The following is a 72,089-nucleotide window of genomic DNA, read 5'->3' on the forward strand; positions in this document are numbered from 1 at the left end:
GTTACCCTAGAGTTCATGGGCCAACAGAACCAAAGACAGAGAGGCAGAGCCAGGCTGATGTCCTTCATGGTGGCTGTGTGTGCTCTGTTCCTTTCTGAAGGCATACGGCCAGGACCCAAGTCTACACGCCCTGTGGGTTAAGTATAAAGCCCTCTGAATTAGTCAGGGTTCTCCAGAGAAATAGAATCAACAGGATGTATATGTATATGTATACATATACATATGTGTGTATATATATACACACAGAAATATATATACATATTCGCATATAGAAAGAGATTTATTTTAGGAAGTTGTCTGTCCTGCTTTGGACACCAGCAAGTTTAAAATTGGCAGAGCAGGTGGACAGCCTGGACACTCAGACAGGAGTGGATAATGCAGTCTTGAGTCTGAGGGCTGGAAACTCAGGCAGAATTTCTATGCTGCCTCCTAGAGGCAGAATTCTAGCCTTTGCAGGAGACGTTAGTTTCCTCTCTTAAAACCTTTAACTGATCGCCTCCTACACTCTTGGTGGGAATATAAATTGGTGTAGCCACTATGGAGCATAGTATGGAGGTTCTCTAATAAACTAAACATAGACTTACCATATAATCCAGCAGTCCCACTCTTGGGCAAATATCCAGAGAAAAATATAATTCAAAAATGCACATGCACCCCAATGTTCATAGCAGCACTATTTACAATAGTCAAGACATGGAAACTACCTAAATGTCCATTAACAGATGACTGGATAAAGAAGATGTGGTGTGTGTGTGTGTGTGTGTGTGTGTGTATAAAGTGGAATACTACTCAGCCATAAAAAGAATGAAATAATGCCATTTACAGCAACATGGATGGACCAAGAGATAGAGTGAAGTCAGACAGAGAAAGACAAATATCGTATGATATCACTTATATGTGGATTCTGAAAAAAAATTCAAATTCTATTCACAAATCAAAAATAGACTCATGGACATAGAAAACAAACTATGGATACCAAAGGAGAAAGGGTGGGGAGGGATAAATTAGGGGTTGGGGATTAACAGATACACACTACTATATATAAAATAGATAAACAACAAGGACCTATTGTATAGTACAGAGAACTATATTAAATTTCTTGTAATAATATATAATGGAAAAGAATCTGAAAATAAAAAACTGTATGTATATGTATAACTGAATCACTTTGCTGTGCACCTGAAACTAACATTATAAGTCAATTACACTTCAATTAAAAAAAAAGAGACCTTCAACTGATTGGATGAGACCCACCAACATGACAGAAGGTAATCTGCTCTTCTCAAAGTCCACTGATCTGAGTGTTAATCACACCAAAAAGTACCTTCACAGCAACATCCAGACTGGGGTTTGACCAAGCAACTGGGCACTGCTGGTCCCATGGCCTAGCCAAATGGACACAAAATTACCCATCACACCTTCTGACTCCAATATTTGCCAAAGACTGTATGCCCACCTGAAAGAAGAGGGGAGAGACTTTTCATTTCAAAGCCTAGCAAATCTGAACATTTTCTTCCAACTCTTGATTCCCTTGTCACCTCCTCTGGAAAGGTGTTCCCTGACCCCCTGCCGTGGGCACTTGCCCGGCCTCTGTGGAACCAGTGCCCACTGCTTGCCCCATGACGTTTTCGGTTCTGGGTTGCAACTCTGTGTCTTTTCTTCTGCCTTTCATCCTTGGAGCCCCAGGCCCTGGCTTTCACTGCCCTACTGCACACAGCAGGCACTCAGTAAATGTTTGCTCAGTGATGAAGTTTCAGCCTCTGGAATTCTTCCTGAGCCTCCAAGACCAGGAATTCAAGGTCCCAGAAAAAACCTTGATGCCCAGAGAGCCCAGCATCCGAGACGGCAGGAGCCTGTGTGTTCATGTTAAACATTGAACTTATCCAAGCAGGCATCACGCCACAATGACGAACACTCCTCTTCTGTGTAACTTGCTAATAGAAATGCATATTTGTCTTATTCACCATCAGATAGCAGCATGACTCACTTCCTCAGGAGTTGGGGTGCAAACTAAAGATCTTGATGTGGAAGGTTCCAGACTCAGTCCTCTGGGTGTGTCTGTTGTTCAGTCCTTCCTTTACCATAAAAGCATTTCTTGGGTGCTGACGATACCGGGAACATAATCCCTGTCCTCAGTGGATTCATGGCCTATGGCTCAAGATTTCTCTTCTATTTTCATAAAGGAATGCTGGCTTCACTTGGTATTTTGCCACAAGGAAATGTAGTGACTCTTAGGTCAAAATGTCATGCTTTTTCATGACCTCATCTTTAAACCTGACAGGAAGTCAAAGCTTTGGGCATGGGGAGATTCTGGGCCACTTCAAATCTGTGCCATTTCTCCTCTAGCAGAGTATGAGATACAAGAATGCCTCATATCAGGCTGTAAACTCTGACCCTTTACCCACCACAAACTTGGAAAAACCAAAGTCAGGGAAGAAAACTCCGCTTTCCTCCTTTCTCTGGCCAATACTTCCAAACTGAACTTGGAAAACCAGGGGGAAATTGAGAAAGGTTTCCTTTGTAATTATCGTAAGATAAGCAAGCATACTGTGGAATTTTAGATTACAAACTAGAAAAGGAAATTTATCCAGAGTGATGTTTTATAAAACCCAATATGTCTCTTTCTCCAAAGAGACAGACAAATGGCTGATAAGCATGTGAAAAGATGCTCAACATCACTAATTAGCAAATCAAAACTACAATGAGGCACTACCTCACACTAGTCAGAATGGCCCAACAAATGCTGGGGAGGGTGTGGAGAAAAGGGAGCCCTCCTATGCGGTTGGTGGGAATGTAAATTGGTGCAGCTACTATGGAAAACAGTATAGAATTTCCTTAAAAAGTTGAAACTAGAGTTGCTGTATGTTCCAGCAATCCCACACCTGGACATATATCTGGAGAAAACTCTAATTTAAAAAAGATACATGCAATGTTCACAGCAGCACTATTTATAATAGCCCAGACATGGAAGCAACCTAAATGTCCATCGACAGATGACTAGATAAAGAAGTTGCGGTATATATACACAATGGAGTACTACTTATCTGTAAAAAAGAATGAAATAATCCCATTTGAAGCAACATAAATGGACCTAGAGATGATCATACTAAGTGAAATGTCAGGAAGAGAAAGATAGAGAATATATGATATCACTTATATGTGGAATCTAAAAGATGACACAAATGAACTTATTTTTGAGACACATAGATTCACAGACATAGAAAACAAACTTACGGTTATCAAAGGGGAATGGGGGTGGGGGAGGGATAAAGTGGGAGTTTGGGATTAGCAGACAGAAACTACTACGTATAAAATAGATAAACAGCAAAGTCCTACTTTATAGCACAGGGAACTGTATTCAATATCCTGTAATAAATCATAATGAAAAAATATATGCCTCAAGTTACAAAGTATCCTTCAGCGGCATCTTGCATTACCAAGCCCATCTACACGATGTCACTTCTGAGACCTCCCTTTTGCTGGCCCTGTGCTGAGGGAGCATGACAGGTGTTTCTTGGCATTTGGTTCTCTTCCATATGGTGACCAGGAAGTTTCCATCTCCATTCTGCTGTTTTCATTTCCACCTCTGGCTCAGGAAAGCACCTCTCACACAGTCCACACAGTATGCATCCCAAAAGGAGGAGACTAGATTCGAGACAGAGATTTTCAAAATCAAGTACAGTATTAAAACATCTAGCTGTTTCAAGGTTAAAGACTTGCCCTTGAGCTGTAGGAATTGGATCGATGTGGAATTTTAAGTCAATAGAGTCTGGAGAGCAGTTTTGACACCATGACAGACCGAGCTGAGATGACCCCCTCCCCAGGGGTGTGCTGGTAGATGCTTAACAACCAGCTCTTCTGAAAATCCTGTATGTGTGTATAAGCTTCTCATTCACTTCCTTGATTTAAAGGATGTGTATAACATATAACTTTAAGTAACAATTAAATGTGTAATACTCTTTACAATAAATTTCATATCGCCACCAGAATGCTTTTTTTGGGTTTTGTGGAACACTTTTATCTGTAGCCAACCTATGTTTGCAGTCCAACCACAGTTTGACAAATGGGATTTCATTGTAATCTGCTAGTTCATTTCCTAATAGATTTATTGTTACAAAATCTGGTATGTGACTCACTGGTAAACTATTTCTCCTGCTTATCCAGATTCTATTCAGTGAGTTGAAACCTCTTTCAGCCTCAGCCCTCGATAGGACATACTTCTAAGTTTAATCTGCATTATTAACATTTTCTCATCACCTTCTTAATTCTAGACCAGGGATGGACAAACTCTGGCCAGTGGGCCAAATCTGGCCCAAAGCCTGTTTTGTACATACAGTTTTATTGGATAGCAGCCCCACTCATTTGTCTGCATTTGTCTGTGGCTGCTTTTGCATAGCAAGGCCAGAGCTGCGTGGTTACAACAGCAACTGTGTGGATCACAAAGCTGAAAATATTTACCACCTGGCCCTTTTCAGAACAAGTTTGTCAACCCTTGATCTAGATGATCAACAGATGAGAAATCAAGCCCGGATTTGTGATATTAGCAGGTTCCCATGATGGAGGAACAACATTCTAGCATTTCATACCACTGTGATGTCACTGAACGCAGAACTGGGAAGAAGTGCTGAGCAGAACATCATCACACAGTAACCCGACCGCACAGATACGGGAGACGTAAGTGACCAGTAAAATGCACTACGGTAATTTGCAAGTGACAAGTTTCGAGTTTTTATTACCTTTATGTTTCTTAATCATGACTTTCTATGATTTAATTTTTAATGATGGCTGTATTTAGCAACTGGTTCATAAAACCCCTAAAAATTTAATAATTGGCTCTTATGAACCAATACAGGCCAACCGCAGGACACCACTGCCACCTTCCCCAAACTAAAACTCACAGAAATGCTAGTTAAACTGTAACATATAGACTATAACAGGTGATAGAAACAAAAAGAGAATTCAGAGCCGGAGTGGTGAGTGCGCGTGAGATAGGAGAGTGGGCCAAAGGGCCAGGGGAACGCTGGACCCGAATGTCAGCTCAGGATTGCAGGGCTGCCCAGATGGGGGCAGGAGACGTGTCTGGGCATGTGCAAGATATCTGAGACCCGAATTAAACAGGCGCCCTGGAGGGCGGCCCCTATCTGTAAAAAGATTAGAAAAACTGCCCAGCAACCCAGGTAATGGTAAGGAAGTGTGTGTCTGGCTTGAGCAGGTTAAAAAAAAAGTCTCTTAAGGGAAATCAAAATCCCCAGCTTGTGTCCAAGGTGGACTTGAGGTCCAAATTCACACCATCTGTGGGATGAGGGAATTACAAGTCAACAAATTATTACAAAAACTCTTCCCGGACCAGTGAAATCCCAGGGCCAAGGCAGGAACTAACATTTTTTCTCTGACAAACAGGTTCCAAGTTTCAAGTCACAGACTGGGAAAAATGCTTTTTACCAAAGAAGCATTTGACTCCAGGAAAATGAAGAATCCTACGATTCAATAGGAAGGCAAACAATCCAATGGGAAAAGGAGCAACGGATGTGGGTTTAACGATTTGCAGCAGAAGAAATACGGATGGCCATTATAAAAGGGGGAAAATTTCTCCCTCATTGGTAATCAGAGAAACATAGATGAACGTGATGACAACCTAGCATTTCATATCTGTTGAGTTGGCAAAAAATGTAAAAGTTAAAACCAAACTTTTTCAGGGACGTGGGAAGGTCAGAAGCCTCCGCCAGCACTGGTGGGAATGTAAAAGGCACCACCACAGGGGGAGCTATTGTTATCATCCAAACAGCTGGAATGGAAGCCGGAAACTCAATCCGCAGGTGTGGGTAAGTACATTGTGGCAATACTCAGACACTGGAATATGTACCAGATAGAATGAACAAAATAGATGTATTAACATAGATGTATTTGGAATACTAATGTGAAACAAAAAAAGGCGCAAAAGACTTCTTGTACCTAAAAAGGAAGAGAAATACCGTCTAGGATGGGGTATCAATAAATACACTAAACAACAATATATATTTTGAAATTATAAAACCATAGGTGAAGGACACACACCAGTTTCAGGGTCATTACTTCTGGGGAGGAAGGGAAGGAGATGAATTAGATAGCAGGGAAGGACTCCAGTCGTATTTATAGAGATTTCTTTCTTGCAAAAATTATACAAAGGAAATAATGCAGAATGTTAAAATGTGTTCAGTCCTTATGTTTGGCCTGTGGGTATCTGTTACATCATTTTTTGTGTCTTTGTGTGTGCATGTTTGAAAACTTCTTGGAAGCGTGTCTAGGAGGCAGTCATGGCTAAATCTATCCATTTGATAAACTAGGAAATTGGTACTAGAAGACCCTCCAACTCCATCTACTCAGCATCCTTATTTATTTATTTTTATTTTTGCTTTTTTTTAATTGAAGTATAGTCAGTTTACAATATTGCATTAAATTTTTTGGGGGGGGAGGTTAATTAGGTTATTTGTTCATTTATTCTTTTTAATGGAGGTACTGGGGCTTGAACCCAGGACCTCGTGCATGCTAAGCACGTGCTCTACCACTGAGCTATGCCCTCCCCCCTTTATTTTTTTACTGAAGTAGAGTCAGTTACAGTGTGTCAATTTCTGGTGTACAGCACAATGTCCCAGTCATACATATACATACATATATTCATTTTCATATTCTTTTTCATAGGCTATTTATTACAAGATATTGAATAATAGTTTCCTATGCTATGCAGGAGAAATTTGTTTTTTTTAATCTATTTTTATATATAGTGGCTAACATTTGCAAATCTCAAACTCCTAAATTTATCCTTTCCCACCTCCTTCTCCCAGTAACCATAAGATTGTTTACTATGTCTGTGAGTCTGTTTCTGTTTTGTAGATGAGTTCATTAGTGTCCTCTTTTTTTTTTCTTTTTTAGATTCCACATACGTGTGAAATCATATGGTATTTATCTTTCTCTTTCTGGCTTACTTCACAGAATGATGATTTCTAGGTCCATCCATGTTGCTGCAAATGGCATTATTTTATTCTTTTTATGGCTGAGTAGTATTCCACTGTATTAATATACCACAGCTTCTTTATCCAGTCATCTGTCGATGGACATTTAGGTTGCTTCCATGTCTTGGCTATTGTAAGCAGTGCTGCTGTGAACATTGGGGTGTGTGTGTCTTTTCTAATTAGAGTTCCCTCTGATACATGCCCAGTGCCCTTATTTTAGAAGACAGAAAAACCAGTGGGGCTAATGCAATTCTGAAACTGAGAATTATCTGAATATTTTCTGGCATGGATTTTGCCTAGTGTACATGATTACCAAATACTTGCAAAAAAAAAGGGGGGGGGGCGGAAATGCCCTCAAAGAGGGTTCATTTGCTGCCCACAGTTTTATCATCACTTACCCTGAAGGTGTGCAGACTGAGGCTTGTGACTTCAAATCCTTTCCCTGCCCTACTTCTTGCCTCTAGTCCAGGAGTAGTTTTCAAATTAGAGCGCACAGCTGTCATCTGGGACCTTCACAAAGATGCAGTTACTTTGGCTCTGCTGCCACAGACACTGAAGGGGTGGGTGGGGGACAGGCGGGGCTGGGGGCAGCTGGTGATAGGTTATTTTTAATGTGTATTTCAAGACATTGCTGGGCTGGCGGCCTGCAGAACAACAGCTTCAGCCTTCTGGACACTTTTGCTAAATACCTGCCTTGGTTTCCTCTGCTTTGGAAAAAAGAAAAAAAAGAAAAAAAAAAAAAACACCCGAGGTAAAAAGGAGGCCTGGCTTACTGCTGGTGAACATGAGACCTCAGAAACCAGGGCAAGGCTCAGCACCTAGCCTCACGGAAAAAAAAATATTGACCCGTCGCCAGAAAGAAAGTAGATTATATGTCTAGTTAGAAATGGAAGCGGCAAGTTTCCACTGCAAGTGCCAGGGTGGCGGGAGGGTGGTAAGGTAATGCTTGAAAGAAAGGGGAGTCTGCTCCCTTCTCCCCACCCTCGTTCTTGATGGGCGGAGGGAGAGCACAAGGGAGGGCCGAGCTGTTTCATTCACAGCTGCGTGTTGCTGTCTTATCACTTACGCATGTTTGCAAAGTGCTCTCAGCCTCTCTGATAAAAAAAGGGACACAATATTGGCAACATGTTCACTATTACGTGGTAGGAGAGACCCAGCATGAATATGAAGTTGGCCACTGGCACCCCAATGCAGAGCTCACCTGCAGGACAGACAGACAAGGAGGACAGGCGGGTGGTCAGAACTCCAGAATGACATAAACTGAGCCTTATGCAACACAGTGCCCCTCTGCTTTCCAAGCCACACTCCCTCTCCAAAGTCCCAGACACGGTCCGCCCCAGCTGGTGGTCCCGGCTGGTGGCCCTGGTCACCTTGGAGGTTGATGAGTCTTGGGGGAAGCTGTTGAAATGACCCACATGCCCTTTCTTAGCAACTGGGAAGCCAGGACGCAGGCCCAACCCAGGCTCAGCCAGGCCAATCCACCTACTGAAGACCTTGAACCTTGAGTGAGTGAAGCAGAGTCAGGGAAGAGGGGACCATTTTCAGTCAAGGGCCATGATGGCAGCAGAGCCGTGACCGTGTCCAGAGTGTGGTGTGGGCAGAACCTTCTTCACAGTCATGTTTGGGGCGTGATTCTGGCTGAGTTTGGCCTTGGGGCTCCCGTCTTCCCACAGCTTTCATTCCTCCTTGGCTCTCCGCGAGGTACCCAGCATCCTTTCAGTACATTTCTTTTCTACTTGAATCAGCTGAAGTTGGTGTCCTTTGCTCACATCTAAGATCCCCAGCAGATTCAACCAACGGCTTCAGAGAGGGGAAGATTTCCAGGTAAAGGAAACTACCTACTTCAAAAACAATTGCCATAACTCATCCCAGAGATGATGAAGTCAGGAGCTTCAAAGCCTCATCTGTTATTCATGATGAATGCATGTCAGAGACTCTACCCGTGGAAGGACTGGCACAAGCCTTTGACTCAGCATTTCCTCTTCTTGGACTTAACTCCAGAGGCATTCCCACAAGGATGCTGCTAGCTGTCGGGCTGGAGCTACACAGGCTGGTACTATTTTCTGGGACCTGATGGAGGAAATAGGTTGGGCGCAGGGCATGGGAATCGAGGGTAACATTTAGGAAATGTTAAGTTGGAGATGCGCCTGAAATACCTGAGGGAGGTACGAGGCTGGTACTTGGATGAGCGTAAGAGTATGGACATTAGAGATATTTGAATGAAGGAATAGGGAGGGTATAGCTCAAGTAGTAGAGCGCATGCCTAGCACACACAAGGTCTTGGGTTCAATCCAGAGAAGCACCTCCAAAAGTAAGTTAATAAATAAACCTAATTGTCTCCCCCAACCAAAAAGAAAAAAAAAGTGGTAATGAATGAAGGACTAGATTTGGAAGTCATCGGTGAATGGATGGTGTTCAAAGCCATGGATGAAAACACCTGGGAAAAAGAAATGGATGGAGAAGAGTGAGAGGGCACATGTAGAGATCAGGCAGAGGGTGAAGGAGACCAGTCAGAAGTGTCTGGTGGGACAGGAGGAAAATTTGGAGGCTATTGGTTCAGGGAAAACAAGAGATGAGAGTGATTCAAGGAGAGGAAGTGGGCTGCCATGTTTGTTGCACCTGCCAGGATGGTTATATCAGATGAAGTTGGGTTGGACAACATGGAAGCCATCGATGACCTTGATCAGTGGGGCCGTGATGTAGCTAGATGACACAACCTTCAAATAAAATGTAATTTTTAAAGGAAAAAAAAGAGAGAGAGAGAGAGATAATTTGGAAATGGCCATGGAGGGGTGGTGGTTTCAAGGGAAGCAGTGTTAGGGGAGAGGATCAGTCTGGTTCCAGTCAACACAGGGATGCTGGGGACCCTGAAGGGAGGGGCTGGAGGTGTGGAATCTGCCAATCACAGCAGAGCCCATGGTGCGGTGAGGGCGGTGGTGGGTCCATTCTGGGGAGGTGGAGATCGGAGCAGGAACAAGTCAGGGACAACTGCCTGGAGGCTCGGACTTCTCACGGGACCCAGTCTGCAGCCCGGAGTCCCGGGGGCGGGTGGAGGGGGCCGGCTGCGGGGCAGGGGCTCTGCTTCTCGCTCAGCTTGACGGTGGTCCTGGGGGACCGCTCTGGCACGCAGCTGGCTTTACAGCTTTTTAACAGCATCTCCCAAGGGCACAGCTGAAGCATTTGGGCTCCTTTGGCTAAATTCACGTCCAGGTCGTATCTCAAGACTTATATTAATGTATCTCTAACAATCAGAGGTTTGTTGCATCAATTATGATACACGCGTACAATGGAAAGCTTTGCAACCATTAGAAAATATGTGGTTGAAGAATATGGGAAAAATACAATAAATAGTAAAGTGCAAAAAATCAGGTTCCAAAACGTACAATAGGATCCCAGTTTGGCCAAACAGACCAACGCAAGTTTATCTGCCGGCAAGCGCGCGTCTAGGACTAGTCTGCACAAAAACAGTAACAGCATCCTTTGTGGAGCGGAGTGTGCGGATCTTAATTTTCTTCCTGCTTTACTCTATTTTCCCCAAATGACAGTGACAATGTGATGTTTATCACTTTTGTAAGCTGAGGGGAAAAAAGAAAGAAAATAATTTCTAATAGCAACGTCAGGTGTTTTTTTTCTCTTCCTTTCTCTGAGGAGACTATTTAAAGGCATTTCTGAGCTTCTTTCAGCTCACGATGGATGCTACACTGCTTCCCGGCACAACTCAGGCCCTCTGATCCTCCTGCACACGTCAGGTGCTCCTTGAACTTGATGCTGTGCTATCGCTCCAGCTCCAAATCAGAGGATCTGGAGTTTGAATGAGCGGAGTGTTCTGGCTCTACGGACCTTTTCTACAATGTCCCGGGTGAGTGGCTTCCACGTGTGCAGCTGATTATGTTTTCTTCTAAAACCTGCTCCCTCCATCCGGTACCTTTAAGGGAGTCCAGGACCCTCCGCCTTCACTCCTCTGAGGGTAACCCTGGCTGCTTGCGGGATGGGGCAGTGACCCTCCCAGGCCCCTCCCTGCTCCCAGCCTGGTTCCCACTTCTCTCTAGCTCCCCCCATCCCCTCCTGGCCCTTGGCCTCAGATGCCCTTTCTGGCACTGCTCCTGCCAGAATGAACTCTTCTTGGGTTTAGATTTAGCCTCTGGATCCTCTGCTCCATCCCTCCCCAACAAGATACTCTCACCTCTCTTGGACCCCTGGGGACAACCCCTCTGTCTCCTCTCTGCTTGGGTCTTTGAAGTCAAGGAGGGGAGGAGGGAAGATTTGGACAGACCTCTTTCTGTGTGTCTCCAGGGATCTGCCTTTGGCTCAAACTGGCCCATCTGTTAAGAATTTGTTTTATCCTAATTCAGTTTCAAGCTACTTACAAAGATGATTTGCATTCAGTCTCTGCCCTCTTTAAAGACACTGGTGAGCATGTTGAATGGGCTCAGGACAGAGCCCAAGTGCAGGACTCCAGAAACCCCCATAGGCTTGATGCTCGCAGAACCTAGTAACCGAACCTAACATCGGGGACTTAGCCTGCTTTTCTTGTGTTGGACAAGGCCAAGGTCAAGGGCCTTGCTGAATTCCCAGCAGAAGAATCTCAGCTCCTCCACAAGCCATGGTTCTTCCTCAACCTCTCCGTTGCTGGTTGACTTAGAGCTTCGCCCTGCCAATCTGTAAAATGAGGCAAGTCTGGTCTCAGGCTGTTGGGAGTGGATGTATGTGAAAGTACTTTGTGGCCCATAATTCATGAGTGTCACCCATGGTGGTGGTTGACGGTTGAAACCCTACCAAGACAAAGCTGAGAGGCCGGCAGGACTTGTTTTTGGTGATGTGGGCCCCTCCCAATGATCACGACTTCTAATGCTCACAAGTCATCCATTGAATAATCTGTTTTAGAACATTGCTAGGATTTTTTTATTTTTTTAAATCAAACTCAAGGATCTACGGCTCCTGAAAGGAATCCTGCAGCTTGGAGTAAACCTGCAGGCCCTGGTGTGTCACTGACACAGGAATAGGACCCAGGTTGTGTACCAGACTCCTTTAAAACAGCCAGAAAAAGATAAACAACCCAGTAGAGCACTGGCCAAGGGCACGGATAAGTAACTGAGAGGAAACTCGGGTACCAAAGATACTCCACCTCGTTTGCCAGCAAGGAAATACAAATTAAAATCATGATGAGAAGTCATTTCTCACTCTTTTTTTTTTTGTTCTTGTGGTTGTTTTTGGGGGGGAGTAGGGGGAGGTAATTAGGTTTATTTATTCAATTTATTTAATGGAGGTCCTGGGGATTGAACCCAGGACTCGTGCGTGCTGAGCACGCGCTCTACCACTGAGCTCTACCCTCCCCCCATTTCTTACTCTTTAAATCAGGAAATATTCCTGATAGTCTGACCATTCCAAGTGCTGGGAGGACACAGAGGACTGGAATTTTGAGTGCTGTGGTGAGGTGGGAATTGGGTGGCTCTGGGGAGCAACTGGCAATGTCTAGTTAAGCTGGAGGTGTGCAGGCTCACCTCTCGCACCCAGCAAGACAGCACCTCAGTGTAGACTCAAGGTCAATTCTTGCCCACCCGCCCAAGGAGACATGGCCCCTAGTGTTCACAGCAGCACTGTTTATTAGGAGAAAAAGCACAAACAACTTAGATATTTGATAAGGAAATGGATTTAAGAATCGTGGTATATTTATGCAGTGGAATTCTATTCTACAATGAAAATGAATGAACATGAGAGGGCGTGTAAGGAAGGCATCTATGTTACTAGGGTAACGTTCTGCCTATCTTTTTTAAGCCAAGGGATGGTTATACAAATGCGATCACTTTGTAAAAAATTCCTTGAGCTGTACCTTTAAGACTTGTCAATCTTCCTGAATGGTTGTTACGCTTCAATAAAAAGGTGAACCAAAAATGAACAAACGTGCACCACACGCACCTGCACAGGTTATCTAAAACTCAGGGTTAAAGAGACAGATCTTGCTGAAGCCTACATAAAGTAGACTATCACTTACAAAAAGTCTAAAAGCTTGCCAGATAATGGGGTAAGTTGTTTACACACACAGGGGTGGCAGAAGTGTATAAACACTTGCAGTACGGAGGCACAAGGAACGGGTTTAGAGGGGCACAGGCAAAAACATATCCATAAACCTTTATTCCTAAAGCTGTGGTGGGTACACAAGTATATTATTGTAGCATTATTTATATTTTTGTATAAATAAAATATTTTATTTAAAACTTTGTAATAGGGGGAGGATATAGTTCAGTGGTGGAGCATGTTCTTAGCATGCACAAGGTCCTGGGTTCAATCCCCGGTACCTCTATTAAAAAAATAATAATAAATACATAAAAAGCTTAATTACTCCCCCCACCATCCCACAAAACAAAAATTCAGCGTGGTAAAGGAACTTCAAAATACGTTCGGTGATCTCACTGGTATGTGGAATCTAATAACAAAAAAAACTTTGTAAAAAAAATCAGGACACATTATGTCTGTCTCCAGTTCTCCAGTTTTCTGGTTCACTGCTTTTTTCCACGATTCCCACAGGTGGTCTCAGAAGCCTGGAGTTCTGTCTGCATGTTTTTCTCGGGCTGAGGGGAAGTAGCGGTGAAAACTCAGGAATCAGACTGCCTGCACTCAAATCCCAACTCCGCCATTTGCTGGCTGTGTGACTTTGGGCAAGTGATTTAACCTCTCTGTGCCACAGTTTATGCATCTATAAAATGGGGGTGATAACAACACCTCGGACAGGGCTGTTGGTAGGATTAACTGAGTTCAAACCTGTAGAACTGCCTAGCAGACAGTCTGCACTGTGTTATTTACTCTGATGAACCTGCCAGGCTGAAGTTGGCTCACCTTCCTTCACTCTCATCGTCCACCCTCTCTGGCCCTCCTCCTAGCCAAATAAAAAAGCAGAGCATTCCCACATTCTGACTGTTCACTTCTCGGTCGAAAGGCCCGTTCCTCCTCCTCTGCCTTCTTGATCTGCCCTTCACCCTAAAACCCTACTGCTGTCGCCTTGAGCCATCTTCTCGAGCATGAGCACATTCTGGACCTGCCTTCCCGACCTTCTGCTTCAGAGGCCATTCATTGTTTTGTTGGGGCCACTTGGTGTCTTAAAATATTTGAAACAGTCACCTGCATTTCTCAATCAGGGGAGTTCCCCTTAAAGTCAGGATCCTCAGCTTCTGTTGAGAAATTGGACCATCTGGCAACATTAGGCCCACACCCCCGTGTGGCAGCCACTGACCTGGGCAGAGGGACAGCCCAGGTGAGCTCCACAGCCCTCCCGACTGCCTCACGCAGGTGCCACCCGCAGAGGACAGGAGACAGGTGTCCGCTGTGCAGAGGCGCCTGGCCAGGGCGCCAGGGGCACTGAAACATACCCAGGTTCTGCTTGACAGGCTGTGGCCCTGAAGTGTGGGTACATCTCCCCGAAGACAGGCCCCAGTTTCCTTAGTGACGTCTGGGCTTGAGATGGCCCTGTTCTGTCCCCTGGCTTGCTCTGGGCAGCTGAGTTAGCAAGAGCCCCTTCAGCTGGGGGGCCCATGCCCTCCTCAGTACCGTTCTGTTCTGAGCGCCTCCTTTAAAGTGTATCTCCCCTTGAGTCCGTGTGAGAAAGCACCTGAGAGTGACTCGTTAGAGGAGAAAATATTTCACTGAAGTTAAAGCGCTCATCTGAGATTCCCTGGAGACATGAATTATCTGTGACGAGTAGAGGTCAGCACGTCTATGACACCTGTGCCGTCACTTTTGCCTCCAGCATCTGGACTCATCACTCCCAGATCAGCTCCCCCCAACCCCAGTGCCTGGAGGAAGGGGTGGCTGTGGGAGGTAGGGAACAGAGTGGGTGGGAGCAAGAGGCCAGTGCCTCAGTGTCCCTTGTGAGGATGGCAGGGCTGAAATGTTTGGAGCCTCTGGAATTTCTTCATAATTGCGTATGTCTGACCCTCATCTGGCTTTCTTGGTGATTTGCCAATAACAAGCCTCAACCCCAAGGGAATAAATGCAGATTTGTGGGAGCAACAAGACAAAAGTTGAGCTTTAATACCATCTACTCAGCAGGTGATGTGAGGGAGAGGGGAAACCAAAGGGATGGTGGGTCTAGCTTTGGCAGCTGATGAGGAAGGGAAGCTGACCATATCCTAGGCCTCCTGACAGCAGTTTAGGATAAAATCCTAAATAGCAGTGGTCTCATGTAAGGAAGACCAAAGACAGGCAGTTTATGCCTAGGCGGAGGCTTCAGGGATCCGGATTTCTCTCTTGCTCCACTACCCTCAATATGAGGCCTCACCTCATTGCTTCAAGATGGCTGCATGGGCTCCAGTCATTATGTCAGAATTTTACCCATCCAGAAAGAGAAGAAAGAGAAGGGCTCGCCCCACACTTTAAGGTTGCATCTTAAAAGTCTCACACATTTCCACCTACATCCCACTGGCCAGCACATAGTTCCCTGGCCCTACCTAGCTGGAAGAAAGGTGAGAAAGTTTGGTCTTTATCTGAGCAACCTTGTGCCCAGATACAACCATGGTCTCTATGGGGAAGCAAGAGGGGAGAACAAAGAGTATGAAAATGAATATATGTATGTTCATGTTTGACTGAAGCATATGCTGTACACCAGAAACTGACACAACACTGTAAATTGATCATACTTCAATTTAATATATACATATATATTTAAAAAAAAAACAGGGGGAGAACAGATCCTGGGGGCCTGGGTGTGAGAGGACGACCATGGGGGCAGAACCAGCAGGAGGCCAGCAGGCTTTTAGAGACACCGTCTCTTTCTCTAACAATAGGTTCCTTCTCTGCGTGGAATTTTATTTCTGAGAAGCTCCCCCCCCCCTTTTTTTTTTTTGACTAGTTTCTTTTTCAGATTCTCAGATCTTGAAATCTGCCCTTCTAAAGTCAATCATCTCTAACCAAAATGTCAAACATCCTGCAGAGCCCCCCACGAGGGCTGTTCTGTTACTTATTCTAAGACAATGCTTGGGATACACGTGGAATCAAGTCCCCACCCCCCCAGCCCACCCTGCCAGAGTCACCAAGGCTTCCCCCCCGTGGCCCAAATGAGATGCCGACCAGAGCCCCCTCCACCACCTCTACGAGCCCTGTTACCAAGCCTGCAGTGCCCAGATGAGAACTGCTTTAACTGGGACGTTGTACACGCTGGAGGAAAGGAGGATATTGGGACGTGATCTGCAAGCAGTTTGAGGTGGCAGACACACTTAAGTCCCTTTTTCAAGTTTCAGGTTTAGTGTTTTGGGAAACTTTCTCTCAAAGAAAGAACCGCAAGCCCAGCTGTCAGATTTCTGCCCAGGACTGACTGAATACACACTCATGAGTGGCCAGCAGGCCGGGGCGGGGGCGGCACGGCAGATGGAGGGGAGCAGGGGACACTTTAACTGTCGCATGTTTTTGCCTCGATATGGAGAAAGCCTGCAGCACAGGTCCCTTGCCTGTTGTTTCAGGAAAAAAATTAAAGGGAAAAAGTGAAATACAAAAAGCTATTTTTAAATAACTTTAAAGCCTGTGTCATCAATTCGTCGAGTTACCTGACATGCCTTACTGTGCTGTTTTGGTTCCAGAAGAGGAGGAGGTTGTATGCAGAGCACAGGCTGCTCTGTGCTGGTAATTATGTGGTTGCCCTCATGTGTATGCTTGTCTCGTGTCGCGGTGTCGTACAGTCCCAGCTACACAGTAAGTGGACAGTGGCCGCAGCTCATGCGGGTTTCGTCTCCGTCATAGTGCTTGCTGGGATCACGCGTGTCCGCCTTCCTCAGAGCTGCCTTAGATACATCAACTCTGCGTGTTTGCGCATGTCCCACTTCGTTTCCTTGCTTGTTTTCCCTGCTCCTGGTGTACTCAGAGAAATTTCTAATAATCTTCCCCCTCTCCAGGTGCATAAATAAAATTGTACAAACTGCGTGTCACATGATGGGAACTGAACAGATGAGGTACAGTTTAGAATCAGTTCATGTTGCTTTCACAGCTGGAGTTTGTTTAGACCTTATATTGAAGTATAAGACTCTCAAAGCAATGCCTCCGAACGTGGCCAGGACACAATTCATTCTCCCTGTGACAGTGTGAGAGCTGATGTATTTTTTTGATGCCAGTGAAATGGAATTGGGCATCCATTTCCAGACCTGCCATGATTTCAATCTTCCGAAAGACACCAACTCTGCAGCCTGTGTCCTTCAACATACGCAGCCACCCCTTGGCCCAGCTGGAAGGTCTAATAATCTTTAAAATTTCTCCTCTAGGCAATCTCTCATGGCTTTCTTCTCTGCTCTGAGAATTAGATGCAGGCAGTTTTGACTTGCAGATTCTAACTCAGCAGCTGGATACCGTGAGCTAAGGGTCTTATGTTCCTTCACCTTTCTCTCTGAAGGCTCCTTTAGGAGAATAACTTTATCCTTTAAAAATGCAAAATTTCTCATTTTGAAAGCCCCAATCTCAAAATTGTCTTTTCTCATGATTATCTTATCCAAATTTTGTTGGAATTGCATTAAAATAAACACACTTGAACACATGCACACTGTATTGATATGTGATCTTAAAGTTTTTCTTCAATGATTTTACATTTTTTTCTACTTCCTGCAAAGAAATGTACTATGGCACGAAAATATTTCATCATCAGTTAGGTTTCTGAAAAACATGTCTTGTCCAGATCCTCAGCTATATGCTTTAATGTTACTATTTGTAACTGAAACAGAAATTAAATTGATGCTTCCAAAATCAACCTTCCAGTTTCAAAGGTCGGCTCATCTAAACTCAGTCTCAGAGTTTACAGGTGGGAAACCCCTGTGAATTGGGACTGTAATGGCTCAAAACAGCCCACGTGAGACATCGCATGATATTTAGAAGAAGCTCCCAAGACAGTGGTGAGCAGAAACACTCATTCCAAACTAGTTCTTTTCTACAAACAGAGGCCACGTCCAGCCTCCCGGGCAGAGGGCTAAACTTCGGGGTCAGACACCCAGTCAGTTGGTGATAAACCAGGTAAGCTTGCTAAGTTGGTCTGTGGAACATGTTTTAATTTTAGCTGCTCCACATCAACGCACAGGAGAATTTTAAAAGAAAGTCATCTTTTAGAATGGAAGATGGTTAAAACAAAACCACCAGGATTTCTTTCGCCTACTTGAGGCAGTGATCTGCATGGGCACCCACTCTAAGCTCTCCTGGGCGGAGGCATCCGCACAGCGCAGACTCAGGTGCAGGGGGCACTGGGCCTCAGTGCTGCTTCTGCGTCTCCTTCAGCAAAAGTCTCCTGGGACTCAGTGTTGCCAAGAACCAGCCCTCAGGGCCCTGTGTCATCTCTCTGCTACCAGTAGAGACTTGTGTCTGAGACCATCATGTTCCGGAAGGAAGAGATACTCATCTAGAAAGAGTTATCTCCCCTCTCCATGTTGAATTTAACTGAAATAGGGAGCAAAATTCACAGAGCAATTTTATGCAAACAGAAAAGCCGAGTTACTCGAGGCAGACGCTGGAGCGGATGTTTCTGGAAGCCATCTCCCCCTGCCTCCCTTTATAGACCATGACATTCCTTGTTTCTCACCTCTTCCTGCCACTGTGTAAGGTCAGGTTTTTCCCATCGGCTGCCCAGTGCACTGTACGAACCTTCCAACTCCTCAGACTCCATCCAGCCTCCACACCACTGCCACCCCCACCAGCTGTTTTTAAAACGGTGTTTGCCAGGTCAGAGACTCCCAGCAACTGGCGGCGGTTCTGTGGCCTTCAGAATAAAGTGTAAGTCCTCTCTCAGAGCCTCCCTACCCTGGGACCTGCCTCCTCCTCTGAGCCTCCTCTCCAGGGCTTCCTACGCAATCTTTGCCCCAGCCTTCCAGAATCAGCCCCACATCCATCTTGCTGTTCTGTGCCTTTGCATGAGTTCTCCTGCCAGGTGTGGCCCCCTGTCCCCCCTCCTCTTCCTTCATTGTCAGTCTCTTGGCCTCACACTAAGTTCCTAGGAGTCAACTAGGAAGCCCTCCCTCACTTCTCAGCGCCCTATCTGGGCTCCCTCTGTGTCTTCGGTATGTCTCTTTGTCTCTTCCAGAAAGTTTATCTCATTGTGTGCTAACCGGGGGCTTCTGTATCACGTGAGAACCAGTAGAATCCAGACTATGAGATCCCTGTAGGCTGGGCTGGGCATAAATTATATATTCAATAAACACTACCTGATTCAGTGAGTAGCTCCATGGTCATGCAGAAGCAGAGGGCAGGCACCGTGGCTGTGAGGTCTACTGCAAAACCCAGCCTTCGTCCTTGTGTCCTTCTCAACCAGTCTCTCACTTGGCTGTCTGTTTCTACCTTCCCTTCCTGACTCTCCATAGGCACCAGCATCGTGGGCAGGCCCTTGAGAACATACTGAAGGTGGGGGAGGGGAGAAATATTCTAGAAAGGTGCACTTGTCTGTTTGTCCATTTCCTTCTAAGTTTTCAGCATCTGCAATCATACTGGGTATAGGCGTAAACCATAACAAGAATTGGAGCAGAATAGGGAGAGGGGTTGGGGAAGGAGAGGGAAAAAACCCTGTTTTTTGGGGGTAGAACCAGTGGAAATAAAGTCCCATAAAATGAGGTTGTAAAGAACCTCTTCAGATTGAGGGAGGTACCACTGAATATGTAAATGACAGAAAAATGTCAAATTCTTATGCACGTAGAAGCCATTGGCCATGTGTATTCTCCTTTGCTTCCTCAGATCCATTTTCTGTGCTGTTGCCGCTTGCCCTGGGAGGCTGGCATCTCGGGGCTACATCCCTCGGGCTCCCTGCTCCAGGCTCCGATTTGGGTCGGGTTGGCAGGAGACACCATCGGTAGATGAGAGAGGAGGAGGAGGAGGAGGAGGAGGTGGAGACACCTCCCTTCCTTTCTCCCTTCTATCTGCTTGGCTCCTGGCAGAGTTCACTTGTCCTGTTTTCTTTCTTTCTTTCTTTCTTTCTTTCTTTCTTTCTTTCTTTCTTTCTTTCTTTCTTTCTTTCTTCCTTCCTTCCTTCCTTCCTTCCTTCCTTCCTTCCTTCCTTCCTTTCTTTCTTTCTTTCTTTCTTTCTTTCTTTCTTTCTTTCTTTCTTTCTTTCTTTCTTTCTTTCTTTCTTTCTTTCTTTCTTCTTTCCTTTTCTTTCTTTCTTCTTTCTTTTTCTTTCTTTTTAAATGGAGGCACTGGGGATTGAAACCAAGACCTTGTATACTCTAAGCACACACGCTACCACTGAGCTAGACCCTCCCCTAACTTGTCCTATTTTCAACAGAACTGGCAGATCAGTCACAGAAAGGATGAAGCCTTCTACACTTATTTCACGAACATGGTATCTGCAGCGGTAAGGGAGTGGGCTTTGTAAATGTCACCGCTCCAGGAACAGAGAAGCCAAAGTGATGGCGGCTGGTCTTTGGGCCACAGTGGACACTGTAAAATGAAACTTTCTGAGTTCACTTTCCTATGTCTCTTCTGAGATAAGGACCACCCCTGCTCACGAGCTCCGTGCTCAGGGAACTTCACTCATCTAACGAATATCGATAGAGCACCCAGGACCTTTAATCTGTGGTAATGAATTTGCCCCACGGAAGCAGCTAAAGGTCACTCCCATTGACCGAAGTCCAATATTCTGTCTGAAAGCCAAATATCTGTAGCTGCCTTCTTCCATGGTCTTTGAGATTCTTCATTTTCCTACTTTCAGGTCAAATAAGTGTTATCCAGTGTAGGGACCACAGATAAATTGCTGTAAGAGAAAGTGTTCCGGAACTGTGCTAAGCACTTCCACATGCCTTGGCTAATGTCATCTTAAAAACCCTGGAGGTAGTGAGCCTGATTTCCTTCACTTAGATAAGAAAGCTGATTACTGAGAAGTTACAGAACTTGCCCAAGGTTACACTAGTTCCTGACTGCCAAGGCCGGATTCAGACACAGAGACGCCAGAATGCTTGTTCTTAACCACCACACTCTACTACCGTGAGAACTCCGACAAGCCCGTCATCCTCTCTAAGCCTGCATTTCCTCCAGTGAGAGTAAAGAGGCAAGATTAAATCATTTAAAAAGTGCCTCTTGCTCCAAAAGCTGTTCTCCCGAGGAAGCTGCTTTACCTCTAGCAACCACCAGGTGGCGCACAGCAGACCATCCGATCTGGTTGCCAGGGCTTCGGGGCCAAGACCTGCTTGCCCCCTGAACCGTCTCTGACTGTGGCGTGGGAATGGAGTGGAAACTTGTTCCCAGGAGGAATCACTGCAAAGTCACACAACGCCCATGTAGCAGAGCCAAGAGTTTAAGCAGTTGATCTGACTCCTCTGGGCATATTTCCATCAGCTGCACCACCCCTGCTCTTAGAGGACAGGTAAGACAGGAGACCGGGGGGCTCAAGCCTCCAGTTCTTGTTACTGCTTTGGAGGCACCTTTATGTTTCCTGCGAACTGTATGTCAGAATCAGCACTCAGGAAGTAGACGGTTACCATACCAAGATGGATGCTCTCCATCAATAAAAGAGAATTGCTGAATAGCACACTCAAACCCACTCTCTGAAATCCCTGTGAAGCCTCTGTCCAGGATACCAATTTGTAAGTGTGAACATAAAATGGACTGTGCTTGTGAAAGATGGAGGCATGATTTGTGACAGAAGCCCAGCCAGGAACTTGCTGCCCACGGAAACGGGTTGCAAGTCTGCAAATAGCATCTTCTAAGTGACAGAAGCGTGGATGGTCTGACCACGCTCTTCTCTGACAACCCCAGGCACTGGTAAGTTACTGGAATTGTCCTTGTTGGGTTGACTCTTCCTTTCTGGTGGAGTCAATGGCAAGCTGGCCGGTCTGACCATCTTCTGCTTTGTCTCCACGCTCTGAGATAAACCCTGGAGGACAGACATGGGGCATGGGTGCCTAGGGACCTGGAAAATGAAAGGGAAAGACGGAGACAAGGATTCTTCCTTCTTGATGCACTGCTTAAGGTTCCTGGGTGTGCACGTGTGCTACATCACAAAACTTGCAGGGACAGCCAGATAGCAAACATTTCCAAGGAGAGAACACGTAGTTCAGGGAGGTAAACAGGGTCTTCATGAAGGGACAGGATCCCAAGTCCCAAAGTCATAATTGATTACTCCTCCCCCTACCGTGCATCCCCTCTCCAGATTCTGGAAGCATCTGTGGGAGATCTAGTAACTCAGAAAAGTTAGGCCAGTTATCCTGGCTAACTGGGATTTTTGGGAAAAGCGTAAAAATATCTGCTAAAGAAAAAAAAATTATGAAGTTCACTTATGCTCATTTAGAACTGAGTTTTCCTACTTGGATTCCTGTTTCCTCCTCCCACTGGAAAAGAAAAAAATCATTTCTGTCTCCAAAAAGATAATTAAAAAAAATTAAACTGATGATTTATTTGGGAAGTCAGTGTGGTTTGTAAAGACGGTCCCACAAGAACAGAGTTTACTTCCCCCTCTAGCCAGGTCACCCAAACACCCCAAGAGCGAGAAATCAGCTATGAATCCAGCATCAACATGCTTGGTGGGAGCAATTAACACTGAGTCAGGTCCAAATACATGTTGGGAACTGATACGACTTTAATCTTTGCATCCACTGGGTGAAGAAACTGCACTTATGTTCGCCCTGGGTCACTGTCTAGGACTGCCCCCATGTACGAGCTGGGAGTGTTGTCAGGCTGAACCAATAAAATCATACTTGGGGCTCCTTTGGTCCCACCATCATCCCTGGCATAGTCTGTGCTTCCCGTGAAATGTCAGTTCTCAAGAGCCAAGAGAACAAAGGAAGCCGGAGTATTAACTTGAGGCGAGCCAAGACGCCATCTGGTGGTCATTCCCTATAAAGCTTTGTCTCAGATGCAGATTCCTCGCGCGATGGAGCCGGGTCTTCGGATTTGTAGGAAGCCAGTCTGGATCACCTGTGAAAGCCTGGGATGCCCACACGTCCACAGAAAGCTTTTCCCCAGTTGAAGGCCCTCGGCCCCAAGTTTTATAACAACACCCTAATCACGCAGCCCAGGGGGACACTCCCCTTTGAAGTCTTTCACTCTGAGAAAAAGAAAGTGTCATTTGGGTTGTGATGCTTTCCCCTGTTGGTTGTGAGGGCTCTTGAGAGGAAAAAAAAAAAAAAAAAGCCTGAGAAACTCCGATTTTTTTTTCCCATGAATGTTCTGCAATAAAATAGGAAAAAAAAAGAGTCTATTAGGTTCCCCTTCTCATTGAAAACTTCTTTCACTGACAAAAGACCGTTTTTACAAGACGAATACTTTGTGGACTTCACTTCTCCCAATTCCACTCCTTCCATGGGCTCCCTGACCACAAGCTGGCCTTTGTCCTCTTTTGTAGATGGCAGGGACTAAAATGACCAGAACTCGATATTTATTGATGGGTAACCACAGAGCAAGGCTCTCCCTGAGCAAAAATCCCTTCCCAGTGACCCTTGCCCTCACTCCGGGCACTTCTCTCCCTAAATCCCTGCAATAGCCCATCCTGACCAAGGTGGGAACTTTGTGTCCCAATTCTGAAGAGTCTTGCTTGCTGTGGTAAAATAATCTACGAGTATTTTCATTTTTAAAGAGACTTCATGAAACCTGTATGAGCCAAAGGATAGAATTTCTAACAGTGTAGTTTTACTGTTTAACCTTGTAAAGGCAGCCCTGGAAAACAAGCAACAGTGTCTACCCCTGAGTATTCTCTGGGGGGACCGTGTCTTTGGGTAGGTCCCCCCTGCTCTGAGTAATGTTCCACGTTGTAAAAGTGGCCATGGGCAGTGGACACTGCTTGAAGCACTTTCCATCTCTGGAAGACCCCTGCTTTGCGTGTGGGTGAGCTGGCCCTCCAGGAGGGACCCTGAGACCTGAACTTTGTGTCCTAAAAATGAACACCCTCTTCCCTGCTGCTGGAACCCCAGCACTCGTGGCTCTGGTCCAGATGAGCCAAGCACCTTTACCACATCTTTCTCCCCCTGTGGCTGGGAGTGCTGTGCTCAGACTTGCCTGTTCTGAAATAAAGAGTTGGGCACTTCTCAGAAACGGGTACTTCATGTTAATTAACAGGAAGAAGATGAAACAGGAACCCAGCTCAGAAGGAGCTGTTCACCTCAGAGATCAGGAGAAATGAGTTGGAGGAGGGGGCGGGGAGGCCAGGGGGGCGGAGGGAGGAATTGAACCTGCAGCTGAGCCGGGGAGTTTTCTTATGCACAAATTGGCTGGCTCATCCTGGTCTGGGACTAGGAAAGGTAGAAATGAGGGCTACTCTCTCATCAGTCACTTGCTCGGATGTTAGTGAGAGCTCGAGGTGGTCCCCGATGCATCCCCATTTGCAAAGACCAAAGGCCAGATGATCAGCAGGTTCATGTGCTTCGAGAGGCCAGAAGCACCTGGATGTCAGCTCACTGGAGGTAAAGAGGACAGTAGCAGACAGGGCACCACAAGGTTGCTCTGTGCCTTTTAGCTAGAATACCCTGAGCACAGACAGCCTCACGGCCACCTGCTGGTCTCCAGCTCCCGCAGGGACATGCAGTCCACGCCACCGAGCAGCTCAGAGTGGGGCCGAGGGGAACTGGAGGAGAGAGCCTGCAGCCTGTAGCCCCCAGTTCAGGCGGTGGCTCCAAACGCTTTCCAGCCTGGGGCAACCCATGGCCCTGAGACTTTGAAGGAAAGAAAGCTGGGGTTTCTGATCTCACGACTTGTCAGATTTTAAGAATTTCCCCATAAGCCATGGACGTGAGAATTTGTTAAAAGTATCTGGCTGCTGAAAGGGTTTGACAGAAAAATTATACGGTGTCAGTGCCAAGGCACTACCTGGAGAGCAGAGACAAAACCGGATGAAAGGTCAAGGGAACCAGGGTGCTGTAGGTTGAATGTTTCCTGCCACCAAAAAATAAAATTTATGTAGGCTTTTTATCCACTCTGTACCTCAGAATTGAAGACAGGGCTTTTATAGAGGTAATCAAATGAAAATGAAGTCAGTAGGGTGGCCCTAACCCTACATGACTGACGTCCCAGTACAAAGGGGACGTTTGGACACAGGCCACACGGGGAGAATGCCTGGTGAAGGTGAAGATGTCCCTCTACAAGCCAAGGAGAAGGCCAGGAGCAGCGTGTCCTCATGGCCCTCAGAAGGAACCGACCCTGCTGACACCTTGATCTTGGACTTCCAGCCTCCAGAACTGGGGGACAATACACTTCTGTTGGGTGCACCCCCAGGCTGAGATGCCGGGAAGTGGCTGCATGGAGTCGAGCCCTGGGTGCTCTCGGGACAGCCGTGTCCTTGGGTAGCCCCTCTCTTCCTCTGGGTGATGAGAAGTTGGCTGGACACAGTCCAGAATCCCTTCCAGCCCTGGGCTCTGGGCCCCTAAGAACCAGGGGAACATCTAGCCCGCTTGAAACGTAGAAGTGTTACTGGACCAAGACCCTGCTTTTGGGCAACAGGTCACAGTCGTCACATTCCTAAGTCAATGTTTTCTGGAGCAGCTGCGCCCAGAGCTGGGGGTGGGGAAGTGCTCTCGGCTCGGAAGCATTGTTTGAAAGAGTGTATACACAGCTAGGGATTTGAAACCCATTTTAAGAGTAAATCAGTACATAGGCTACAGAGATCTCTCCCTTCCCCATAAACCTTCATCTCCCCCCGGCCCCCAGCCTTGGAGTTGAGGGCACCCGATTGTTAGGTGTCGTTATTGGACAGTCTAGGGAAGGCGCCCACGCCTTTGCACCCCCCTCGTTGACCACATTCGCCGCTCCCGCCCCTTTCCCACAGCTCCTCGGTGGAGCTGGCTGGGTTTTGCACCGGGATCTGTGTGTGCCTGGCGAGGAGGTGCAGGGGGGGTGGGTGGGGACCGCGGCCGGCTGCGAGTGAGCGAGCTGGGGAGCGCTTCGGTGGGTCTACAGGTTCTGGAAGGGTGCCTTCCCCTCAGAATCCTTGTGTCTTTTTTTCTTCACAAGACAGGTTTGAAGCAGGCAACCACTGTGGGAACCAGAGCTGAAATTTCACAGGTCAATGACATCGCTTGTTTTTGACATTTTGGTACCAAATTCAGTGGAGGGATCATTCTAGGAGCGGGTTTAATTGGGAAGCACCCCAGGCCCTCCCCTGGCAGAGGCCTCCTGGTGCGTAAGTCAGAAAACAGACCCCAGGCAGCAGGAGAGACCAAGCCTGAGGCAGACCTGATGTAGCTTCTCCCTCGGGGCCGGTGGGCGGGGGCAGGGAGAGGCTGCTGTGGTGCCAGGAAAAGGGCGGGAAGGGGGGAGGGGAGGGGAAGGAGGGGGAGGGGAGGGGGAAGGAGGGGGGGGAGGGCAGGCTCCTTTGAGGTTCAAGCTGCACGGAGTGACTAAAATGAGGGTGATGTAATGGCTGCTGTGCAGACTTCCCACTGCTAGAATTCTGTATGAATAATTCTGATAATGATCCTTTACTCAGCGAGGGTGGCGTCCAGATAAGCAGGTTGCCAGAGCTTTCCTGGCAGCTTATGTGCATGGCGCGCCCGAATGCCACCTGCTGTGACGTAACACGTCACCCGTGAGTGACAGACACTTCCCTGTGGGGCCCGCGGGGCCGAGGGAAAGTGATGAAACTGGAGCTGTCCAGAGGGAGAGGGCCACCCCGCGAGTGCTAGGGCTCCCCCGTCCTCTGTGCTCCTGGGTCAGTGCCCTGCTCCTGTCCCTGCTGGAGAGGAGCGGCTGGCCACCAGCTCTTCCTGGGACAGGAGCAAGTCAGATGGACAGAGACCTCGGTCTTCAGGGTGAAGAGTTCAAGTTTGCCTTTCTTTCCTTTTTTTTAAGTCCTTTTTTAAAAAATTGAAGTATAGTCAGTTTACAATATTGTGTCAGTTTCTGGTGTTCAGCATAAAGTTTCATCCATGTGCATACATGTTTTCCTTTTCATATTCTTTATACAAAACAGATACCGACTCACAGACATAAAGAACAAACTAATGGTTGCCAGAGGGGAAAGCAGGCGGGAAGGGATAAATTGGGAATTTGAGATTTGCAGATACTAGCTACTACATATAAGTTAGATAAACAATAAGTTTCTGCTGTAGAGCACAAGGTTGCCTTTCTTGTAAGGGGCCTTGTGTAGAGGGAGAGAGGTTGTCACCACAAAGAGGCTGGGCTGTGGTTTATCCGTGCATCTCAAAGCCAAAATTTGGGACCAGTGCCCCCTGTTCCACACACGGTGAATCTCGCATCAGCCTTTCCTCCGTTTCGGTAAAAGTCCTTGAAGGTCTCTTTGGGGAACTGCCCCTCCCTCCATTCTCAGCCTGTGTGGTCTCGGGGAGCTCACCCAGACTTTGTGCCCTGAGGTGGGGCACACAGACCAAGACTGACCAATGAGAGGATGGCCACTCCCAGCACAGTGCCTGGTTCAGGCGCCAGCCAGCCAGGGACACTCCTGAGACTGTTGTCACCACCATCAGGAAACAGGTGCTCTGTTTCTGCTGGGGCTGCCAAACCTGTAGGATGAACAGCACCTTGGCCGGGGCACCTCTGAGACTTGGGAGGAGAGGCTGACCAAGAATAAAGCCAATGCAGGCTGAAGCCAAGCAGAACAGAGAGATGGAGGGAGAGATGGGGGAGACAAAGACAGAGAGATTGACTGATGGATGGGTGGGTGGATGGATTTCTGGCATCCGTTGAAGCAACCAGACCCAGCTTTGTTAGAAACGGAATGAGGTTTTGTTGAAGCATCATCATTTTCAGTCTTGTAAGCCCACGCATTCTCAATCATTCTCTCTCTCCTGTTTTGAGTTGAGTTTCCATTATTTGCATCTGACAGAGTCATGACCAACACACAAAGCCTGTTCCCTCCAAGGGCCCAGCAGCCAGAGTCCACCTGGTCTCCCCCGGCCGCGGCTCTGCTCGCTGGGACGAGCTGGGGGGCCCCGCCATGCCTCTCGGAGGGGCCGGTGCGTGGGAGTTCCTGCCACAGTGTGCCTCCTCATCTCTCTCTCTCTTCCCCTGGCATCCTCCTTCCTTCCTCTTCTTTCCTTTTCTCCTCCCTCTCTCTCTCTTGATTTCATCCAAGATTTTAAAAGATGTTAAACATTTTGTGGTGCCAGAAAGTAAACAGTGGCTCAAACAATGATGGAGCACAAAGACGGAGGAGCAGCTGGGAGGGGCTCTCACCGGCCTTTTCTAGAACAGTTTAAGCATGAAAATGATGGAGGACAGTAGTGAATTCTAGATCATTAAAAAAAAAATAGGAATCTATGAGTACATGCCAATTATAAACAGATAAGTGAATGAGTGAATGAATGAGAAGGGCTTTTGCTTATAGTGGAACACCCAGTGCCAGTCAATAAATGTGAAGGAAATCCTGGTTGAAGCTGTTTGAAAATTTTTCATGTTGAAAAATCATCACTTTTGAGCCATCATAATGAAGACATATGCAGACAAGAATGGCTCAGTGGATGCTAACTTTAAGGGACGTTTTGGTAAGAAATGGGATATTTTTAGTCTCAAAATGTCTCCTCACGGACTGCCCATGAGTGACAGAGGAGGCAGAGTATTCATCCAGTGGAGAAATAAGACCATGTCTTCACCAAAACTCACATCAGCAATGAGTGGGGCCATTGGATCCATCTGCTGATGGATATTAGGTTGCTTCAGTCTCTTGGCTATTGTGAATAATGCTGCTATGGACATGGATGTGCAAATATTTCTTCAAGACCTTGCTTTTCTAGTTGCTCTATTCCCTCTGCATATTTTTAAATGGAAGTACTTGGGTTTGAACCCAGGACCTCATGCATGGTAAGCACGTCTCCTACCACTGAGCTACACCTACCCCACCTCACTTTTTTTTTTTTTTTTTGCTATATACCTAGAAGTGGGATTGCTGAATCATATGGTAGTTCTATTTATAATTTTTCAAGGAAACACCATGCTGTTTTCCATAGTGGCTGCAGCATTTTACATCCCCACCACCACTGCACAAAGAGTTCTCTTTACTCCACATCCTTGCCAATATTTCTTTCTTTCCTTCCTTCCTTGTTTCTTTCTTTCTTTCTTTCTTTCTTTCTTTCTTTCTTTCTTTCTTTCTTTCTTTCTTTCTTTCTTTCTTTCTTTCTTTCTTTCTTTCTTTCTTTCTTTCCTTCCTTCTTTCTTTCCTTCTTTCTTTCTTTCTTTCTTTCTTTCTTTCTTTCTTTCTTTCTTTCTTTCTTTCTTTCTTTCTTTCTTTCCTTCTTTCTTTCCCTTTCTTTCTTTCTTTCTTTCTTTCTTTCTTTCTTTCTTTCTTTCTTTCTTTCTTTCTTTCTTTCTTTCTTTCTTTCTTTCTTTCTTTCTTTCTTTCTTTCTTTCTTTCTTTCTGATAGTGGCCATCTTCATGGTATGAGGGGATATCTCATTGTGGCTTTGATGTGCATTTCCCTGATATTAATTGATGTTGAGCATCTTTTCATGTGCTTGTTGACCATTTGTATATCTTTCTACAAATGTCTGTTCAAGTCGTTTTGTCCGTTTTTAAATTGGATTGTTTGCTTTTTGTTGTTGAGTTGCATGAGTTCTTTATATGTTCTGGATGTCAACCCCTTACCAGATATACAGTTTACAAATATTTTTTCCCTTTCTATAGGTTGCATTTTCAATCTGTTGATTATTTCCTTTGCTGTATAGAAATGTTTAAAGTTGATATATTACCATTTGTATATTTTTGCTTTTGTTGCCTTTTGTTACTTTTAGTGTCATGTTCAAGGAATCATTGCCAAATCCAATCTCATGAAGCTTTCCCCCTGTTTTCTTCTAAGAGTTTCTTGTTTTCAGGTCTTACATTTAGGTTTTTAATCTGTTTTGAATTAAGTTTTGTATATGGTGTAAGGCAAGGGTCCAACTTCATTGTTTTGCACGTGGATGTCCAGTTTTCCCAACATCATTTGTCGAAGAGACTGGGCTTTCTCCACTGTGTAACCTTAGCACCTGAAGATCAGTTGACCATATATGTGAGGGCTTATTTCTGGTCTTTCTGTTCTGTTTCACTGGGCTATATGTCTGCCTTTGTGCCAGCACCACACTGTTTTGATAACTGTGACTTTGTAATATGCTTTGAAATTGGGAAGTGTGAGGCCTCCAGCTTCGTTTTCTTTCCTCAAGATTATTTTGGCTATTTGGCATCCTTCGAGATTCCATATGAACTTTAAGATAGATTTTTCTATTTCTGCAAAAAATACCATTGAGATTTTGATAGGGATTTCATTGAATCTGTAGATCCTCTAGGGTAGTATGACATTTTAACAATATTAAGTCTTTCAATCCATAAATATTAAATGTTTTTCCATTTACATATGTCTTCAATTTCTTTAAACAATGTTTTGTAGTTTTTAGTGTCTTTCATCTTCTTAGTGAAACCTCCTTGGTTAAGTTTATTTCTAAGTATTTTATTATTTTTAATGCTATTGTAAGTGGAATTGCTTCTTACATTCCTTTTCACATTACTCATTGTTAGTGTACAGAAACACAACTGATTCTTGTGTGTTGATTTTGAATCCTGCAACTTTACTGAATTCAACTATTCATTCTAAGTTTTTTGTGTGTGGGATTTCTTAAGGATTTCCAACCTATAAACATTTTATTTTTTACAAAGGAACTGTACTGATCAAGCAGATCCCAGAAATCCTGGGCCTAGGTCTGAATAAGGCTGACAAGTTCATTCCCCTCCTTGCTGACCCACAATGAGGACATGGTGGCCAAAGTTGACGAGTGAAGTCCATGATCAAGTTCCAGATGAAGACAGTGCCATATGTGGCAGTGGCTATTGGCCACGTGAAGATGACAGATGATGACCTTGTGTACAACATCCATTTAGCTGTCAACTTCCTGGTGTCACTGCTCAAGAAAAATTGGCAGAACATCTGAACTTTGTACATTAAAAGCACCATGGGAAATCCCCAGCGCCTGTGCTAAGACACAGCTTAATAAACCATCCTGCCACCATCAAAAAAAAAAAAAAAAAAGGAACTGTGTTCCTTATAAATGTTGTTGATGTTACAAAAGATAAACTGTGAACATATTCAGAATAAAGGAGACTAAAGGAACATGACCACTAAATGCACTCCTTGATCCTAGACTGCATCTTACAAGGGATGGGGAGATGCTATCAACATTATTGAGCCAGTTAACAAAACTGGAGAACACTTGGTAGATTAGGTAAAAGAACTGTATCAATGTTTGATTTAGTAAAGTTTATAACTCTACTGTAGTCATGCATGAAAATAGAGCTATTCTTAGGAAATACACATTTCAGTATTGAGTAAGGGACCTTAATAGATGTCATTTACTCTCCAAATAGTTCAGAAAAAAAAAAAGAGAGAGAGAATGAGCACAAATAATAAAATGGGCAAGAAAAGGTAAATCTAATTAAAGGGTCTGTGGGAGTGTACTGCATACTTTTCCTGTGCGCATAACTTCTTTTTAGGTTTGAAATTATTCCAGATGGTTGTTGGTTTTAGAAGGCTGGCGCCTGGTGCAGGGCTGTCTCGCCGGCCTGGGGACAGCAGCTCCCACCAGCTGGGCCCTTTGCCGGATGACCCCTCCTGTCCCACCAGGCCCTGCTGTAACTCCAAGAGCAGCACGTGAGACATCTTTCCACATGGATTGGTAGTTTTGTCAAGTGGAATTTAATCCTCCCAAATCAGAAGGATTATTTTGGATAAGCCACTAAAATTATTAATTAAAATATTAGTGTCTGATTGCCTTTATTCTTGTTTATAGGAATTTTCTCAATGCCTGGACGCCTTGACCTCTCTCTCCCGGCTCCCCTGTTGAATCCGTGTGAAATTACTCTCCATTTCTGCCAACACCAGAAGAACCCTCTAAAGGTGGGCATGAGGTTTAAGAGAAGAGCCTTTTTAAGATATGCTTGAAGAGGAGACCAAATATTTTGGGCTGACTGTTTTTGGAGCCTCTAGTAATGTGAGGCAAGCTTGGTAAGGTAGCGCCACTGTCCTCAAGCAACTTACGCTCTAACGTGAGAAAGCACGGGAACACACAAAAAGCTAGATCGTCACAAACCTTGCATTTTAATAGTTCCCCACGTGTGGAACCATCAAGCAATGGAAATTAGTTGGTTCATTACTGGAAGACTGTAAGGATCCCTGTTGGTGGAGAGGGTTCAGGAGACTTTACAGAATGGAGAGATAAGGCTGAGATGGAAGCCTGGGCGGGATTCGTGTACAGGAGGAGAGAGGTTTCCAGGAAGGAGAGCCCCACCGAAGTGTGGAGGTGGGACAGCTCAGGCCTGTTTGAAGCACAGTGAATGGACCCCTTTGTCGGAAGTTGAGAGTTTGGGGTAAATTTCTTTGAGTAAATTGATAAGGAATCTCCAGAGCTCTGAATCCCAGCAGCTGAGGCTTTGTGGGTGATGGAGATTCAAAGAAAAGGCTTCAGAGCAGAGGCTGGGGTTAGGAAGCCCCCTTCAGAAGCAATTGACTCTCAGAGCCCATTTATTGAGCACCCGTTGTGGTTCAAGTACTTCATATACTTAACTCTGATCCTCACAGAAACCTTGTAAGGCAGAGAGAATCACCTCCATGCTGGCAGGAAGTGCTGTGGTTTCTGGGAGGGGCGTGCACTCTGCCTGGGGCCCTGCAGGTAGGAAGGGGCAGAGCCAGGGGTCGGACTTCAGGGTGGGGCCTTTTCCTGGACACCCTTTCCCCTCCCTGTTGCAGTAGAAGCACAAAGCCATAAAGCCTGAACCAGGGCAGTGACACTGGGCACGGAAGGTATAAAACAATGTGGGGTTGGGGGAAGGGTCCAGCTCAGTCGTAGAGCACGTGCTTAGCATGCACAAGGTCCTGGGTTCAATCCCCAGTACCTCCTCTATAAATAAACCTGAGTACCCCCCCCAAAAAGAATTAAAAAAAATTTTAAATATGAGGAAAATGTAAAGGAAAAATTGACAAGACTGGGTGAATAATTAAGTTTAGGAGGTGACTGAAATGGAAGTTAAATCAAGCTTCATTTTGTTTTTCAAGAAAGAACATACTGTTTCTTCCGTGCTAGCTTTCTGGAGAAAGGAAAAAATTGACAACAATATTATCCCTATACTCAAAAACTAAACACTTAAATCTAGCATAAGATGTTCTAAATGTACATACGTATGTATAATATAGCAAAGAATTAGATTAATGCTATAAGAGCAAAATATACAGAGGGCTGTAGATGGTTAAGAGGGAGAAGATCTTGGCTGTAATATCAAGCATTCATTGAAGAGAAAATATTTGACCTGGACTTTAAGAAATGGGTAAAGCTTTCCCTGGCAGAGGGAAGTAAGGGGAGGGTTTTCTAGGCGTTCTCAACCTTGGAACTATTCACATCTTCAACCTGGATAAGTCTTTGCTGTGGGGGTTGGGGAGAGGTCCTGTGCATTGTAGAAGGTTTAGCAGCATCTCTGGCCTCTACCCACTGGATACCCCTCCCAGCTGCGACAACCAAAATGTCTCTAGACGTTTGTAAATTTCTCCTGGAGGGAAAAATCAACCTTGGTGAGAACCACTGTTCTAATATAAGAGAATGATGTTAGGAAGGGAGTATGTTTGGGAAATAAAGGAGCATCTGTATCAGCCTGTTATAGAATGTGTTCCTGGGAACATTAGTGTCTAGTGAGAAAAGTGATGGTCCCCTAAACAGGGTTCATGGTCAAATAATAGCATTAAGAAACACCACATACTTTCCGCCTCAATTGGAAATTCACAGTATATTTTAGAATAATAAAGGCTTTGAGAGATTGTGCAGGAAAGCTGTTTGACATTGGGTAAATTTAATTATCAAAGAACTTTTTTTTAAATCGAGGAACAAGTATTAAGCTCATGAAGGGCACTATTGTATTGCAGGACACAGCTTGACAAATGATGGGGTATTTGACTGAAACAGTGGATATGAGAGATTTAGAGCTGGAAAAACAGAGATAGATTCTAGAACCAGATTTGGAGGGCTTTGGAACTCAGGCTAAGATGTCTGAATTTCATTTAGTCAATAATAGGGCAGTAACCATCAGGAAGCATAATTAAAACTGTGCTTCAGTTATTCATTTATTAATTCAGTGTCTATTAAGCAACATTGGTCTATTGGCAGCAACCCAGTGAGATAAGAAGATATAGAAACAGGAACCAAAGTACATTAAGTTACTGCAAAAGTAATAACTTAGAGTGGTAATGATGGCAAGAAGAAGAGCATTTTGGAGAGTAACATAACCTAGCGTCTGATTGGTTGGAGGGAGCAAGAAAGTGAGGAGCCAGTGATGACTACAGAATTTCAGGCTTGAGTTACTGGAAGTTTGTTGGTATCTTTAGCAGAGGGAGGACACAGGATAGGCAAAGCAGATTTGGGGAGAAATGGTTTCATTTTGGACGTGTTGAATTTGAGAGGTTGGGAGGACATTCAGGGGTTCAGGAGGCAGCTGAAATTATAAGTCAAGAGTGAAAATGGAACTGGAAATAAATTTTGGGGAAGTCATCTGCCTCAAAAAGGTAGTAAGAGAAGTGGTGAATGTGAATGTGGCAGTGAAAGGGGGAAAGAGCGGGGAGAGAAGGAGAGATGGAGACAGCTTAGAACAGAGCCCTGGAGAACATCTACAGAGAACGGAAAAAGGGAGACAATGTGGCAAGGGAGACAACATAGCAAGGGAGACAGAAGGATTTCTTAGAGAAGTAGGAGACCTAAGAAAAAATGTCAGAGAAGGCCAGGGGAGGGAGAGTGAAGAACCATATGACCACGTTACAAAGAAGCCAAAGAAGAGGAACACTGGGGAGAGGCCACTGGGTTTAGGATTTAGGTCAAAGGAGGCTATTGAAAAGAGTTTCTGTAGAATGATGGGGCTAGAAACTAAACTTCAAGGAGTGAATGGGTGCTGAGGAAGTTGAGACAAAGATTACTTTTTTGAACAGTTTGCCATCATGACTGTTTAGAATTAGTAGCCATTGAAGGTAACAGGATTGAAGCAAGAATTGTTTGTTTGTCTTGGGATGGGGAGATATGAACATGTTCACTGACAAAAAGAATAAGGAACCAGAGGAGATTAAGAGATTCAAGAAAGAGGAGTAATAATTGATAGGGCATACTTAGGAGGAGTCAAATGAAATGAGATCAAGGTCAGAGATACTTTGACAAAAGAGGAGAGACCTGTCTTCTGAGTCAGGAGTGAAGGAAGAGAAGATAGATAAGACTAAGTCTTTTTGTGGAGACCTCAATAAATTCAAACCTTAATACATTCAGAGATCTAGGTTGTCAGCTACGATGATCAGGAATGGGACTGAACATTGAAAGTATAGGAAATAGTTAGCAGTTATGAAAAATATGAGTTAAAAAGAGATGGCTTAAATGCTGTCCAAGCTAGAATGAGATCTAAAATTTGCTGGGTGGACTTATAGCTGACCCAATTAGTATAATTTGGTGACCTTCAGGAATGCTCAGAAACAAAGAAAGTGAAAAATGGGCAATAAAAACATATCCAAAGGTGATCCAAATATTGGCGTTATCAGGCAGGGACTTTAAAATAACTAATGAATATGATTAAGAAAATAGATGATGAAATGGAAAGTTTTATTAAAGGACTGGAATCCATAAAAAGTAACTGGGGGGGGAGGGGAGGATGGTGTAGCTCAGTGGTAGAACAGGTGCCTAGCAAGCACATGGTTCCGGGTTCAGTCCCAGTATCTCTATTAGAAAGTAAATAAAACCTAACTACCTCCTCCCCTCCACAAAGTATACAGTGCTATTTATCAATTATATTTCAGTAAAACTGGAAGAAAAAAATTTAAATAAAGTAATCAATGTATCAATTATCTCAATTTTAAAAAGCCACCAGGTGGAAATGATTGAACTGAAATGCAATAATTGAAATGAAGAACTTAGCTGATGAGTTGAAAAGCAAATTAGACACAGCTGAAGAGAGAATTAGTGATCTTAAAGAGAGTTCAAAAGAAAATATTAAAACTAAAGGAAGAAGATCAAAAAGATTGGAAAATATAGGAAAGAATATAAGAAGACTGATGGGATATGGTGTATTATTGGAGTCCCAGAAGGGGAAGAAAGAGACAAGAAAGGATGTTTTATGTTGGTAATTGGGTCAATCCACCAGGCAGATATGACAATTCTAAATTTATATGTTGCTAATAACATAGGTCCAAAAACATATAACACAAAAATTGGCATATCCAAAAGAAGGAATAGACAAATCCACAATCAAAGTGGGAGATTTTAACATACATCTCCCAGAAACTGATAGGACAAGTAGACAAAAGCAAACAAAAACCAAACAAACCAGTAAGGATATGGAAAATTTGAAACCCATAATTCACAAATATGACCTCACTTAAATATTCTAAATCCTGCACCTAACAGCTGCAGAGTAGATTTTTAAAAAATATTCACATAGATCTTTTACCAAAACTGACCTAATTCTAGGCCATGCAACAAATTCAATAACCTCAAAGGACTGAAATCATACAGATTATGTCTACGACAAAAATGGAATTAAGCAAGAAATCAACAACAGAAAATAAATAGACAATTCCACAATATTAAGATATTAGTAGTAATTACTACTAAATAACCCATGGTTCAAAGAGGCAATCTCAATGGAATTGGAAAATATTTTAACTGAATATAATAAAAATATTACATACTGAAACATGTGGGATGCAGCTAAAGTCACTCTTAGAGGACAACGTACAGTCTTAAAATGAATAGCTTAGAAGAAAATATTTGAAGTGTAAGGAAGACTTATAAAATTAAGGATCTATCCAGCTCAATCTATGGATAAGTTTTTAGAATTAATAATTAAATTCAGCAAGTATACTGGAAACAGGTTAATACATAAAAATCAACTGTATTTCTAAATATCCACAACAAATAATTAGAAAATTAAATTCAAAACTCAGTATTATTTACAACAGCATAAAAAAACAAATATTAGAAATAATTCTAGCAAAAGATGTGCAAGATGTCTATACAGAAACTATAAACATTATTTAGAGACAGTAAAGAAAGTCTGAAAAATGGAGGAATATATCATGTTTGTGAATTGGAGCACATAATATAAAGATACCAATTTTCCCCAAATTCATAGGTTCAATGTAAACCTTAAAAATATCCTGGCAGTTTTTTAAAAACATGGAACTTGTTAAGAATTTAAATATATGGACAAGAATTTTATATATGGAAATACAAAGGGCCAAGGGCCAAGAATAACCAAGACAATCTTGAAGAAGAAGAAAGTTGAAATACTCACACTAGATATCACAAGATATAGTGCTAGGTAATTAAGACAGTGTGGTATTGGCATGAGAAAAAAAATAGATCAATGGAACAGAACAGAGAAACCAGAAACAAACCGACACTTGATTGATAACAAAGATGATATTGTAGTACAGCGGGGGAAAGGCCAGTCTTTATCTTAGTAAATGATTCTGGGTCAGTGGAAATCCACATGGAGAAAGCCTCATCTTAATCTCTACCTCACATGATGAAGAAAACAACCAAACCAAACCAAACCAAACCAAACCAAACCCAGCTTGACTGTAGATCTAAATATGAAAAGTAAAAAAAAATATAATTTGAGAAGATAACATAGGAGAATTTTTCTTGTGTTATCTAGATATGCTAAAATTTCTTAAACAGGACATGAAAGTCACTAGCCATAGATTAATTAGTCTACATGAAAATAAAGAACTTCTGTTCATCAAAAGATACCATTTGAAGGAGTGAAAAGGCAAGCCACAGACTGAAAAAAGGGAAATGCAATATATATTTCTAACAAAGGGCTTATTCAGAATGAATGAAGAAGTCCTTTAAGTTACTAAGAAAAGGACAGGAAAAAAATACTGCAGAAAAGCGAGCAAAGGACTTAGCATGCACATCACAAGAGAATATCCAAAGGGCTAACACGCATCTTAAAAGGTGGTCAGCCTCATTCCTCAGCAAGGAAATGCAAATTTAAACCCTAATTAGATGCCATTCTTTACCCACCAGAATGGCTAATAGTAAAATTAGTAAGTGTTAGTGAGGATGTGGAGCAACTAGGGATCTCATATACTGTTAGTGGGTGTGCAAATTGCTTCAGCCACTTTGGAAACTGGCAGAGCTTACTAAAGCTGAATATATGAATACATAATGACCCAGCAATTCCACGCCTTGGTATATATTCAACAGCCATGCATACATGTACACACAGAAAGACATTAAAAATGTTCATAGTTGTAGTAGTCATAATAATCAAAAATTAGAAACAACCCAAAGTCCTTCAGCATTAAAGTGGATACATAAATTACGATAAAGTTACCTAGTGGGGTGTTATAAACCATTGAAAATTAAATATTGCTGTATGCAATAACATGGATGATACTCCCAAAAATAACAAAAACAAGAAGTCAGACACAAAGTAACACATACTGAATGGTTCAATTTATATAAAGTTCAAAAACAAAGGCAATCACCTTGCACCTATTAAGGTGACTACAATATTAAAAAAAATGTTGGAGAGGGTGTGATGAAATTTAGACCTTTTGTGCACTGTGAGTAGAAATGAAAAATGATGTAGCTACTATGGAAAATGATATGGAAGTTCAAAAAATTAAAAATAGAATTACTATATGATGTAGCAATCCCACTTCTTGGAATATACCCCAAATAATTTAAAGCAGGATGCCAAAGAAATATTTCTATACCCATGTTCATAGCAGCATTATTTACAACAGCCAAAAGGTGGAGGCAACCCAAGTGTTCATCGACAGAAGAATGAATAGACAAAGTGTGGTACGTACCTAGAATGGAATAGTATTCAGCAGTATAAAGGAAGGAAATGCTGACATATGCTACAACATGGATGAATCTTGAAGACATTTTGCAAAGTGAAATAAGCCAGTCATAAAAATACTAATACTGGATGATTCCACTTATCTGAGGTACCTAGAGTAATCAAATTTGTAGAGACAGGAAATAAAAAGGCTGGTTGCCAGGGACTGTGGGGGGCAGGACACAGAGAGTTATTTCTTTAACAGGTATAGAGTTTTAATTTTGCAAGATAAAAAGAATTCTGAAGACTGGTTGCACAATCACATGAATGTACATAGCATTAGTGACCTGTACACTTAAAAAGGACTAATATGGTCAATTTTATGTGTATTTAAAATTTTTTAAATAAACAAAAGTAAAATGAATGTGGAGATTGACATCAGTACAGTAGTTACCTTTGGTGAGGGACTAGTGACTGGGAATCCTGAGGGGAGTTTTGGGGGTTCTGGGGGTGCTGTTTCCTGATCTGGGTAGTAAGCACATGAATGTTTTCATGCTTGAGAATCAACAAGTGATATACTTTGACTTGTGTACTTATCTACAAGCTCCAATCAAATTAATAACAAAAATTACCTTAAAAAGAAGTCAAAGTTGAACATATAAGAATAGTTAAGGACTTGGGGGCAGGGGAAGATGGATAATAAGTGAATACCTACCTAATATCAAAATATATTGCAAAATTATTAAAAGAGTGTGGTCACTGGCACAGAAATAGACAATCCAATCAATGGAAGAAAATAAAGTCTAAAAACAGCCCCATGTAGTAAATGAAAATTTAACAGGTGATCAAGGAGGCATTTCAAATCAAAAGAGGAAAAATGAATTATCCAGAAATGATACTGAGGCAGCTGGCAACTTACCTGGATGTCAAGGAGCTAGATCCTACTAAATGCTTTCCACAGAAAAAGGAATTCTGGTGGAGTGAAGATTCACATTTTTATTAGGAACCATACATATACTATAACGCTAATCATGTCATGGTTGTAACATTTTAAATCACAGTCCCCCAAAATACTACTAAATTTGACCTCGGTAAAAATAAACAGCTTCTATAACTATCAAAACAAAAAGACAAATTATATATTCTAAAAATTGTGACAGCAAAGAAATTATATTTCTAAGACATAAAGAGCTTTTACAACTGGAAAAGAAAAGTAATAACACCCTTTTAGAAAATGAACAAGGGACATGGGGAGATAATTCATAAAAAGAAGAGGAAGAAGGAGGAGGTGGAGGACAAGGAGGAGGAGGTGGAAGAGGAGGAGGAGGTGGAAGAGGATGAGGTGGAGGAGGAGGAGGTGGAGGAGGAGGAGGTGGTAGAGGAGGAGGAGGAGGTGGAGGAGGATGAGGTGGAGGAGGAGGAGGTGGAGGAGGAGGAGGTGGAGGAGGAGGAGGAGGTGGAGGAGGTGGAAGAGGAGGAGGTGGAAGAGGAGGAGGTGGAGGAGGAGGAGGTGGAGGAGGAGGAGGTGGAGGAGGAGGAGGAAGAGGAAGAGGAAGAGGAAGAAAGTGGCCAGTAAACCCAAAAATGTGTTCAATATCAGAAGTTAGCAAAGAAATGCAACTTAAAACATATATATATATGGGTTCATCAAGTTGGCAAAGTTTAAAAAGAATCTGAGAACCTGGCGTTAGTAAGCACATGAGGAAATGCACTCTGATGAGATGATAAATTGCAGGGCAGAATAATAACCTGTATCAAAATTTAAAATAAACTTTCCTTTTGATCCAGCAGCTTAATTTCTATAAATTTACCTTTAAGTAAATAATCAGCCAAATATTCTAAAGATGTCCATTGCGGTGTAATTTATAAGAGTGAAATACTGGAAAAAAATTTAATGTATATAAAACTGTAGTTGGCTAATGAATTATGATACTTACATACAGGGAATACAGTCAGCCCTCTGTATTGGTGGCCTCCACATTTGTGGGCTCGACCAAACTGGGATCAAAAATACTTGGGGAAAAAAAAGTTCTTCAGAAAGTTCCAGAAAGCAAAATTTGAATTTGCTGCAGGCCAGCAACTATTTACATAGCATTTACATTGTATTAAGTATTATTAGACATCTAGAGATGATTTAACGTATATAGGAGGATGTCCTCCTTGACTTAAAACAACAAGCTGTCTTGCCCCTGGGACCCCTAGATCAGGCATCCAGAGACTTTTTATTTCCTGACAGGCAGGTCGATGCCCCTACTCAGCCCGGAAGCAGCTCCAGAAGACAGATCATCACTCTTCTGCTTCCCATAAGATTATGGGCATGAAATCTCTGAGGGGAGAATGAGACAGGGGGGAAGGGAGCAGAGGACAGCCATTAACAGAATGACACAGCCATTGAGGATACAACAAAAACTGGTTGGAACCTACTAGGCCCAAGAGGGCAGGAGGTTCAACTTCCAGTAGACCTTGAGTCTCATTATACGCTCATTGTAATATGTTAGCATGTTAAGTGGCACTCCTACAGGCGCCATGATAGTTTTGAGGCTGACCATAAAAGGCCAAAATGTGGGCAGTGGCCCAGTCCCAGGAAGTCATCTCCCCATCCCCAAAAATGTTGGACTAATCTTCCCACTTGTTAGCCCATGAAATTACTCAGCTGTAAAAACTGACCACCCCATACCCTGGGGCCTCTCACCCCCGAGACGGCCCGCTCTCTGTCTGTGAAGTGAGTCTCTCCATGGATAAATCTTTCACTTAAAAAGTAAATAAATAAAGTATATGGGAGGATGTGCTTAATGCAAAAACAGCACCATTTTATGGAAACGTCTTGAGCATCTGGGGATTTTGGTATCTTGGGGACGGGGGTGTCTTGGAACCAATTCCACTTGGATATTGAGAGACAACTCAATAGAGCGTAGTCATGAGAAATGATTATATTTATTGTTGATGAGTTAAAAAGGCAGTTACCTAGAACCAAGCATAACATCATCCCCCAATGATATTTATTTCTAGTACGCGTGCGTGCATACACACACAGACACACACACACACACAGACACACACATACACACACACAGAGCTATCTGGAAAAATGGTCACCAAATTTTAATAGTCGTTATCTCAAGGTAATAGAGTTCAGCTTTCTTTTGAATACTTTTATTAATGTTTGAATTTGTTCAATGAGTAACACACTCTTTGTATGAGAAGGAAAAAACAGTGTTACTCTCTTTTGAAAAATAAAAGGTCAAGGGGCCATAGCCTGGTCTGTTTTAGCCACAGGCACCACTTCCACATTCTTGTGCTGCTTGCCACGTTCGTTCCCCACTTGTCCTACTAACCTCTCCTTAAAACAGCAAATCAGATCAAGAACTAAAGGCTGGGAGCGGCTGTCTGGGGTCAGCATGCAGTGAGGGGCACCGCCACTGTGCCCAGAAGGCCTTCTTTGCACCACACACTTCACAAAGGTCAAGGTACTTTCCTTGTACTGAGATGCTTGCCTCCCGCCAGCAGCTGGCAGCTGTGCCTTCTCCTCCCGCCCCTCTGGAGCAGGAAACAGTGCCTGGGGATCCCGAAAGCCCTGATTTGTTTTTTTCTGTGTTTGGAGGAGTTCGGGGGTGGCTGGGTGATTTGCATTTCTATAGGCCTTTCACTAGGGATCTAAGAGCTCACAGCCATTCATCCTCATTGCAAGCTCCGGAGGCCCAAAGGGGCCAGGAAGCTTTGGGTTTTAAGGCAGATACAACATTCTACTGACGACAGAGAAGGCGTTCTACCAAGGGAAGTTTGAAATGTTCGGTCCTACCTATGATCTGTTTTCCACCACGCTTGCTAATCTTACAGAAACAGTCATCATTTTCCTTTTAATTAGCAGCTACGATGGTAACTGAAGCGAACAAAAGAAACAGGATTTGGGTGCCACGGGACACTGCTTCCAAGAACCACACTGTCCCCGATGCAGGGCTGAGGACACCACTGAAAGAAGCACTGCAGTCACTGGAAATGTTGACGTCCTCTCAAGTGGCTCCTGCTTGTGTAGACGTTTCAATGTGACCGACGTTGTTTTCAAGGCGCAAAGTGTGGTGGGATTTCCACCCTTAATGGTTACAGTTTGAAGAACTGGAGATGCTCAGAGTATTGGCCCGAAAGCCTCAAAAACGGGCACTAGGACCCATCTACAAGCAACTTTCTTCCCTGACCGGCAAGCAGGCACCTTTCTTGGGGAGGGTTGACCAGGAAGCCCGACAGGGTCACATGCATCACCCCACGCCAGCTCCCGAGGCTTCAGAGCACCTCCAGCTAATCTGGAAGTTTGATTAGAAGCCAAGGGGAGTGGTTACATAACCCTGAAAGTTTAAACTTGGGAAAACACACACATGGACCTAAACAAGAGCCCAATTAAAAGGAGAAAACCACAGCACTAGATCCTGTTCCCTATTTTGCCGCCCTGTAGAGCAATAAGGATGTATTAATTGTTACGTTCACCTGACCTCCTGGCTGCCCAAATGGCCATGTCATCCAAGCAATTAAAAAGTACGGGCTTGCTGCCTCCCAGGGCCCTTAGAATGTCATCCCTTGTGTTCAAATAAAAGCAAAAAATCTTACAAACCTCCATTGGACTCATCTTTGCATTTCTTTCTTATGATCAGTACTAATGGGCACATCTCCCAGGCCGGGAGACGGCTCCTTCCCTGGAGCCTATGTGTCTGGTTGGCAGGAAGCACCCCTTCCCACCGCCGCGCGCCGCCCGGGAGGCCGGAGGCAGAGGGTTCAGCAATGACCTGGAACGGGGACAAACTGAGAGGGAAGGGGCGGAGCCCAGCGACCAGGCCCAGCCCCCAGCCCCCAGCCCTGGGCGCTGGGCTGCTGCTTTCTGTCACCCCTCTGTTGCCAGAAAGTTCCACAGGGAGCGGCAGGCCAGGTGGGCGAGGAGGCGGGCTGGCAGCGCTCCCAGGTGGCGCAGAGAGGAGGCGAGGAAACGCAGGCTGGGTGCTGAGACCACGGCCGACCGGCTGCCGGCTAATCCCCGTGAGAACCGTTCGCTCGGGGAGACAGGGCAGGAGGGCAGGAGTCCAGGGGCTGGGGCCCTGGGTGCTGTCCCACGAGAGGGCTAATTCCTCCTCCCCGCCCAACCCTGCCCCGTGAGGGAGGATCGTGGCCAGGCAGGCGACAGCCGGGAACCGGGAGGGGCATTGTCCTGGTGAGTGTCCCCAACCCTCTGTCCTCCAGAAACCCACAGCCAGTGTTCCCAGCTGCCGCCCGGCCCCACTGCCCGGGGTTCTGTCTAGAGACTTCTGGAGGGAAGGCAGGTGGTTCAGCTCAGTGCCGATGAATGCATTTGCTTTGAGCAAATGAGGAAACCTAAGGATGATGCAGTGAGCTTTGCAAAAACCTAAATGTAGTCCACTTAAAGGTTGCTCTTATTCTAATTCAGGGTCCAGCCTTATGTTTTGATTCACTTTAATGATGGTGCCAGTAGGCGATCATTGTTGTGAACATCCTTACCTGCCAACTTGTCCATTTTTTTCTTTCGATTTTACTGGCCCATGAAAACCCAGACTGCTCAGGAGAAAAGCATCCCAGGGCATGTTTTTCTGGCCTGTTTCTTGTGTGAAGAAGAAACCTGAACTTTATTTCATAGTGTGAACACCTACTCTTCATATCATTTAATCATTCAACAGACATTAAGTAAGCATCTACTTACTATATGTTGGATAAAGCCTTTGTCAAGATGTAACATTTACTTGAATTTTTTTGAATATTTCAGAAATAAACAATATAAACCAAAAGTATTAAATGGGCATCCTATTTATCCCACATTTAATCTGTGATAAACTTAACCAAAGCTTAGCCTCTAACATTGCAGCCAATTCCCACTGAGAAACTTCCTCTTTGATTATGAAGACTAGTTTTTTTCTCTTAGCAATTTTATTATTCAAAAAGGCATGAATCTAAATCCTTCCTGAACTGAAGTGACTGCAGCAGCTCTCATTGCCTCTCCATTTAGTTGCTATCTAGATTTGCCACTCCACTTACTCACTACTTACCTAGTAAATGAATGTGGTGGATTCATTCATCCATTCAAATGAGACTGGATTTCAAGGCTTGTTTGTTACTGCAGCACAACTTAGCCTATCCTGACTCATACAATGACTTACTAGTTCAAACTTCTTTCCCTCTGAGTGCTGAGTAGGGCTGACCTAAACTCTGGATGAAGTTAAGTTATTGCTTTAGGTGTGATTTAAAGGTTTCTCACCCCAAAGCACTTCTCTCTTTGTTGTCTCAGTTTCTACCTAAGGTAATTTGAGGGGGGAGGATATAGCTCATGGATAGACTGTATGCTTAGCATGCATGAGGTCCTGGGCTCAATTCTCAATACCGTCATTAAAATACATAGATAAATAAACCCAATTACCTCCCCCAAAAGAAAACAAAAAACCCCCAAAGTTGACCTCAGGCCTCCCCAAGCTTCCATTTCCTCAGTTGTGATGTGTCCTTTTTCACAGGGCTGTCATGAAAAATAAGTGATATTATTGTGTAAATCACTCATAGGATGCCTGCCACATGGTAATAATTCAATGATAATTGCAGTGTGTGTTAGCTTCCAAGGGCTGCCGTCACAGTACCACAAATTGAGTGGCTTAAAACAATAGAAATTGGGGTAGGGGAGGGTATAGTTCAGTGGTAGAGTGTGTGCTTAGCAGGTAGGAGGTTCAATCCCCAGTTCCACCATTAAAAAAAAATTAAATAAATAAGCTTAATTACCCCCCCCACCCCCCAAAATAGAAATGTAATCTTTTACAGTTCTGGAAGCTAGAAGTCAAAAATGAAGGTGTCAGCAGAGTTGGTTCCTTCTGAGGGCTGAGAGGGAACCTCTGTTCCAGGCCTCTCCCCCAGCTTCTGGCGGTTTGCTGCCCAGCACTGTTTCCACATTCCTCGGCTTGCTGCTCCATCACTCCAGTCTCTGTCTTTGCCATCACATGGATGCTCCTGTGTGCCTCTGTCATCACATGTCCATTTCCGTATAAGGACACCAGGCATATTGCAGTAGGGGTCCACCCCTCTCCACCTGACTTCATCGTATCTTGATGACATCTGCAGGAGCCCTGCTTCCAAATAAGGTCACATTCTGAGGTACTAGGAGGTAGGATTTCAACATACCTTTTTCTGCGGGAACACAATTCAGCCCATGACACTGGAGGATAGGATTTTGTCGATTGTCATTGTCATTAACACTGTCTTCATCGTTTTTTCTACTGCCCACTAACTTGGCGCTATGCAAGGGGCACACCATCACCAGATGCTGGCTGAATGGCAGTTTCTCCAAGCAGTCCTGGCACAGTCCTCATCCTCGGGCTCCCCTCCATCTGAGCAAAGCACCCCTTGGCCAGAGCAAGTTACTCCTGCTCTCCCGACCCCGCCGCCACCCACAGCAAGCACCCCGCACTTCGCACCCTGCACTTTGCACCCTGCACCTCGCCACTCTCCGCCTCATCTTCACCCTTTCCCAACTTCCGCCACCTACAGCAGGGGGCACCACACAAATGGAAGCAGACAGCTGCCTGACCTCACACACTGGCAGAGTGCCTATGAAATGATGACACTGGCTCTGTGAACCTCCCGGGAAAGCAGCTTGCTGCTGCGCATGCACTCTTCACGTGGCGCTAAACCTGCCTGGTGCTCACCAGGCGTCCGGCTGCCGGAAGGCATCCGCCAGGGCCAGTCCCTCCTGCAGGAATAACTTGGGTTTTTTTTTGCCATTCCTGGCCTTCCTCAGGGTGGAGTGCCAATTAATTTTCCTCTATTTTTATATATTTTTTCCTTTCCCAAATGGTTTTAAATGAGGGGAGTTTAACTAATTAAAGAAATCCTGTGGTCTGTCCTGTAGACAAGTATAAAATAATCACTCACTACAGTATCTTTGGCAAATCCAGATTTTAATATGTGGGATTGAGTCTGCTTAAAGTGGGAGGGCACCTGGGCATGGTTCTGCAGCTTACAGGCTTGGGTGTGCCCGTCAGAGCCTGGCGAAGTGACGACAGGCACATTTGGGCCATTGATTTCTGACTTCTGTCAGGGCCGGTCTTGCAGGATGGTTTGCTACCTGGGACTTGGTCTCCTCCCTCCCTAGAGGGCAGCCACAGTGGGCCTGTGACACCCGGGGTCACTCTGCAGCATCCGACGGGCCCTTTCCCGGAGACTGCGGACTCCCAGGAAGCAGGGTGGCTGTGGGTCCCGAACCTGGTCCTTTATCCCTGACGTCTGTGCCTCACCCTGCATCGGGGCGGCTGACCTCAGGAGCTGAATGGCTGAGTTTGGAAGAATTTTCCTGAACTACATGTATGACCCTGGCTTGGAGTGGAGGGGGAATGTGAAGGGATGATCTTTGCCTCTTTTCAGAATTGCCAGATTTAGCAAATAAAAAAGACACAAGACACCCAGTTAAACTAGATAACATCAAATAATATTTTAATTTTTTACCTTCTTAACCATGTTTAAATGTTTAGTCTAGTAGTGTTTAGCATATTCACATCACAACAAATAATTTTTAAGTATAAATATGTCCCAGTCAACATTAAAATAATACAAATAATTTTTTGTTTATTTGAAATTCAAACTTCGCTGGGCATCCTGTATTTTATTTGGCAACCCGACCGTATTTGCCCTGGCTTGTTTTGTTTGATTGTTTGTTTATTTGTTTGTATAATCAGTTCCTTGTCTCTGCAAAGAGAAAGGATCCTCAGGGAATTGAAGCCGACCTGCCTCATAAGCTCTAAAGGTAAGAGGCTGGCAGCCTGGGACACATATACTGAAAGCTTAGAAGGTCGAGACCCTGAACAAAATCATAAAGCAGGGACAGTGTATCTTTGGCACTTCTGGTTTCTCTGTAGTGTCCACCTGTCACCCTGTCCCTCCCTGGACAGCCATCTTCCAGGTTATTAACTCATCCTAGCCAAGCACCAACTGATAAAGATAACGTGTTAGCTGCTGGTATGTTTACAGAGTGACCTCCTCTGAGTCATACCTTTTTTTTCCCCCAGTGGACTCAAATGATCAAAAAAGAAGGGTGGTGACCAAACAGAGTGGCAGCTGTTGCTTGTGTGGGGTGGGCCTGCCCAGCCTGGGGCCATGGAGCCCAAGATGCCCATGACCCCTCACCTCTGCCGAGACCCCTTGCCTAGTAGGTTTTCTAAAAGGAAGCAATTATTTGCAAGAAGCTCTTCAAGGACTCCTTGCTTAATAGCAATTCAAATCCCCTGTGGTGTTCTATTTTTATATTTCTCAGAGTGGAGATATTCAGGAAAAGGAAACCCCAAATGAGAAATCCTTAGGGAGTGGATAGTTCCAGTCTAACTTAGTGCAAACCACTTGTGGCCCAGAGGCATGGAGACCGAGACAAGAAGAGCTTTCTCCTCATTTCTGTGCTTGGCGTCCTGGTTAGGAAACACCTGCCTAGCTGAGCGGTCCCAGTGTACTCAGATACGTGTCAAGTTGGTGATGGACAGTGTGTTAGGCACCATTAAAATACACACAGCCATCCACCTGCACAACCCATTTGTACCTTTCAGGACTTTTCTTGTAACCAATTACAGTTTTAACAAAATGAACCATGTAAATATCTCAATAGGTTTCTAATGAAAATTCAGTTCAAAGTACATTGAGCACAGCCACATGCCCGACCATGTGATAGAAGCTTGTGGTCCAATGGCAAAGATTGACAACAGCACCACCAATCACAGCACAGAGTGGGTTGTTCTGTGGGAGAGGTGGGCACAGGATGGGTAGGAACACAGAGGATGGCTGTCACCCAAGCTGGGTATGGGGGCGCTGGGAGAGGTGGGCAAAGAAGGCTTCCTGATGGAAGCGATTCCCGGCAAGGAAAGAAACAGTGGCAAGTTAAACCAAGGTATCTCTTCTTTGGCAGAGAGGGCACTACAACAGAGACCAACCTGAATGAGGGCTAACATCGGTCAGTAGAGATCTGGCTTACCACGACCACAGGCTCAGCTCTACTGACTCCACTCTGCTGGCCCCAGATTTTCCTTTGAGTCATCCTCGAGTGAACCCTACCAGCCACAAGTAGACAGGGAAGTGGAATCCCCTTTCTTAAGCTTTCTATTTTTTTCGTTTCAGCCAAGCAGTTAATTAATTTTGGGAAATTTCCAGAGGGATTCTAGCCCTTTCATCCAAACTTCAATTAGTGAAAAGTTTCTCTGAGGTTGTTCTCCAGAGCATTCAGATTGATTCTTTCTTATTTTAACACTGAATGGACTGTCTTTGAGACCTACGGCGTAGGGGTTCCGCTTGTTTGCTGGTTTCCACATTCTGCAGCTCAGCTGTAACTAAGGCTTTTGACCACAAACCGGGGTTTCAATGCCACTTCTGCTCAAGGGCCTGGTCATAAAGACTGTTCTTGGCTCAAAGAGGCCATGTTCCACCCCAGCTTCGATGGCCATTGCCTCTGGCAGCCATGTCAACATTCATTCTGTCTGCCCGCTTAATTCACACGTGGAGGACATTGCAACTCAACTAAAATATCCGAAATTGAGTCAGTGATAAGATTCTTGGGGAAGTTTACATGATAAAACTTCCAAGCAAACCTACTAAGGAGCAATGTCAGGGAGGAGGCATGAATCCAGGAGCAGCTCAGTCCAAGGAAGAACAGAGGGGGGCCCTTCTGGATGAGGGGCCCCTGCAGGCATTATCCGGCTCCGAATGTCACCAGATATATTTAGTTTCGAAAGATTTGCTTGAGGGATACAATGACTAGATACATCAAAACTTAAGGAGAATGACTAAGACTAGCTTGGAGCAGACAGAGACTATCTTTAGACTGAGCATATCTGCTGAAGCACGTGGCATTACAGTACCTGTAGCTTCTCTGAGGTTCAAGTGTCATGGGTTCTGCAATTGCCTTCCTCCGTTACTCAGTCAGGATACTCATACCCTGTCCCCTTCTCCCCTGCCCTCCCTCCGCTCCATCTCTTCCCTCTTCCTCTTTGCTTCCCGCTGTCACTCACACGGTTCCCACCCCTCCTCCTACTCGTTGTAGCCCCTGCGTGGCTTAGATGTGATTGAGTTTGCCTTTGCTGTATCAATCAGGTACCTTATCTACCTCACCAAGAAGACAAGATCCAGAACCATAACTCTCAGGTCAGTGAGGCCAAATTCAAACCAGGAGGCTCGAGGAGATTGAAAGAGTTTTGTGAAGTCCAGCTTGGGCTGGAAAATGTATCAAATAAGAAAGAAATGTTATTTTTTTGGGGGGGTGAGTTTGTTTGTTTGTTTATTTAATGGAGGTACTGGGGACTGAGCCCAGGACCTCTGGCATGCTAAGCACACATTCTGCCACTGAGTCAGGCTGTCCCCCACCCAAGAAATGCTATTTTTATATCTCGGAAACAAACAAATTTTAGATAATTAAAGGGATAGGAGTCCTGCCAGACAGACAGGTGTACTGCTGGTGCTAGTTTGAGGCCTCCTGTTCTGAAAAACAAATCTTCACACAATGTTCCTTTACATAATCATTGTAATTCTTTTCTTCCTACCACTCTCAAACCTTCCAGCCAGGAGGTGTAGATTCCACTGCTTCCATTTCCCTACCACCATTCTTTCCTGAAACCTGATAAAATAGCACCCTCAGGCGTCTCTCACTTCTAGATCCCATGTGCAGATCTGGTCACTTCTTTTTCTTTTTTGTTCTCCTTGATGGAAACCAATGGTCATCAACATCTCTTTGATGCTGTTTCCGCTCTTGGTTTCTATGTCAAAACCATTCTCAGTTCTGCTGCTACCTCTCTGGGGTTTCATCTCCACACACACACAGACACACACAGACACACATAGACATACACACTTTTAGTCAATATGGTGTACTGGTTTGGCAGAGAAGTATCTGCTTACTTCAAATACAGACAAATTCTGGACTATTACCAGATTAAATACATATCTAATATATCGAGGATTCCAGAAATGAAATGAGATTTTGTTCAAAGCCAGAGCAGTAAGCAGGAGCTGAAACAAAAACAGCTCATAAGGATATCAGAATGGGATTTGAGCCTTAACCACAAGAAGCCGAGGTTTAACTCTTGCGAATCCAAGCCCTATACCCAGTGTGCAAAGGGAATTGGAACTGAGATATCTGAATAAAATCGAGATTCAACAATGGCCACCTATCATGAAAGAGATGAGAAAAACTCCACCCACTATGGTAATGTCAAGAAAACTCGCTTTCCACCTGGGCCTGTGGGTGGAAAGGTCATCATTCACAAAAATTAGATCCCAGATCAGTGCTAGCAGGCTGTGATGTAGGGGGCACAAACCAAGAGATTAACATTAAAAATTGCTCTAGAATCCATTATTCAGGAGAGGCAAAGAAGAGACCGGCTTCTAAAAATGCTTCTGTAACCCAGTGCCTGTGGAATTTCTACAAAATAAAAATTCCTAAAGGTTCCTAACATCAAGAGCTAGAAATCACACAAGGAAACAAACCACTGTGGGAAGAGTCAGGAATTATAATAAAAAGAAAAAATCTGAAAAAGTCTTTAAAATAATTATGTTTAAAATATTGAAAGAATATTGAATGTAATAAGACAAGCGTCTAAAAAGGAGTGACATATTTCTTTAAAAATTAATCATTTAAAAATCATCATTATTGATAATTCAAACGTCAATGTACAGATGGGACTGGAGGCTGGGTACAAAGAGAGAATCATTTTGAAGATAAATCTCTAACACCCAGAATACAGCACAGAGATGGAGAGATTAAAAAAAAAAAAGAAAATTTAAGAGACCAAGCATCTATAATAAAAAGCTTGAACATGTTCCAAAGGAAAGAATGGAAGAGAGATAATATTCAAATAGTTGACAATACTCCAGAAATGAAGAATGATAATATTCTTAAATTCAAACAAAAGCTTTATTATAATTTGGATAAATAAGAACAAATCCCTCTTGCAGACACAGTATTTAAACCCCAGAACAAACACAAAGAAAAATTATAAAAGCTCCTAAAGATTTAAGACAGATGTTAAAAAATAAGACAATTAGAATGATAGTTGGCTTTTCATAAGTGATAATAGATTCAACAGAACAAAAAATTTTTATCTTCAAAAAACAGGAAAAAAAATTCCAACTAGAATTTTGTAGCAGCTAATGTATTGTTCAGGGCTGAGAAAAAATTCAGACATTCAGAGATTTAGAGACTTTACTAGCTGTGATTAGCAAAGAACTACTAAATGATGCACATCATCAAGAAAGAAATTAAAAGCAGAAGAAGGTACCGGATGCAAAGACTAAAAAGGAAGAAATTAATTTTAATACACTTGTTGGAAAATTTAAATAAGACTTTAAAATTTAAAAAGGAGAGGGTGGAGGGAGGGGAAATTGGACAAAGGCAGTCAATAGGTACAAAATTTTAGTTATAAGATAAGTGCTAGGGATGTAATGTACAATATGATAAATATAATTAACACTTCTGTACATACTATGAAAGTTCTTAAGAGAATAAATTGTAAGACTTCCCATCACTAGGAAAAAAAATTTCTATTTCTTTGATTTTGTATCTATAGAAGATGATGGATGTTCACTAAACTTATTGTGGAAGTCATTTCATGATGTAAGTCAAATCTTTATGCTGTACACCTTAAACCCATACAGTACTGTATGTCAATTACATCTCAATAAAACTGAGATATAATTATTTATTTAAAAATCAAATTAAAAATATAAATTTGAAAGAAAATTTCCTTTAGGAAGAAAGAAAAGGAATAAATTAAATTCCATCGATCCAAAAGGAGACAGATAAGAAAAATAAATAAATGAGAACCACTAAGCGATATGGAAGGCATAAGGCATTAGATATCACTAATCATAATCTCAGTAACACCAAACTAACCAGTTAAAACATAAAGACAAGTGATGGAAACACACACACACACACACACACACACAAAACAAGCAACAAAAAAGAAATTCATGTTCATAAGAGTCACACTCAAAACAAACTGACAGAAAAAGCTTAAATATAATGGCAGGGGAAAATCTATAGCACAAAACTACTAATCAAAAGAAAGATGATGTAGTAATTTTAAGATTAGATAATATATAATTTGGGAAAACAATTATCAGTAGGATTAAGGAAGAGCACTACATATCAGTTAAGAGAAAAGAAAGTAAGAAACAAATCTCAACATCACTAATCATTAAGGAAATGTAAATCAAAACCACAGTGATACCACTTCACATCTGTCAGACAGCTCTCACCAAAAGATAACAAATAATAAGTGTTATCAAGAATGTGGAGAAAAGGGAATTCTCACGTACTGTTGGTGGCATTGTAAATTGGTACAGACACTATGGAATACAGTATGGACGTTCATCAAAAAATTAAAAGTAAATCTAACATATGATCCAGTAATTTCACTTCTGGGTATTTACAAAAAGAAAACAAAAACACTAATTTGAGAAAATATATGCACTTCAGTGTTCTTTGCATCCAACATACAGAAGCAATCTAAGTGTCCATCAATAGATGAATGGATAAAGAAGATGTGACATGGAATACTACTCAGCCATAAAAAAGAATGAAATTTTGCCATTTGCAAGAATATAGATGCACCTAGAGAGTATTATGCTAAATGAATAAGTCAGACAATGACAAATATTGTATGATTTCACTTATATGTGGAATCTGAAAAACAAAGAAACAAACAAAACAAAATGAAGACAGATTCATAGATAGAACAAATGGTGGTAGTCAGGGGGCAGGGGGATGGGAGAGGGAAAAATAGGTGAAAAGCATTAAGAGACATGAACCTCCAGTTATAAAATAAATAAGCCACAGGGATATCATATATAGCGTAAGGAGTATGGTCAATAATGTTGTAATAACTTTGTATGGGGATAGATAGTCACTAGGCTTATCATGGTGAGCATTCCATAATGTATGCAAATGTCAAATCACTATGTAGTACACCTGAAACTGACATGTTATACATCAACTACATTTCAATAAAAAAGAAATAATTCACTAAAAGATATAACAATCATAAGCCTATGTGAACCTAACAATATAACTTTGAAAATGTATGAAGCAGAGATCAACCAAATTACAAGGAAAAAGGGATCTCTTAAAAACTACTGGACTGAGGTAAAAGGGCATGGTATCTGCAACTTACTCACAAATATGATTCAGAAAATAAATTAGATCTTACTCTAAACCTAGATATATGTATGACATGTCTCAATATTGTCAATATTTCAATTCTATCCCCAAATGATCTATGGGTTTAATAAAATACCAATCAAGTGCCAATAGGTGTGTGTGTGTGTCTGTGACAGAGACAGAGAGAGGGAGAATTGGCAAATTGATCATAAAATTTATGTGATCTGGGGAGGATATAGCTCAGTGGTAGTGTATGTGCTTAGCATGTCATTTTGTTTCAAAGGAAAATGAGCCTCTACAGAAAGAAATCTGTTGAGGAAAATAAATAAATAAATAAATAAATAAATAAATAAATAAATAAATAAATAAATAAAGGAAATGGCCAGACTTCAAGAGAGTTTTTGAATTGGGATGGGGAGGTAGGTGGTGTGGGACAAGAAGGAAGTCTTGCAGGATCCTCCATCCTTTCTAAAATCCAAGCTCCCCTACTCTCCACTGCTAGAGCCAAGGCTGAGGCTGGAGGCATTGACAATGGACATTCTGAGGGACTCTTCAGAGGGTCCCTCAGAAGAGTGACAGGTGCATCTGAGCTACAGAAAGAAGGGGAACAAATGGCAAGAAAATAAAAGTCAAACTGTTGAATTCTGTGAATCAGTGGGAGAAATGATTTATTGCTCTCTGCAATAAGCATGTCAACCAGGGTGTCAGGGTAGATCACAGAGTACATACCAGTGTGGACGAAACTCCCCAAGAGAGGGAACAACAAGAGGATTCAGTCTAGAGCCAAGACAGGGCTCCTCCCCTGGCCACAATTGACTGAAGTCTCAAAATATCCTGGTGGAGTGGGATTGGGAGTTCTCATCACTGCCGGAGTCATCAACAGCTAACTCTGCTAAATGTTCTACATACAGTTCTCATTTAATCTGCATAGTCCTACACATGGGAACTAGTACTATTATTATCCCTATTTTACATTTGAAAAAACTGAGCCTTAGAGAGGTGAAATAATTTACTCCAGGTCAACACAGCTAGTTAATACCAGGACAACTTCCTGGTTATACCTGTCTGATCTGTCACCACACCCCATTGCAGAAGTTGATCCAGCCCCGTGGAGGTGTGGACGCCTCTGAGACTGTTGCCAGTCCAGGATCCTGGCACTGAGGTAGGAAGGTAACTGGGTCTGAAGGTGAGGGCCGTATCATGTCTGGTACTTGAGGTGTCTACAGTCCTGGCGATGGAGTTTCACCTGGCCAGTTAGTGGCAGGGCTGCTCTAGAACTTCTCTGTTGTTGTGTCCTGAGCTTTGATTGAAAAAAAAGGAAAAAGGAAAGAAAAGAAAATAGGCAGAGGCTTGGCCATGGAAGGATGGATTTCAAATTGATTGCCTCTACAGTGGGTACACAGAGGGAAGCCGGGGCAAAGGGCACTCACGGTCACATTGGGAGAAGGTATCAAGGATGGGAAGTGACCCTGCTCATAGAGGAAACTTGCCAACAGATGCTGCCTCAAGTTAGCCGATTACACTTAAAACGTCAAACAGGACTGATGAGAAGTTTTTGTGCTTAAGATAAAAGGAAGAGATCGTGCAGAATCAAATACTACAATTCCAGAAAACACACACACACACACACACACCTGGTTATCACAGAGAAAGGCTGGGAAAGGAGAGGGAGGACGAGACCATTTTCTCTAAATAAATGGACCAATTGTACATTCTCAGCCTCCCAACTCTCTGCTTTTAGCCTAAGAAACCACGGAGCCCCTGCCTGTGGCTCTCCGGAGTAGTCCCCAAACCCTCTCTCCAAACTCTGGATGTGCTGGTGTGGAACTCAGCCTATGGGAGTGACATGGGGAAAACCAAAATATGGATTTATGGTGGTCACCAAGTCAACCTAAATGGTATTTCTAAATATTTGCCAGTTGCTTGCTATCAATCATTCAGCTCCTAAGTGAATCCAAAGCAGAGCTATTTTGTCTTCCACGGCACGAATGGAAAACCAGATTCCAATACAAAAGTAGTTTAACATTTGAACAGGTGTATCTGTAGGAAAATTCACCCCTCACTTTGGGTTAAGGTGAAGGTAAGTCCAAGTCATGACTGTTATTGATATAATTTTTCAAATTACATACAAGTCATAAACTGCCAAACTACTCCCATGAGAAGGCTCCACTCCTGGGATTAGAGACTGCCTGGATTGGAAGTGAGCAGGCACTGAAAGGCGTCACATTCCTGCCTTCACCCCGCCCCCTCTGCCCTCCCCATCTAAATCCCACCCTTTCCTCCCCGCCCAGCTTCACTCCCACCCTCTCCGTGGAGCTTCCCCAGGACGGAAATGTTGTCATTGCCTCTGCGGTGAGGCCACCGACCTAGAAATGAAAGATGGGAGAGAAGGTTGAATAGAAAGGGCACCTGATGGAATCAGAAAAGGATGTACTTTTTTGTACGAATGTTATTTTGATTTAAAAAAAAGTTAACCATGGTCACGTTAACTGATGGCTCCGTGATGTTTTGATTGTAAACAGAAAAGCAGACACAGGGTCTACAATCTCATAATATTTCTGTTCTAAGTGGCCATTCGATGATCCAAACCTTTCAAAGTCCTGCTAGAATGTCAGGATTCCTAAATGTCCTTGCAGACTTCTAGGTGTATATGGCCTACAGTTTGACAAACACTGCCGTGGATCACAGTTTTTAAACCCCACTGGGATCAGGGATTACAGTGGAGCGCAGTGGTGTTATAGACACCAGTAGGTTGACACAGACCGTGTGGCTGGTGCGTCAGAGCAGTGCAGGGCAGGGGCTTAGCATCTCCCCTGGAGCCCTGCCCCTCTGAGAGTCAGATGTCTTCCTGCAGTGACACCACCGCACAGGCTCTTTCTTATGCCTTCCCCTTTCTGCAGGATGGAAAAAAGACTCGCATCTAATTCCACACAAGGAAGCGAAAACAGGCCAAGGCCACATTGTTACGTGGGCCAGATTAGAGCTAAGTTTGTCTCACCTTCAAGCTTGAGAGTCTTAACTTGTGGTAATAAAAGCAATTTCATCCTCTCCAGGTATTGCCTTGCTCAATGTCATGCCTCTCAGGGAAAAACCAACCAAAGGAAAAAGCTCTTCTTCCTGTTTCCAAGTCCAGGGGTTTTGTTTGTTTGTTTGTTTTAAAATAAGGTAGAGGTTTAATGTCTGTCTGTTAACAGTCTGAGTGTGAGGAGCCCCATATGGACGTGGAAGTCCCACAGTGGCAGGAACCCAGGCATTTCTATTCGTGTTTTTGATCTCCAAGTTTAACATACTGAGCGTCCAGCTTTACCCGCCCTCCCAGCCGAGGAGCATGGAATTGGAGGTCTGAGAGAGATGAGATCACCCGCCTTCACCCACCGGCGCTGAGTGCTTCCAGGGATGCCCAGCCAGTCTGTGCACTCCATTGTTGGAGAGGAGAGGAGTGCTGTCCCGAGAAACGTGTTTGCTGGTCAGCACAATGGTGACTCCGTAACCATGGCTGCCGATTCCTTTAGTGTCAATAAAACATCCTCCGTCTTCTGTGTGCCTGCGCATGCGCGCGCTCTCTCGCGCGGGCTGTCTAGTCGGACCCCGTAAGGTAAGATGCCCTCTTTTCGAGATTTTTTTCAGTGACCTGGGTGATTGAGGTACTTGAGAGAATCATTACAGTGAACTAAGTAGGGTTTGGGGTGATATTACGTAAGTCTTTGATCTTCTGTGATGTCGTTAGACTTTGGGAGGCTTTCCATAAAAGGTGTGCTAGGTGCGCAGCAGACTTGGTGAGAAACAGCAAGTCAGCTCCTTGAGACGCCCTGGTTCCCAGCGCAAACCTACCACCGCAGCGCGGCGGTGCGCGTGGGCAGGTGTGTCTGGGGTGACCGTGTCAGAGCAGGGAGATGTCAACACGACAAGAACCAGCCTCTCGGCAGGAAGGGAGCAGCTCCCGCAGGGGCCTTCAGATAGTGTTCCAGGCTCAACTGTGGGAAAGTAAGAACCAGACGAATCCCTGCCTCAGAAATTTGGAAAGTGGGAATCTGTGGTTCAAGCCAGAAAGGTGGCAGGACAGAAGCCACGGAAGGAGCCGGTCGTGGGATAGCAGCTTGGCCACCCTGCGGCCGCTGCAGAGAAAGCCTGCAGGCATCTGATGCCATCGCTGATACAGCCTTAGGCCCTATAGTTTGATCTTTAAAATAGATTTTCAGTCTACAGTAAGCACCTTCGGAGAGAGTGTAAATTCAAGAACAGATTGTGGAATAAGTGCTCATGTAACAGTCACTATTTTCAGTGTTTACTCACCATAAAAAAAAAAAGTACACAAGGAATTGGATAATAAGAAAATTAAAAACACATCACCAGTTCCTTAGCTGTGTCCTGCTCCTTGGCTGACCTGGCTGTGCCCTGCAGGGATGCCCCAGTCTCCAGAGATGTGTGTGCTGATCTCCGAGGCCCCAAACCAAGGGGTCTGGCAGACGGATGCTGTGGGCGAGAGAGCGCCTCTGTCTGTCATCAAAGCTGAGTCAGAGCCTTGCCCAGGCCTGCCTCTCCCCACCACCAGCTGGGCCCCCAGATTGTAGCAGATGACTATGGCTCCTCTGAGCTGCTGAAAGAAAGACTTCATTGTAGAAGGATTTTGATCCCAAATTCAAATTAGGCAACTCCCTCCTCTTTCCTCACTCCCTTGCATTCTTCTGTCTCTCCCTCATTCATGTTTTAAATCATGCTAACTTGCTACCTTGAATGAAAGGGCTCTCTCATTCTCCAAACCATTCTTGATATTTCTCCAAAGGAGAGGTCACCTGGGGCAGCATGGGAAAGTGGTCAGAGCACAGACAGTCAGAAAGATCAGGATTTAAATCCGAACTTGCTGTGTAAACTCCGGAAAATCCCTTAACCTCTCTGAGCCTTTGTTTCCTTACCATTGACCCAGGGCTAATTATTATGAGCTGATGTGTGTTCAGAGCTCAGCACCTCGCTGGCACTTAATGGGCTTCAATGAATGGTGGTTATTAAAGCAAAACTGAAAGCAACGGTTGGTTCCTTGGTATCCCTGGACCATTCAGCTTTGAGCTTATGTGGTGTTTCTCAGCTTTGGCTGCATGTTAGAATTATCTGGAGGGCTTTGAAAGCTCCTGACGTCCAGACCTTACCCCGGCCTCATTCCATCAGAATCTCTGGGGGTGGGACTCAGGTATTGGTCTTTTTAAAAGCTGCCCAGTAATTCCAGTTTGGGGCAAGGGGAGGAAGCACCGGAAGTGAGGCTGAGTGAGACCCCGCCCTCCGATCCCCGGGGCCAGCTTCTTAGCTCCCTGCAGCACAGATACTCAGAGAGCAGCCCCCTCACCTCCGGGAATCTCCCCGGGACTAATTACAGGGGCGCATCACACAGCCCTGAGCCCCGATGCCCACATGCCAGGCAGCTGGAAGCCAACGACAGCATTTCCTCTGGAAAGGGGCCCCGGTTCCTCCCTGACTCTCCAGACAAATGGAAGTGTCTCAGGGTCCCTCTGCCCTGGCGGGGACCCGGACTCTGATCTGCTCTATCTGCTGAGGCCATAAGTGGCTGTTTCTGGCGAGGAGCAAGCAGGCCAGGCCCTGCTCACCTCGGGACACCTCACTGAGCCGATGTTTCTATTTTCAGAGCGTCCTGCCGCGTTCATAACCCGTGGGAAATACTGAGTAGGTCCCAGTGCTGTTTACCTTTCCGCTCAGGAAACAGACAGGGAGTTCAACAGACCCGATATCCGCTAGTCCCCAAAGGCTAACTGTACAGATGACACATATTAAAAAGAGAAAGCCAAAAAACAAAACAGGCTGCAGTCAGTAGGACGGGGAGCCCTGGGGGGATTTTCCAGAGGCCACCAGCACCTTGCCCTCTTCTGCTTTTCCAAAGGCGGGGATTTTGCTCCAGCCTGTGAATCCACAGGGAATTTCGGGGCATGGACTCTGGGTGGGGAAGTGAGTAAAAAGAACAGAAAAAGAAAACAGGACTACCAAGGGTAATGCCTCCAGAATGAATCTGTGAAGGAAAAGTGGAAAACAAAGGGAGAAAGAAGGTGGAACAGAAAAGTTAAAATGCAAGTGAAGAAAGAATGCTAGAAAAAAAGTGGTTTTCTTGGTCATTGAGTATTAGAACAATGGGCAAATTTTTTTCTATTTGAAAAGTTATTTCATGAACATAGGTTTCTTTACAACAAAATAAACATTCTTAATTTTAAAAAAGCATGATGACTTCCGATCGGATTATGAATTGGTATAACCACTTTGGAAAAGAGTTGAGTTCCCCACACGGTTCAATACAGCAATTCCAAATTTAGGTGTAACTCTCGGTGTAGATGTTCACCAAACACATTGTTGAGAATGTTCCTAAAGACACCATTTGTTACAGCCACAACCCAGAAAATGCCCCAAAAGACTATTTGGGAGAGAACTGATAAACTGCTGCATGCAAAGGACCAAAGAGCAGTGAAAGAATGAACTACAGCTACACGTTTGGCAAAGATGGATGTCTCAAGCATAATACTGAGAAACAACACCAATAATAGGCCATCACGGAAAAAGACAGTTTTATTTTATTTTTATAAACACTCCCCTCAAAAGAAAAATACTGTTTAGTGATAACCCTATATGACAAAACTATGTGAAAACCACAGAATTCAGGATAATGGTTATTACTTCTGGGAGGAGGGAGAAGGGGAGAAGCAATCAGTGAGGGTTACATCTGGAATGTACTATTTCTTAAGGTGGTACTGTGTTTATTTCATTACCCGTCTTGAAACCATACCTATGTGTTACATGCCCTCTTTTTATATGTAATATATTCTATAATAAAAAATTGAAGGGAGGAAGATGATGAGATAGCAAAGAAGACAAGGAAGGAACAGAAGAGGAAGGAATGAATGTGAGGATAGATGGAGAGAAAAAAGCCATTCCGGTGAAAAGGCAGGAATCAAACTTTGAGCTGCAAAAACACACCCTGTAGTTGTTAGAGTCTGCACACTGTTGCATTAGAAGATGGTGTTCCCGGGGTTCATCCTCTACTACTGCCCTTCCCAGCTGTAAACTCTCCCTGACTTGATTGAAGCACCCTCCTGGTTTGACAACCACTGATTTGCTAATGGCGACCAAAATTTGACCTCTAAGTAAGTCATTTTCATCAAGCCTTAGACTCTTGCTACAGAATGAATGTTTATGTGCCCCCCAAATTCTATGTTGAAACCACTCCTCAATGCATTGGTATTAGGAGGTAGGGCCTTGGGGAGGTAATTAGGGCATGAGGGTGGAGCCCTCATGAATGGGGTTAGTGCCCTTTATAAAAGAGACCCCAGAGAGCTCCTTCACCCCTTCTGCCATGTGAGGACACAGTAAGAAGACAGCCTTCTATGAACCAGGAAGTGGGTCCTCACCAGACAGAATCTGCCAGCAGCTTGATCTCAGACTTCCTTGCTCTATCTGTCCAAATGGACTAAGACAGCTCCTATAGCTAAGTGCCTCTTTGACATCTCTGCTTGGCCGTCCACATGCCGAAACTCACAGGCCTGGGAACGAGCATTCTCTTCCCCTCTGCATTGCTCCTTCTTCTGTGGTCTCTTCCCATCCTAAATGGCACCACCACCCACCCAGTGGTTAGAATCCTAGCAGGTATTCTCATCTCCCTCCTCATCCTTTTGCTCCATACAATATAAAACCATGAACTTTTTCTATGCTCCTTTATATCTCACAAGCATTTTGTGTATTTTTCCCCATCCCCACTTTCACTACCAGAGTTCAAGCCTTTCCTTATCTTTCTTAATCACTGTAATAGCTTCTTAACTAGTCTCCTAGGCTTCAGGCTGGGTGCCCTCAACTTCTCCCTCCACTTGCCATTAGAATGATCCGGTTAGAGTGGAAATCTGAGAATGTAACCCACCTACTTAAAACTCAAATATCTGCTTGCTGTCTATAGGATCGAGTTCAAGCTCTTAGCATCACATGCAAAGCCTGCCAAAATCTAGCCCACTGTAACCTCTCAAACCTCATCTTTACTTCTTTTGACTTAAATTTTACACTCCTGCCTCAGGGAACCACTTGTAGTTCTCCACAGACACACACACACACACAACGCCTCTTTTCTGATACCATTTTCTCTGTCTTTCATGCCAGCCTCCCAAACTCAGTTACTCATCCTTTTAAGACCATCTCCTCATAGCCTGAGGAAACAGCTGCTTCTCAGGGCCAGAAGATTGTTGTCCAGGCCAAAATATCGGCCCAGGTTTCAATTTTTCCAAAGGGAAATCAGAAATCTCAGTCTTAGTGAGGAATCCACCCTGTTTTACATGAAATTTCCCGAATGTTTCAACAATGACTCAAATTTTTGCAAACATGTAGAGAGTCAATTTGGACCGTGAGTGCCATTGTGTAAAATTTGGTCAAAGTGTTCCACGCTAAGTTATCCAGATTTGCTTTTTAATAATTCACCTAATCATTATATATTCTTACTTCGCAAGGAATAAAGCTCACGGCTCTCCATACAGATTTACCACCAGATTGCTCAAAACAGCAGAAGTCAAATCTAAAAACACTTTTAGAAGAAAATTGATATATTTTAGAGCCTAGTGCTTGAATATTTAGAAATATACTGAACACAGAGGATTCGGTGTCTGTGTGTGTGTGTGTGTATATATGGTTAACTCTTATAAAATATTAAAGAATGTTTTCAAACCATAAAAGTTTAAGTAATTGTACACAAAAGAAGAAATAATGACTTAGCTCAAGTATTGTTTAGCTTCCACTCATCTCTGATGTTTTGGGGAAATGAAGTCATGCCTCTCTCTTGTGCCTGCATAACTCCTCTGGAATGGCTCCACCACCACATCTACCATGTTCTAGACTTACCGTTTAAGATTTGTCTCCCTCAGAAGACTATAAACTCTTGGCAGGGACAAATAAAATATCTACAGTGTAAGGTTGTTAGAAATTAAATGATGTAACATAGCAAAGGCTCTAAATAGTGTCTGGCATACAGTAAGGCATATACAGTGCTTATTTAAAAACTTATTTTTTTATGGGGAAGGCATATAGCTCAAGTGGTAGATCGCATGCTTAGCATGCAGGAAGTCCTGGGTTCGATTGCCAGTACCTTCATTAAAAAAAAAATAATTTAAGAAATAGACAATTCCCTCCCCCTCCAAAAAGCAAAAAAAAATTTTAATTAAAAAAAAAGAAATAAAAGATAGTCACAATCTATAGCTTTGTGGGGAGGCTATATCTCAGTGGTAGAGTGTGTGCTTAGCATTCATGAGATCCTGGGTTCAATCCCCAGTACCTCCATTAAAATAATAATTTAAAATAAATAAATAAATAATAATCTAGTTACCTTCCTCCCACCCCACCCCTCCTGCAAAAAAAGCAAGGATAAAACACTGCACTTTAAAAAAAAAGAAAAAAATTATTTTGGTAACCTATTTTATAATAGTTAACTATCGAATTAGTGAAATGAATGAATGAAATCAACTTGAGCTAAAAATTAGTTGCTATTATCTATCTATCTATCTATCTATCTATCTATCTATCTATCTCCCGGTAAGAGCCACAAATCGTAGTGAAATCCTCTATTCATATATTCAGGGATTCCCAGACATAAATCAAATCTCATTATAACAAACCTGAGGACTGTGTCATTGCCATTGTAAGTAGGCCACTGGCTGGGGCTTGGAATGCTTTACTGTATAGAGTTTTTATTGTTGTTGTTACATGTATTGTAATTAAATTTAACTTAGAGCTCTTCAGAAGCATGCGTATACTCACAAAACCCATGAGAATTTAAAGAAAATGTAGACGACAATAATCTCTTGTCCCTGTTTTTCTATCAAAGAACATGCGGCAATTTCCAAGATGCCTCGAGGGACTGGGAACTTTGGCTTCTGACCTGGCATGACACCAAAAAGACGATTTCTGCTTTTAGAAACCGTCCTTCCAAATTATTTCTGACTCTGCAGCACACCGGGCTTGTGCCTGAAGCCAGGTCCTCAGGGAAGAGAGAGGAGAGGCATTTATGAACATGATTGGGATCCCAGAAGTCCTGTTGCTTGATAAATGAAATTAAATTAGCTAAAATAATTTAGAAAATTCTGAAAAAGCAACATCATATGCAACTAAATTTTTTCTCTGTATGGAATCCCAGGACATTTTCCATAGAATTCTAGAACAGCCTGGAATGACTGACTTGTATGTAACTGCTTCACAAGGGCTCGACATCATGCTGGCTAAACGTGATTTGTTAATTCAACAACTCACTGAGCCCTAACTCTGTCCGACTTCTGGGGCTGGCAGTGCAGATGCCACAGTGAGTAAGGCACAGCCCCTCCCTCCCAGGAGTTCCCTGAGGGAAACAGTCCCCTGCAACACACTGCCGCGTCCCTCAGGGACAAACTGTAGCGTACAAAGAGGTCCCTATTGTCTGTCGTTGTAACTATAAATCCATCAGGGCCTTCATAAGAGTTTCACAGCTAATCTCTTCTCAGACTTTCCCAGAGTGTTTCAGAATAAGATGCAAACCTTTCCCTTGAAAATCAGAATCACACAAAAAACCCACACCTAATCATCTCTCACTGAGATGTCTTCCCAGACTTGAGTTGGTGACCACAGGCTGCTTCAAAGCAGACTTAAAAGCCTGCCATGGTTTTCCCTATTTGGATGAGCGTCTGATCTTGTTTGTATCCTTGTTTAGTTATTTGCTGCAAAATAACTTGTGGCAGTGAGTTCTCCTGGGTTACTATTCACTGTGAAAGGGAAAGGACTGCTTGTTTCATTGGTTTAGATTCATGGGGGAACTATTATGCTCCTCTTAAGAGAAAAGTATAAGCTGGTTAACAGCTGCTGAAAGGGGCCATTCATGGCTCTGCTGGGGCTGTGGACGGGGAAGAGGGTCAGGAGTTCTGGCACCTGGTCCCCAGTCCGCTTCTCTGTACAAGCCATTTCAATCACTCAGCATCTTCATCTATAAAAAGAGAATAAAACGTCTTTTAAAAAGTGCTTGAAACATCACCCATCCGGCTGGTGTACTGCAGAGGAGCCCTTCCTCTCTGAGGACACGCTACCGGGTCAAGGCACACAGAGGGACACGGGGCCACCTTGGGGAAGCGCCAGAGACAAGGACCATGTGATCTGCAATATGTGTATTTGCTGTCTGATTTCTCCCAGACAAGACCTCCATCTCTAATCATTTCAGCTGCCCAGTCTGCAGGCAGTCTTTGAACTAAGGGTTTCAATATTCCATCATCAGATTAATGCATTTATTGGGCACTTATAGCAGGTCTCAGACTAAGAACTCTAGAGCAATGTTTCTCAAAGTGTGGTCCAGGAGCCCCTGGTGGTCCTAGACAACTTGCAGGGCTGCAGGAGGCCAAGAATTCAAGCATGGATCCCTTCAGAGTGTAAGATAGATAAATGGATTTTGAGGTAACAGAGAATTAAAAAGTTCATTGATATAGTTTCAGATTCCACATTACAACTAATTTTTATTTTAAAATGGAGGTACTGGGGTTGAACCCTGGACCTTGTGCATGCTAAGCCTGCACTTTACCACTGAGCTGTACCCTCCCACCCCCACAACTAATTTTTTTAAAAGTTATCACTCATCAAGTTTTTGTGTACTATCAAGAAAGGATATCTAGCATTATTTGAAAAGGCCATTAAAATATCCTCCTCTTTTATAATTACATATCAAAGTGGGGCTGGCTTGTCTTCATTTACTTCAACTAAAACAACATTGCAAGTGATAGACTGCAGAAGCATGTATAAGAATCTAGCTGTTTCATAATAAAACTGAAAAAGAAAAAAATCTAAAAAAATATTAGTTATTAGTAATAAAAAAAGACTCAAGCTGTTTCCATTAAGCTAAACATTACAGAGATCTGAAGAATGCAAAACAATACCACTTTCTCACTAACTTTCCTTTGTTTTGAAAAATATAATTATGTTTCCTAAAATATGCTGTTTCTATTAACATGTTTGGTTATATTGTTGTTTTCAATGAATTAATTATTTTTAAATGTTTCTGTTTTCATTTTTAATATGGTAAACATCAATAGATATGACCAATATAAGCAAGTTCTTTGTTATCTTTAATACTTTTTAAATTAAAGTTTTTAGACTGAGACTCATATAAAGTTGTAAGAGGTAATACAGAGCGATATCAGGTACCTTTTACTCAATATCCTGCAAAACTCTAGGATGATATCACAGCCAGGATGTTGACGTTGGTACAGTTAAGATGCAGAACGTTTCTGTCACCACTAGGATCCCTCATGTTGTCCTAGGACAACCTCGCTTTTCCATGCTCTACCCTTTCCTTAACCATTGGCCACCACTAGTCTCTTCTCCATTTCTATAATTTTATCATTGCAAGGATGTTATAATAAACAGAATCATAGAATACGTAACCTTTTGAATTGGTTTTTTTTCACTCAGCATAATTCTCTGGAGATTAATCCAGGTTTTTGCATGTATTAATAGTTCATTATTTTTTTATTCCTATACCATAGTTTGTTTAGCCATTCGCTCACTGAAGGGTATCTGGGTTGCTTTCAGTTTGGGGCTATTACAGATAAATCCGCCATACACATTGTGGTACAGGTTTTTGTGTGAACTTAAGTCTTTGTTTCTCTGGGATAGATGCCCAGGAGTATAACTGCTGGGTTATATAGTAGTTGTATGTTTAGTTTTTAAAGAAACTGCCAGATTGTCTTCTAGGGTGGCAGCACCATGTTACAGTCCCACCAGCCATGTATGAGTGATCCAGCTTCTCTGATTGTGCCCCACCAGCATTTGTCGTAGTTACATTTCTTATTCAGGCACTGTTGTGTTTGTAGTGATGCCTCATGGTGGTTTAGGTTTGCATTTCCCTGGTGGTTAATGACGTGGAACAATCGTGGGTATGCTTGTTTGCTATCTTTATATATTTCTTGGTGAAAGGTCTCTTCGTAGCTTTGGATCATGTGCTAATTGGATTGTTTGCTCTTTTACTGTTGAGTTTTGAGAGTTCTTTATATGTTCTAGATAATCGTGCTTTGTTGGATATGTGGTTTGCAAATATTTTCTCCCATTCGGTAGCTGGTCTGTTGTATCCTCTCAGTGCAGTCTTTCTCAGAGCATTCCGTATGCCAGGTATTTCCTATTCTTTCCTTGTCACACTAGCTGGAACTTCCAGCACTATGCTTAATGAGCGTGGTGAGAGTACACGTTCTTGCCTTGTTCCTGATGTTAGAAGGAAAACATTCAGTCTTTCACCATTAAGTAAAACGTTGGCAGTAGGTTTTTTTGTACGTACTCTTTATCAAGTTGAGGAAGTTCCCTTCTATGCCTATTTTTTCAAGAGTTTTTTTTATCATGAACGAGTGTTGAATTTTGTCAAATGCTTTTGTTGCATTGATTGATATGATCATGTACTTCTTTAGCCTGTTAATATGATGGATTACATTAATTGATTTTCAAATATTGAATCTTAATAATAATAATAAATAATAATGCATAAATAATAAACCTTACTTGGTCATGGTGTACAATTTTTTTAGATATTATTTAGTTCTATTTGATAATATTTTGTGAAGAATTTTTGCACCTACACTCAGGAGGGACATTGGTCTGAATTTTTTTTATCCTCTCTTTGGCTAGTTGTGGTTACCAGGGTAGCACTAGTTTCATGAAATAAATTGCAAAGTGTTCTCTCTCTTCTATTTTCTGGAAGAGATTGTTTAGAATTCCTATTAATTCTTTTTTAAATGAGTGGTGGAATTCTCCAGTGAAATTAAGCCTAGAGATTTTTTTTTGTGAGTTATTAAATTACGAATTCAATTTCCTTAACAGTTACAGTACTATTCAAATGATTTATTTCATTTTGGGCGAGTTTTGGCAGTTGTGGTCCATTTCATCAAAGCTGTCAGAGTTATGAATGTACAGTTGCTTGTAATATTCCCTTATCCTTTTGATGTCTGCAGGGTCTTTAGTGATAACCTTTCGTTCATTCCTGATGTTGGTAATTTGTGTCCTCTCTCTTTTTGTCTTGCTAGAAGTTTATCAATTTTATGATCTTTTCAAAGAACCAGCCCTTTTTTAAAAATTAATTTTCTTTATTTGGAAACAGGCATTTCTCTGTTTCAATTTTATTAATTTTTGCGCTTACATTATTACTTTCTTTCTTTTGCTTGCTTCGGCTTTATTTAAGTTCTTGAAGTGAGACCTTAAATTATTGTTTTGAGACATTCCCTCTTTTCTAATATACGTATTTCATGCGATAAATTTCCTTCTCAACACTGCTTTATGTGTATCCCACAAATTGTGATATGTTGTATTTTTATTTTCATTCATTTCACTGTATTTTAAACAATTTCTTCTATGACCACCTCTTTGACCCATGGATTATTTTTTAAAATTTTGTTGTTCAGTTTCCAAGTGTTTGGCGATTTTCGTATTATCTTTCTGTTATTGATTTCTAGTTTATTTCCATTGTGGTCAGAGAATACACTTTATAGGATTTGAATTTCTTACACTCTTTTTTTATGGCCCAGGGTACGGTCTATCTTGGCCTATGTTCCGTGGGTGTGTGAAAAACATGTGTATTCTGTGTTGTTGTGTGGAGGGTTCTATAAATACTGATTCAGTTCTCTGGGTTGATAGCATTGTTGAGTTTTTCTATATCCTTGCTGAATTTGTGTCTAGTTGGTACCAGTTGTTGAGAAAGGGATGTTGAAGTCTACAGCTGTAACTGGGGATTTGTCTCTTTCTCTTTTCAAGTATATCTGTTTTTTCTTCACATATTTTGCAGCTCTGGTGGTTGGTGCACCCACGTTTAGGACTACTACGTCTACTTGATGAATTGATCCTTTCATCATTATATAATATTCCTCTGTATTTTTGCTGATTTTGTTTGCTCTGAAGTTTACTCTGTCTGATAGTAATATCTCATTGTGGGTTTTTTTTGTTGCTAATGTTTGCATGACATATATTTTCCCATCCTGCCTATATTGTTATATTTGAAATGAGTTTCTTGCAGACATCATATGGTTGAGTCATGTTTTTTTAAACCACTCTAATAATTTTTGTCTTTTAATTGTTGTTTAGACTATTTACATTAATGTACTAATTGATATGTTAGTGCTTATTAAGTCTACCATTATTTCCTGTTTATTCTCTGTATTTTCCATTTATTTTCCCTGCCTCCCTGTGTGTACTTGAACACCTTCTAGAATTTCATTTTTATTTACCTCTGGTGTTTTTTTATTTTATCTCTTTGTATAGCTTTTTAACTGGTTGCCCTAGGCATTACATTATATATACAAAACTTATCACAGAATCCTGTGTCTTCATTTTACCAGTTTGAGTGATTTACCAGTCTCTTTAGAGGGTAGGTATAGCTCAGTGGTAGAGCACATGCTTAGCATATGCAAGGTCCTGGATTCAATCCCCAGTATCTCCATTTTAAAAAAAATTTGCATAAAATTAATAAAATTTTAAAAAACCTTATGTCTCTTAATGTCCCTTCACTCTCCCCTCTTTATAAAATAATTATCTTAAATATTTCCTCTGAATACATAGAACCACATTATAAGTGTTGTGATTTTTGCTTCAATCATTACACATTATTTAGAAAGCTTAATGGGAGAAGGAAAGCCTACTGTATTTACCCATATTTTTGTTAACTGTGTTCTTTCTTCTTGATGTTCCAAGGTTTTGTCATTTATTTTTGTTTAGAGAACTTCCTTTAGCCATTCTTCTAGTGTAGGTTGGTTGATGACAATGTCACTATTTCCCCTTCATTCCTGAAAGATACTTTTGCTGGGTATAGAACTCTGGATTGACAGTTCTTTTCTTTCAATGCTGAAAAATATTATGCCACTTCCTTCTGGCCTCCATGGTTAATGAGGAGATATCTGCTATTATTCAAATTGTTTTTCCCCTGGGGGTAAGATGTTGTTTTCCTCTGGCTGACTTTGAGATTATTTTTCTTTAGTCTTCAGGAGTTTAATTATGAGTGTCTTGGCATGGACTTATTTGGGTTTATCATATTTGGAGTTTGTTCAACTTCTTAAATTTATAGGTTTGTGTATGTTACCAAATTTGGAGTCTTTTTGGCTTTTATTTTTCAGCTTCTTTTTCAGCCACCCTCTCTTATCTCCTTTCAGAACTCCATGATATGAATGTTGAATCTTTTGTTTTAGCCTCATTGGTCCCTGAGGATCTGTCCTTTTTTTTTTTTCTAGTCTGTTTTCTCTCTTTTGTTCATATTGGGTAATTTCTATTTTTCTGTTCTCCAGTTCATTGATGCTTTCCTCTGTCCCTTCCATTCTTCCATTGAGATCATTTACTGAGCTTTTTATTTCTGTTACTATATTTTTCAATTCTAAAATTTCTATTTGGTTCTTCCTTATATCTTGTATTTCCATGCTAAAGCATTTTTTCCCTGTGTTTTAAGCATAATCATAAGGCTTACCAAAGCATTTTCATCATGGCTGCTATAAAATCTTTGTCAGATAATTCTACCATCTTTGTTCTCTTGATGTTGGCATCTATTGACTGTTGTTGTCACTGTTGTTTTTCATTCAGTTTGAGATCTTCTTGGTTCTTAGTATGACAAGTGATTTTTTAAATTGAACTTGGACTTTTTAATTGTCTAATTTTAAAAATCCTTTTATTTTTAGTTTTAACATTAAACATTTTGCCCCTGCCTCCCCACAAATCTGCACATAATGCTTGAAGCCCTTTCTCCTCAGTATTTAGTCCAGGGCTTGGCCCAAAATATTTATCAAGTAAACAAATGAACAGATAAACCAGTGGATAGATGTAGGAATGAATGCAAATTTAGATTTGTGGGGCCTTACCCTAGCTGTAAGCTCTCCTCCCCTACTCAAAAGGATAGGAGCTAAGGTTTTAGAAAAAAAAATTAGGAAAACCAAACTTGGACATTTTTATTGTGGTATGAAACTCTAGCCTTTATTTAAACTGGCTTTCCCTGATACAACTCTGGCATGAATGAAGAGGGAGCACTGTCTCATTACTGCCAAGAGGAAGTAGAAGCCTGGGTTCCCTACTCAGCCCCTAGTGGCAGCCAAGGTCAGGAATCCTCATTAATCCTGGAAAGGAGTGCGAGTTCCAGCTCCCCATGTGGTCTCCTCTGCGGTGGCCTCACTCCGTCTGGGAAATGGTGAAAGTCCTGAGTTCCCATGAGGCTTCCTCTGACATCACCCCATGAGGCAGGAGGGGATGCTGCCTCGTTCCTGCCAGGTGGGGCTAGGTACCCAGGTGCCCAGCCTGGTCTCCATTGACATGGTGTGTGTGTGTGTTCATTATCAGCTGGCAGGGATAAAAATTCCAGCTTCCTTCTTGGCCTTCTCTGATGCCATCCTGGCAGGGATGTTGGGGTGCCTCATTATAGCCTTGTGAGGGTAGAAGTCAAGGCTCCCCACTTGGTCTTTGTCAGCATGGGCTTGAGTGAGGCCATGGTTTTTGGATGAAGAAGAGTGGTTATTGTCTAAAAGCGTTTTGTCTTGTTAAGGTGGCCCTTTCCTGGTCCTTTATCTAAAGAGAGGAGATTTGTTGGAGTTTTTCTTGTCTGTGCCCACAGCTGTTTTCTAGGTTGCTGGCTTCTTCAGCTTCAAATCTGGGATATTTGAGGCAAAAGCTAAGTCCAGAACTTTCTTATGTTTGGTTTATATATAATGTCTAGGGGTTTTAGTTATACTTAGTGGGAAGAATAGGGAAAACTTTATCTAACCCATCTTCCAGAATGGAAATCTCAATAATTTAAGAGCATGAAGGATCCTGAGTTTGTGAACCACTGTTCTAAGAGGATACGAAATGTGTAAACCATAGATCCTTACTCTGGAGTTTATAATCTTGCTGTGAATGTGACCCATTTGAGGTTTTTAACGTGTAGCTTTTTGCATTCAACTGTATTTTTTTAATAAAATGAGCTATCACCAGTTATAAATGGTAAAATACAATTTTCTTCTGGTTATCTTATTGTTGCAGGGGCTCACTTTCCGGTTCCCCATGCCCTGCGCCACCCCACACCGTAACGACTGAGAGGATCAGTTTGCATTGGCACAGCCAGTTTACAGAGTGCTCTCATGTATGTGATGACATGTGATCCTCCCAACAGCCATATAAGGTCAGCCAAACTAGTATTAGCATGACCAGAGCTGGCATTTAGCAGGCACACACCCATACAGTTGTACCAGCTGCTAAAATAATAAAATACTTTTGTGAAAGCTGCTGCCTTGAGCCCCCCAAGTATCCTCTGCCACCTGTCCCC

At 43.1% G+C, this 72,089-nt stretch overlaps 2 long non-coding RNA genes and 1 pseudogene across 4 annotated transcripts; 2 read left to right on the forward strand and 1 right to left on the reverse strand.

Moving 5' to 3' along the window:
* The first annotated feature begins 4,531 nt into the window (after positions 1 to 4,531).
* On the forward strand, positions 4,532 to 22,317 carry LOC116283344 (uncharacterized). Of its 3 annotated transcripts, none has more exons than XR_012079533.1 (6): positions 4,532 to 4,674; positions 5,401 to 5,600; positions 5,697 to 5,822; positions 8,663 to 9,042; positions 10,641 to 10,848; positions 11,283 to 12,162. It is a non-coding gene; the product is annotated as an uncharacterized lncRNA (long non-coding RNA). The 3 variants fall into 3 exon arrangements; XR_012079534.1 differs by having other exon boundaries at positions 4,649 to 4,700; XR_012079535.1 differs by lacking the exons at positions 8,663 to 9,042; positions 10,641 to 10,848; positions 11,283 to 12,162 and adding an exon at positions 20,218 to 22,317 and having other exon boundaries at positions 4,537 to 4,674.
* On the reverse strand, positions 16,943 to 17,120 carry LOC116283338 (ATP synthase membrane subunit K, mitochondrial pseudogene; annotated as a pseudogene).
* Positions 22,318 to 57,213: 34,896 nt separating the features above from the next.
* On the forward strand, positions 57,214 to 72,045 carry LOC140700817 (uncharacterized). Its single transcript, XR_012079536.1, has 2 exons — positions 57,214 to 57,401; positions 71,807 to 72,045. It is a non-coding gene; the product is annotated as an uncharacterized lncRNA (long non-coding RNA).
* The last annotated feature ends 44 nt before the right edge of the window (positions 72,046 to 72,089 follow it).

Source organism: Vicugna pacos, chromosome 2 (genome assembly GCF_048564905.1).
Source record: "Vicugna pacos chromosome 2, VicPac4, whole genome shotgun sequence".
Taxonomy (NCBI): domain Eukaryota; kingdom Metazoa; phylum Chordata; class Mammalia; order Artiodactyla; family Camelidae; genus Vicugna; species Vicugna pacos.